The sequence below is a fragment of the Diorhabda carinulata genome, chromosome 1 (genome assembly GCF_026250575.1).
Source record: "Diorhabda carinulata isolate Delta chromosome 1, icDioCari1.1, whole genome shotgun sequence".
In the NCBI taxonomy this organism is placed as follows: domain Eukaryota; kingdom Metazoa; phylum Arthropoda; class Insecta; order Coleoptera; family Chrysomelidae; genus Diorhabda; species Diorhabda carinulata.
In genome coordinates, this window is record NC_079460.1 from 1,424,801 (window position 1) to 1,496,889 (window position 72,089).

Sequence of the window (72,089 nt, forward strand, 5' to 3'; positions counted from 1 at the left end):
TTTAGATTTTAATTGAGTGAAATATTTGGATAAAGTATTATGTCCTTTATGACTTATAATAATATCATATTTATTGAAATAATTCGATAATTGTTGGGAATGTCCTTGTATATATGGTAAAGAAAATTGGGAGAAAAATTTGGAAGAATAATAAACAAAACGATTGTATGTTGCACGCTAACTTTGTTAAGTTTCATGGGTAGGGGCGGACCTGATTGCAAATCATTGATAATAGATAACACAATTTGACTTTAAGACGAATACTTAAGTACTAATGAAGTTATTTTGAGTTTCTACTTCCTTTAATATACGAAAAAAAAAACATATGTTAACATCCTAACGAGACATGAAAGAAGCCACATTTTTTAATCGATAATACATTTCTGTACCAAACAGTGCTCTCTCTCCGTTATAATTAATGATATTGTCACCCTTATCACTAAGCATGTATTCACTTTTCACAGGCCAAATCATAGCTTATACTGGAATTTCAATTACTGTGCACTGAAATTCATCTTATTTTTTCTAAGGTTATATGAGAAGTTTATAATGAACAATTCAAAGTATTATTTCAAAGCATTGATACAACAATGAATTGAGAATAAATGTATAGACAATTAATCAATAACGTCCCTCACAACACCTACATTTTAGATTATATAATACAGTCCTCCATACATGATTGATTTTATAAATATGCTTTTGGGAACAAATCCCCTGTATAATTAATAAATAGTGTAACAAACAAAAACCTCAATTCTATTGTTTTCTAAAAACTGGTTAAAACGTTCAGCAACAAATCATAAGTCTTTAGAAATATAAGGAAAAATCTAACTTGATTCACAAGGAAATATAATGATTACAATTACAATAGAATGAAATAAGTGAATAAAAATCTTCAGTGTCAGTGTTAGTGTAATTGTGAGGGTTGTACTGTTGCTGTGTAAACAGTGTATTCAGTATGAATATCACCAACGGTTCCAGAAATTCCAACTTAGGTCGTTATGAATGAAGTTGAATTTCATATGTTACGTGAAGTTAGTTGGGTGTCGAAAGCGTTGAACTTCTTCTATAGATATGTTTTTTGTAGTTTTCTAATTCTGAACTTGATGTGGATCAATCTAATGCTTTTTAAAAAATATTACAAAATTTAGAATTTATCACACCGCAATTCTTAACTTAAAAATTGATTTCTATTATTGTTATACTGTTATACATAACTAACACTAACACCAAAGTGGTCTAATTTCAATATATTGTCCTACCTTTCGAATACTTATGTATTCATCGTCTGACACTGAAATTATTGTTTTATATTTAAGTCTTCTCTTATATCTACCTTTTTCTGTCACTCCACTACTTTTTCTGGGTATTTCATTTCTCTCACCTGATATTTACTTTTTTGTCGTTGTTTCAATAGCCAAGATTCACATCCGAATGTAAGAATTGGTCTGTATATTGTTAGTTTGGTGTGTGCAATCCTGTTATTTATATCTGCATCTTTTGTCTCGTTTTCGTCTATTATTGTTCCTAGGAAGGGGTAGTGTTTGACTTGTTCCAGTGTTTCTGTATTGATTTTTATATTTATATTGGCGATTTGTTCCCCAATCATCATTGCTTTTATCTTGTTCTTATTTATTTTATTACCCATGTCTATTACTGCTTTGTTTCTTTTTCGTTCTTTGCTTTGCACCTTCACTAATGTTAAATCTTTGTAGTTGTGAATGTCCCACCCATTTTGTTTCACCTAGCACAGTGCATCTCTTCATGATCTCATCAATGTATTTGGTTAATAGTAATGGACTTAAACTTCCCTTTAATCCCATAATCCAAAGCCTTTTGATATTTTCTTATTTTTCATCACTGCAATATTTTGTATTATCTTGATTATTTTTATATTAACTCCTCTTTCGACCAGTACCTTTCACATTTCCCCTGTAGGTACTTTATCAAAGGCTTTTTACAAATCTAAGAAGAAGAAATTTTTTAAGTGTGTCTTCTACTTTTAATCTTATTCTTTTCTGTAATATTTTTCCTTCATTTTCATCGCTGTACTAATTAATGTTATGTCTCAGTAGTTGCTGCAGTATTTTAGATAACCTTTTTGGAATATTAGTAATATAAATGCCTTCTGTCAATCTGTTGAGAGTGTCTCCTCTCCTATTAAAAATATAAAACAGCATGACTTTTTCTTTTTAACCTATATTTTTTAACACTACATTGTCTATCCTAATGATTTTCCATTATTTAGCTCTGTCATTTCATGTTTTATCTCTTCTTTGTTAATTTTTATTTCTGATTCTTCTGTTATGTCAATTTGTACTATTTTTTTGTATGTTCAGACTCACTGTTGAGCCATTCTTGGTAATATTCTTTTTTTAAAAAACATATATGTCCTGTTGGTTCTGTTTTCATGGTTTTAATGTTTTGTAGAAGAGTTTTTGCTTCAGAGTCTTCTTCTATTTTTTCTCCAAACTCTTGCCATCTTTCATTCTTTGATGTTTCAATAAGTTCTATGACTCTTCTTCTCTCTTCTTTGTATATATTATATTGTTTTTGTGTTCTATTTGATATTTAGCTTTTCCATGCTATTTTCTTTTTATTCACTTGATTTTTTATTTCTTTTGACCACCACGATGTTTGTTTCACATTATGTTTTCTTTTTGTTCCACATATTTCTCGTGCAGCATTTAATATAATATTTTCAGATGATTCTTTTACATTTACATTTATTATTTCTTTGAAATTTGGTTTCTTATTTATCTCTTTTTGATATTCCAGGGAGTTACATACGAAGAATTTTTGAAGGACATTTTTAAAACAATACCATTGTATCAAATATCATAAACATGTATCAGCATTTATTTTATTTTTGTATCAAATAACGTAAACATGTATCAGCATTATTTTACTATAAATAAGATTTTTGTAAACAACCTGATGATATTTAATGTTTATAATTAGTTCGATCTTGAGATTAATTGTATTCATTAAAATATTCAAAATAAATTTTTTAAAAATAAATTTCGAAACCCGAAATTTATAATTAGGGCTATGTTTTTATTTCGTGGTAAATATATCTATAGATTCGTATTGTTTTTTTTTTATTTTTTGTTGTTTTACAAGTGTAGTTATTTTCATTCATTCAATCGAATTTGGATTCTACTACGTAGTGGTCGCTGCTAACTTCTGGTCCTCGTTTTACTCTCGTCTCTTCTATTTTATTCCTATCTTGTCGTACTACTACTACATAATCTATTATTGAATTTTCGTTTCTGCTTATTACTTCTCAAGTGTATATGTGAATATATTTATGCTGAAAGATTGTATTCGTTACTATCAAGTTATTTATAAGGCAAAAACCCATTATTCTTCTCCAGTTATTATTCCTCATACTCTCTTCATAGTTTCCAATAACTGTTTTATATTCTTCATGTGTTAAGCCTACTCTGCTATTAAAATCTCCTGTTACATACAATCTTCCTTTTGATTCTTCTGTGGCTTTTGTTAGTTCATACCAGAATATTTTTTGTTGTCAATTTTATCATCTTCGTACGCTACTATTATGGTTTTTTGGTTTTGCTTTGTTTTTACTTCAATTGTAAGTATGCTTTCTGGTCTTTCTCTACAACCCTGTAATTGTTCTTCCAATTTCTTGTGTATTATGCGTTCGACTCCTCCAATCGATCTCTTTTCTTGCGATACTCCACTGTATATAATTATATTGTTTTTGTCCATATTTTACATACCTTCTTCCATGTTATTGTTTCTGTTCTCCTAGTATATCAACTTCCAATTCTATTTCTTTTCCTGTAATGCTTGCGATATTCTATGTCTCTAGTTTCTATTTTGAGATATTTTTGGTTGTTTTATTCATTTTATCGCTTACCCTACTGTTTTTCCTTCAACTTTATTTTTTATTGATGTGGTTGATTGAAGCTCCATCATTTCTGTTATCGGTATCATCATTGTTATCGTTCTTTACTTTGTTGTCGTTGTCAATTTTTTGATGCTTACCATCATCAATATTTTCTTTTACATTATAATTATTAATATGATAATTGATATCACATTGGCACTAGAATCTCCAAATAATTTTCTAGGTACATTGAGTTTCTTGATTTTGTTGTAACCTGAAAACCGGTTATCAAGTTCCTCTGACCCACTAGAGGTTAGAGGTCAATTTCTGGCTCCAAACACTTGTAAATTGACATAACCAAATATATCATTCATATAGATATAGCAGAGACATGAAACGTCATAGCCAATTTTCAATATCGGAAATTGACAACGTCTACTTCCACTCCCTTCGCTGCTGCCTGTAATACTAAAATTTATATATACTTTGTGGCATGAATTGTTGAAATTGTCCATATAAAAACTCATATTTTGCATAGCATATTTACTCAGAATACTTGATCTTGCCTGTCTTCCATATGGCCAAATTTACGTTGTTGAAACTTAACATGCTGAAATGTGATTCAAGAGTAAGAATCACATCTAAATGTATCTATCCTCTCTTTCGGTCTTTTTCAACGAAGTTAAAGTAGTAACTATCAAATAACCAGTATAAATTGATACATTTTTCATCTCGTCTCATGATTGACTCAGTCGGACGGAAATTATATATTTTCTTTTTTGTTAAATTCTATTGTATATATTCTATTCTATTGTATAAGTAATGTGCCGATTTATCTCTCATTGTCTTTCATATATGAATATACAAGGGAAATCAAAAAACGTTGGTGTAATATATAATAAGAATAAAATATTTCATGAACTTTTATTCGCAGTTAAATTTTTTTCCTTTTTGAAACAATTATTGCTCAATTTACTTTATCATAAATGTAAATGAATATTGTGATGTCAAGACTACTTGAGATAGCTATTAAATGGAAGATACTATTGACAATATCTTAGCTAAAGATACTTTTCAATATTGATAGTAGATAAAAATAACTTAGTTAAGGTAGTGAAAATAGAAATACCTCTTTAAATGTTTCAATATGATGGAGAAAATTTCATAGGATATAAACGTTAAACATGAATGCTCTGACATTGAATGGTATTTCGAATCACCACCAACCAACATAACTTTTCGGAGCTTAATAATACGAAGTTTTATTTGTATCCAAGATTCATTTTCAATACAAAAAAATTGATGGATAAAATAATACATATCCACAAAATATCGGATAATACTATATCGTGATTATAAGCAGAAACTTATATAAGTAATAAACTTAAATAATAAACTTCAAAAAATATTTGTATAGGAGCTCAGATATGTAAGAACAGTTCGAATAGCTAATCAGCTTATTCTACAAAAATGTTAGCGGTAACAGTGCTTCTAATGTGCAAGATCGATAGATGTTATAAAAATCCTATTCTGTATGGTTTCAATGCTATTTAAATCAAATTTTAATTAACTACGAACAAAACAGTCAACGTTAAGTTAGTAATTTTCTTTTTTCAATACTAGTGACGTTAGCTATATGGGGGTAGAGGTAAAGAGAACCAGCCCTGTGCTACAGAAAGTGTCCATCAAATCCTTTACGTTACGGATGCGCTACTATAGCATGAGTGTGAATCGATAATTGACACTTCATAATTCTTACAAATTCACAATAATTAATTCAGCGTTATCTCAAAGTAGCTTTTCTAGGTTATATTTACAAAATTATTTTATAATACTTGAATAGTTTAGATTTTATATACCAATATTTAATTAACAACTGTATTCATTTAAAATTTTTTAACACTGCATACTTCACTCTATCTAAAATAGCGATGAGCGAGAAATCGCGACACACCCGGTAGAAAACATTTGAGAGAGGTTATTCAAATAAGACGGACGTAAGACTGAACTGAACGATCATATGATATTTCGTCCGACAGGAGCGCCATTCTGGTCAAATTTTGAATTATAATTTACCATCTACAAGTGGACAGTTTTTAAGCTAAGCATATGAGATGGTCCCCTTACCTCTACCCTCCATAGTTAGCTGCTAGGTAACATGGCGCTGTTGACAACTTTTTGACATCCAATTGTTCAGAATACCATTGTTCACGGCGTGTTAATTTTGATTTAACATTGCGATGTTTACTACATCGATATTCAGGTTACAGCTGTTACAAATATTTATACAAAATAACCTCATAAGTATATAACGGGTAAGCAAGGGGTGTCAAGGACAATGTTTGGTTCAATTATCTTTCTTCATCTAATTTTTTTTTAACGATTACTGAGATCATTATGTCTAGTATAAATATCTGGTTAGACCAAAAAAGTTATGTTATAAGCTGTAAGGTAGACCAGTGTTTGATTTATATTCTATTGATTCTTCAAATTATCTGTTAGACTATTCTTTACTTCTCATAGTTTTTGATTGAATTGGAAGTGTTTATATCTAAAGATTTGTTTGATTTAGATCCTTCGGTGTCAGTTGGTATATCTGGGCCAAGGGATACCACCGAGTAGGTATGATTGAATCAAATGAATGTAGGCGATTCTAAGTGTGCGAAAGAACATCTGTTCATGTCTTGACAAATTGAAAGGAAACATCTATTCAAATCTTGTTCGTTTAATAGTTTCAATGCGGCTATTGTACAGCGACCATCTTTGTTGCTACTTGGTTTGAACTTTTTCTTCAATTCCACATATCATATTTTTGGATGGAATAGAACCACTATCATCTACTGGGTTATCGGTAGTCAGTTTATTTGCTTAGTCATCTTTTTAATTTCTAGTGATTTGCCCATAATCTGGCATTAATAGATATAATTCATCAATAGATGACAACTAAGTGTTCAAAATTATTATTCGTTGAAATTTAATATTATTTGTAGAAAGATTACCTTCTGAAATGGCAGCACTTGATGAATCATAGCCACGAGCTTTGTAGCTAAAAATCGAAGAGAATTAGAGAGCTTGCATATTAATGTGGTTTATATTTGTTGATTAACAAATGTTCATGGAGGCACCATAGGTACTTGTTCAAACAAATGTGTATCTTGTTCGTTAAAAAATTTTTGATTACCTTATAAATAATAATATGGTATCAAAGATCATCATAACCATCATTTTGTTTGCATACGATACTTCTACTATCAGCTTATGTACTGGGTTTTCCAATATCTTCAGCAATCCGGTTAAATACCCGTTTTTCGGGCATTTACCCGTAAATAACCGTTTTTGAAAAGAAGGTGAAAATAGAAACAATTTGATACATTTTTGTAGGTACAATTTAAACTTTTATTGTGTATCTAAGATTGGAAACTTATTTATCTGTCTCATTTTGTGTATCCTCCTAATTTGAGTGATATGAATGTTTTCAGTGCATAATGTTCAATTTCATGAAAATATTTTGATGAATACCGAAATAGTTCGAAACGTTAATATTTTCACGATTTTGCAATATATATATATATATATATATATATATATATATATATATATATATATATATATATATATTGTAAATTTTAATACAATTGCAAATTAATTTGAATGTTGCTGCTAGTTGCTACATATTGTTGAGATGTGAAAACTAAGGAATAAAGGAAATTTAAATTATATGTATATTGAAAATATTCATTTTGATATTTCACAAGTTAGGACAGAACATATGAATAATGGAGAAAAGCTGTCTATATTAAAACTTGTTCAATAATATAAAGATATTTATCATGTTGAAGGGAGTCAGCTTATCTTCACTAATTAAATAAAACATCATATCAAAACTTCTAACCGAATACCTACCTTTTCTTAATCATAAACATATCCTGAGATTCAGCGTGTTGAAATCCAAAAACAACTTCAAAAAATGTCTTACCAAAATATTATTAGAGTTTCTATTTCCCCACGGTCTAGCAACATTTGTATAGAACGAAAAAAGTTGGGTGCTTCGCAAAAGCCAAAATTCCGACTTGTTGTGGACTAAAGGAAACTGAATGCAATCACAACTCGACACGGTTATCCATTACCAAACATTGAAAGATTATTAGATAAACCTGGACGTTGTCAGTATCTTACGACTTTAGATTTCGCCTCAGGTTTTATAAGATCAAGATGGCTGACGAAGATATTCCACAAACAGCTTCTAACACGAATGCCGATGGGTTTCAAAGGGGTACCTGCAACCTTTTAAGGAGTTATGAACAATATATTGAGGGGTATACAAAACGAGAAATGTTTCGTGTCCATTAATGATATAATTTTATGAAGTATTAGTTTACAGAAGCACCTTAAGAACCTAAAGGAAAGTTTCAATAGACTTAGACTAATTTTGAAATACAAGTAGCACATCTTGGTAGCACCAGTAGATGGTGCTTGAAACTTGAGGAATTATAAGAAACGCATAAAATTAAAATTCATTTAATAAGTTTACAGCATCCAGAATCGAGTGGAGTTGCTAATTATATATTAAAACTTCGAATTTGGATTTTTAAAAACAAAAATAACGATTACAATATATGTTTATTAAGTAAAGTTAGAACAGAGAATGAATTATTAAAAGAAATGCAGTTTTTATTATCTTCCACGTTTCCGCGAAGTCATCACATTTATTATATGTTATCAGCTGTTACTTCATATGTAACTCCTCCCCTCTAAGATGAGAACAATACGGAGTGGTGTTCGATTTTGGACTCTTTTGGGTACTCTTCTATTGAATTTTCTTTCTTTTTCTGGTTTTTGCAGCATTTTTGCAGGGTTTTCTTGATTTTCTTCTTAAAAATCCATTCCAGTATAAATAAAATTATGGCTAGTAAAGATAAACTGCCAGAAATTTTGGGATAGTGGTTGGATATTGGGATTTTTAGTGGTATAAGTTGATTCGTCATTCTGCTTATTTCTTGAATGTCTTCTAAATTGATTTTTTCCATTTTGGGTGTTTCGTTTTCTGCAATCGTATCGTATTCTTCCGTAATTGGTTTGGGAAGAAGTAATGGTTTTCCTCGTTGTATTTTGACGTCGTTGAAGAATTTTTTCGCGTTGATTTCTATTTGACATGACTTTGGTATTTTTATTAGTGTAGGTTTTTTTACTTCTAGATATTTGTCTGTGTTGCATTTGGAAAAAACTTTTTCCGTTTTTGCTGGAATGATAATTATCTCGTCTTGTGTGATTTGTTCAGTAAGTGATTCTTCTAATTTTGAATTTATTTTTTGGCAACCTTTAGTCGACTGGTTTTCGAGGAGCTGCAGGGTGCAATTGTCATTAGGAGAGTGGTTTTCGATGCAGAAATATAGGTACATTTTCTAGTAGTGGACAGATTTCTTCTATAAATTGATTATTCCAGTTGTTTCGTGCCAGATAGGAGTATTTTAGGGAGAATATTTGGTTGTTTTGAATGATGGGGAAGAGGTGATATAATTTAAGGACTTCGGCTTTGATAATTGGTATATGTATAGCAAAAATTAATTTATTTTTAGCAACCGAAACTTGAGTGCCTAAAAATTGGTAGTATGTTAGAATGTTTTTAAATTTTGTAATTTGGTTGTCAGGGTAAATTTTCTTTAAATATTCTAGTGTTTTTTGTAACTCTTGACTAGGGATAATAGAAGGATGAAGTGTGTTTAGTTTTGCGAAAGCTATGGAGTCTTCCAAATTATCTAAGAATGTGATAATATTTTGACAGTCTAAATTTATTTATGAAATGATTGCTTGAAAGGTTAAATACTCGTGTGATTCAGTGATTGATTTTTGCACGCTGATTTGAAATTTTTCGAGAGAAGTTGCAAATTTTTCTTGATTTTTTGATAAGGTGTGAATTGTTACATTGTAATTTCTTATAAGATTCTTGGAAAGTGAACTTTGTAAGTTTATTTCCGTAATCATGTTTTGTTGGTTTGTTTCTAGAATTTTTATTGCGTTATCATATTTATTACCGTCATCGGTATCAAGTGTACCAAACAACCATTTTTGTAGTTGACCGACCCCGTCATGAAACTTCTTTTATTACGTATATGAGGTTGTAAATTATCAAGTTTCGTACGTGTAATTTTGATGAGAAATTCTGTTCTCAACAACATGTCTTGAGATAAGGCATGATATGAGATTTCATTAGTTGCATTTCTTACTTCTAAATTATTTTTTATAATGAAAAAATGTTTTTCAATGGTGAACAATTGCTTAATAATAGGTTCTAAAATTAAATAATGTATAAAGGTATGTTTACTATATATGAGACGGGAGTCTCCTAATTGTATCGGTAGTAAAGGATTATCGATAGTAGTTAGGTCTATGTCTTCCGTAGCGTTACTCTTGTGCAGTTTTTGTATTGCCAGAAGTGCTAGGAATATTATTTTCATCTGCCCCATCTTCCTGAAAAATTTGTTTTTTATTAGTTTTGGGTTTTCTTGCACTTGCTTTGTGATAAATGTTTTTATCTGTTATTAATTTATTTTTTGTCTGAGCTAATATTTTCAATTTTTCGAATTTTGGAAGTTTTTTTGTTTCTTGTTTTTGTACGAATATAGGCTACTTTTTCGTTTTTGTAGTCAGGGGCTTCGGTGCGCTTTTCGTTCCTATCATTAATAATCTTTTCTTTTATGGTTTTATTAGTCTCTGTTATATTTTCGTAAAGTCTTGTGGTTGCTTGTTTATGAGCTTGTACATAGTCTGATATTATTATGTGATCATTAAGGTCAAAAGGGTTTGTTTCATTTATGTGTCCCTTTATTACCTCGAACGGTGTATATTTGGTGACACTATGAATTGAGTTGTTATACCCAAGTATGGCCCGTTTTATCAATTGATCTGATGTGAGACTTCGATTTTGTTCTCTTAAACATCGTACATGTTCAATAAGTGTGGAATGAAACCTCTCCACGGGGCTATTTGAATTGCTGTTTCTAGCGGTTGTGAAGTGAAGTTCAATTTTGTAAAGTTCACAAAAGTTTTCAAGATCTTTATTTTTAAATTCCGTACCCGAATCTGCTGTTATTTTTATGGGCAATCCATGGTGTGTTATAAAATTAAATTGGCATTCTACTATAGATATTCCGTTTACAGCTGATAAAGGGTAGGCTTGGGCGTATCGAGAAAATGTATCTATTACGGTTAAGTAAGTGTTTCCTGAAATTTGAAAACAGTCAATATGAATATGTTGAAAAGGACGTGAAGTAGTTGGTGTTAGGTTGAATTTTACTACTGGTGGGTTTCGATCGTATTTGTTTTTTTGACAAATTTCGCAATTATTCACGTATTCTAAAATGTCATCGGACATTTTTGGCCAATAAAATCGTTTACCAAGTGCTATTTTCATTTCGTTAATACCGCGGTGGCAAGTTTTAGTTTCATGATAAAATTTGAGTTTCTCTACTTGTGCTTCTTTAGTTTGTAAATCCTCTAAAACGGTGTTACTTTGTATAATTTTGAAAGCAGAATTTTTGAAGTACGATTGCATCGTAGTCGTGAATATTCTAGGTAAATCGCGGTGTTTGAAATAAATAGCGTATCTTTTGTTTGGGGCGATGTGTTCTTTTACGAACTTTATTATATGGAAGGAAGAAATGTTTGAAGGTAGTGTAACATATAATCTAGTATTGTCGAAAATTTTGGCAGTTTTACATTTGATCGATTCTATTTCTCCAGTTGTTATGAATATTTGGTTCTTGTATGTGTTTAATACTCTCTCGGTAATTGGAATAGAAAAGATAGGATTCTCTCTCGACGTATGTTGAGTTTCAATGTAAGATTCTGAGTTTGAATCTTGAGGTCTATCTGATTCTTTTTGTATGTCTCGAACTATATTTGTTTCTTGATTTACGGTGTCAGTGGGTCTTATATTATTCAGTATTTCCTCGAGGTCAGGGCTAGAGTGTGGAGGAATTTCGTCAGGAATTTGTAGGAAGTTTTCTATTATTTCGTCCGCATCTCCTACGTTATTTATTATTGATTCATTATCCATAGCATTCAATTCTATGTATGGATTTCTACTTAGGGCATCTGCGGCTGAGTTCGACGATCCTTTTTTATATTTGATGACGTAGTCGTACTCTTCTAATTTCAATCTCCATCTGACTAGCATAGAATTTGGGTCTTTCATGGAGAAGAGCCATTGCAGTGGCTTGTGGTCTGAATATATTGTGAATTTCCGGCCGAAAAGGTATGGGCGAAAGTATTTGCAGCTCCATACTATTGCTAGGAGTTCTTTCTGAATCGTTGAATAGTTTATTTCGGCTGGATTGAGAGTCCTTGATGCATAGCATATAGGGTGGTTATTTTGTGAAAGAACTGCGCCTATTGCGTAGTTGGAACTATCTGTAGTTACTTCAAATTCTTTATCGAAATCCGGATAAATTAAAACTGGTTCAGACGTTAAAATATTTTTACAAGTTTCAAAACAATCTATAAATTCTTTTGTATGTATTACTTTTTCGTTTTTCTTCAGGCATTTAGTCATGGGTTTTGTGATTTTAGCAAAATTTTTTATAAATTTACGGTAGTATCCTAATAATCCTAGAAAAGATTTTATTTCTTTTTGTGTTTTTGGTAAGAGAAAGTTCTTAATAGCTGAGATTTTTTTTGGATTGGGTTTTATCCCGTCTGTTGTTACTATATGACCTAGAAATTCTACCTCTTTTCGTAGGAATTCTGATTTGTCTAATTGAATTTTAAGTTTCGCTTCGCGTAGTTTCGAAAAAACAAGTTTTAAATTTTGAAGGTGTTCTTGAAGTCCGGCACTGAATATTATTATGTCGTCCATATAGACCATACACACTTTATTTTGGAGATCCTTTAAAATTTCATCCATAACACGTTGAAAAGTGGATGGCGAGTTTCTTAACCCAAACGGCATTCTAAGAAACTCATAATGGCCGTTATCGACAGTAAAAGCTGTTTTTGGTATGGAATTTTTGTCCATTTGGATTTGATGAAAACCAGCCCAAAGGTTAATAGTTGAAAAATAGTTTGATCTTCCTAGTTTGTCGAGAATCGAATTAATATTTGGTATCGGATATCGATCTGGGATCGTTTTTTCGTTGAGTTTCCGATAATCGATGACTAGACGATATTTTTGTTTCCCCGATTGGTCTTCTTTTTTATTGACTATCCAAATAGGGGATGACCATGGTGAAGTTGAGGGCCGTATTATGCCTTTATCCAGCATTTCATCTATCTGGTTATTTATTTCTTGTTTATGAATATAGGGATATCTGTACGATTTACAATGTATAGGAATTTCGTCGGTCGTTTTAATTTCGTGTTTTGTTCTTGCCGTGAAGGATAATTTATCACCCGGTTTAAAGAAGATGTCTGAAAATTTTCGAATAAGCTTTAAGATTTCAGCTTTTTCTTCCGCGTTCATGTGGTTTGTCCTAATTAATTGTGATATATCGATATTTTTTTTTTATTTATTATTGTCTTCGTTATTTAAATTTATAAACGAATTAACATTAAAGGTATCATAACTAGTTTTTTCAAATGACTCTACCTCTAAAGGTTCTTTAAGATTAACTGAAATTGTTTGATCTGTTTTGTTTTGGATTTCTACAAGAGCAAATCCGTTTCTGGCATCAGTCAAAATTTGCGGTATATATAATGGTCCTATTTTACCTTCATTTATCAATATTTCTCCATTAAAAATAGAAACAGGTAACTTCTCTAGAATTTTTTGTTGTGGTTCTACTGAGAATAATATATTTGAGTTTTCTTTCCGTTTATATCTGAGAGGTATCTCAGTATTTGGTCCTATTAATTTGTTATTTATAAGATCAATATTAAAGTTCATATTTCTTAAATCATTTAGTCCTATAATACCATCGAAATATTCGTGGAAATCAAATAATAAAAAGGAGATGAAATAGTTTGGATTCTGAAATTCAGGAAATGCTCTAAGTGTTGATTGATATACAATATCTCGACTACCTAAAGCTGTCTTAATTTGTGCATTGATTCGATTAACGGAATTAGGATAAGTTTTTTTCTATAATATCAGGTTTAATAATTGAACGTGAACTACCGGTATCTATAAGTAATTTTAATTTGGGATTATTAATTTCTATGTAAGGTAATGCGTTTTCTGTTGAAATGTTAATTTCTACTAAGGTATTCCTTGTTGTTGGCTCGTTTGGATAAAATTTTCATTTTCTGTGTTGTCATAGTTATTTGATTTGATTTTGGTCATTATCGTCCGTATTTTGGTTCTGATAGTAATGTTGTTCGTCTGATTGGTCGTAATCGTTTGTGAATAGCTCTTCGGAAGTAAAATTTGAATTCTGTCCAGAATTTCGAAATTGTTGATTTCGATTATAATTGTTATTATTTGGCCATCTTTGTCTTTGTGATAATGTGGAAGAATTTCTTGAAGTCGTTGACATAGGTGTTGGTTTAGGAAGTTGGTGCATGGGTTTTTGGTTTGGTCTGAAAACGTTTTGTGGAGGTCCAAATACTTGTTTGTTCGTCGGGTATTGTCTGGGGGGCATTTGTCTAGGGGGCATTTGTCTAGGTTGGATGTTAATAGGTTGACTGGGGAATTGATTGACTGGTTTATTATTGTCAACGGAATGATAGGGTTGTTGGAAAGAGGGTTGTGTTTGGTTTTCAGGATAGTATGTTGGTTGTGAATAAAGTTGTCGATAATTACTATTAAATCTGGACGTCGTTGCTCGGTTATTGTCATTTAGATTGCCATATAATTTTTCAAAGTTTTCAAATTCGTTCAGATAGGCCATTGCATCTTCCAGTGAGGCTGGATGCAAGTTATTTCTTAAGGTACCACTACAACCTGCTATAAAAGTACTAAGTGCAGTTTTATCATAATGGTTTATTTGGCACACTTTCTCCGCGTTAGTTATGTTAGGATTATTACTAATTTTCTGCGCTATACTACTTCTTAATAATTGAATTCGACTTCCAAAGTTCATCAATGGTTCGTTCCTAAATGGTTTCATTCTAGTGAGTTCTTGTACTAAACAGTCAATATTTCTACGATCAGCGAAACACTGAATCAGGGCTTCTTTCAATCTCGTCCAATCTGTTAACTCAGCACGATTACCTACTAATATTTCTGCTTTATCTATGAGTTTTTCTTGAACTGATTGGAATATGTGTTTAGATAATTGTGCATCATTAAATTGCCAATAATCATTAATAAGGTCTTCAAACCTAATTAGAAATTTATTTAACGTGTTACTGTTACGTTTAATATTATCAATTCTAGACTTTAAAAGATCCCAGTTCATCTCAGGCATATTTAAAGTTGAATTTATTGATTTGAAAGAATTAGTGAATTGTTTATTAATATTCCGTTGAGTGTTAATATTATTTTTGTTGTCTAATCCTATATTTGAAATTCCGTTAATTATTTCATCAATATCGCTCATGAAAATAATTTAAAATTAATTATTATAATAAGCAATTTATTCGCAATGAACAAAATTTAACTATCTTTACCAAAATCCTTATACAGAGGGGTTTGGAAAGGTAAAAAGGAAAAGGCACTTACAGATTGTTCGTCGATTCGAGCGCTCTGCTTTTCTACTCCTTTTCTTGATTCCCTGCTCCTGTTGCCACAACTTCGAAAGTTTTTAAGTTCGTAATACGCACTTAAGGTGTAGAAACTCCAAGGTCCCGAATTTCATTTCCGGCACAATGCGAAACTGTTCACTTCCGAAACCCGTGCGTATCCTACTGACTGCGCCAATTATATATTAAAACTTCGAATTTGGATTTTTAAAAACAAAAATTACGATTACAATATATGTTTATTGAGTAAAGTTAGAACAGAGAATGAATTATTAAAAGAAATGCAGTTTTTATTATCTTCCACGTTTCCGCGAAGTCATCACATTTATTATATGTTATCAGCTGTTACTTCATATGTAACTTGCTGAAAGATTTTATTCTACGATTATTGAACACTGAAGACTTTTAAATAATCAGAAACATTCAAAAAATGAACCTATCGAAAATAAAGAAATTTATGCACTATTGGCTTATAATAATAGTATTCATGTTGTAACAAATTTGAAACCTAAAGAAATTATTACCTGGCACATAAATAGTAACACACCTTTTGATATAGAAATAGATCAACAAATAATTAATGATTATGTTCAAAATCATGAGAATAAAATGAAAGCTGCAAAATGGCTATTAAACACAAAAATACTACAGAAAATATTCATCTCTCAAACATACATAAATCGTCCTAAAAAGTTAAATTCATTCCAGGTTCGTCATCGTCGCAGACGCAACGGTCAAAATAAAATTGGACCCACAACTTGAGAATATATTAAATAGTACAAATTATTCCAGAAATCAACAAATTCACTCATTAGAAGAAGAATTTATTTTAAAATGTAAACAAGAAACTGAAATAGAAACCCTCACAGGAATTTATTTATTATTAAAATCAGCATGTAAAATAATCTTCAGAAACCAGGAGTTAACATTTCAGCAAACAACATTTGGACAAACTTTTGTGGTAAACGAATTAAAATTCAAGTTAAATCACCTACATGTTTCACCAATGAAGAATGAATTTGAAAATTTGAATATCAAAGATATTCCAAACCACTTAGTAACAACGGAAACCAACAATATTCACATTCCAAGATTTTGGATTATTCTTCTATATCAGTGGCACTAGCAGCCATCATTTGGATACTATATAAGAAGAAAATCTTCAGAAGAAGAATAAGGACCCACAGCCTACAGAAGATGGAATCTGGTTTCCGGAAGAAACTTCCTTCTAAAGGGAGAGATGTTACTTAGGCCATTGCCCTTAGGTAGCCAGTTCAGATTATAGTCAACACTTTTTAATTGCTTGGTTGTTTATTGTAATATTATAAATCGCATTATTGTAATAATAAATTTTTAGTCTAGAATAGAATGTAACTAGTTTTTGTGTTAGTAATAAAGTAAAAAAGCACGGATTTTAGGTCTCTTTTCCATCTACTCTGCGAATATCCTGCTTATTTTGCTGAAAAGCTTGAGTACCTTGAAATAATAGCATTAACACCTAGGGAAGTGGGACACAAAAACCCTCAAAAAAATGGCCATCTTTGGGAAGAGTCACACATCACTTAATAAGTCGTATAACTAACTAGAAAAAGACATATTTTTTGCCAAAATTCCATTTTATTCAGCAATGTAATCTCCTTCAATAGCAATACAATAATTCCAACGTTTCTCTAACTTTTTGATGCTTTGCTGTAGAAGGATTTGTCATTTGCCCCAAAATAAGCGTCAGTTTCGACAATTAACTCTTCATTTCTTACCGGCGAGTATTTTTTTTGAGAAGAGCGAGTAGCCAGTAGTCATTGAGGGCCAGATCTAGACTACATGGAGGATAAGGAAGCAATTCAAAGTGTAATTTATTCAATTTTATCGGTGCATTTTGATACAATGCTTGCTAGATATTCGGATAAATTGGAAAATGGTTACTATATATATGATACTATTAAACGCATTGGAATATTTGAATTGTGTAATTTTGGTAATCCATATAGTTTTAGGGGTATTTTTTTTTTTTTTTTTTTAAATAACGACTTGTCACACTTCCTCAGCAATTTGCTGGGAAACATTCACCACCTCTGCGGAGTCCTGCTTTGCAGAGAGGCTCGGACGGTTGGAGTGTCCTTCTAGTCGTCTACGGCCCCTTTTGTCACTTATGGCATCGTTCCTGGAACATACTTCATGAGTGACGGGCTATCAGTGGTTTCCTTTTACCCTACGTCTCCCTTCCCCTCTCGGGATTAGGAGTTCGGGTTCCTTTCTCTCTGCTGTCTTTGCCTTTCATCTTTTTCCTTGTTGCTGAGAATACTCTTAGCCAAGTTCTGCACCAATTTCCAGTTCTCTGTGCTGTCAAGCATCTTCTCTACAATGTTGTCTGGAGTGAGCTCGCATTCCAGCTGTCTGTAAGTCCTGTCTCTGACCTCTCTCCACTTGTAGCATACGAAGATGGTATGTTCGGCGGTGTCTACGGCGGCACAGTATATACATCTATCCGTGGTGTCTTTTCTGAACCGTTTAGCATAGCATCGAAAGACGCCATGTCCTGTTAGGACCTGTGTCAGGTAGTAGTCTACCTGGCGGTGCTCGCACTTAACCCACGGCTTGATGTCTGGTATTAACCTTTTGGTCCATTGGGCCTTTACTGTCTCACCTTCCCATCTAGTTTGCCATGTTGTGAGGGAACTTTCTCTAGCTTCGTTGCTATTCTGTAGCGATTTGTACTTGGATGTTCTTTCCTGGGCTAAGAGGTCAATGGGCACCGTAGCCGTAATTACTTGGAGTGCTACTCCAGACACAGTTCGGAAGGCGGAGGCTACTCGCAACAGCATGTCTCTTTGTGCTCTATTGACCGTAGTAAAGTGCTTTTTTCTCATAAGCGCTTTTTGCCATATTGGGGCTCCATATAGGACAATATTTTGCATAGCACTACACAACACTGCTCTTTTGCTTTGCCTAGGACCTCCTACGTTTGGCATAATCCGAGCAAGTTTGGACACCCTTTCTGTAGCTTTCTTTGTTACTGTTTCTACATGTTTGCCAAAATTTCTACTTTCGTCAATGGTTATACCTAGGTATCTCAAGTTCTTTGCTGGCTTTATATTGACTCCGTCTACGCTGAAGCTTATTTTCTCCCTCTTTTGTTTACCCTTTAGTAGGATTGCCTCAGTTTTGTGGGGGGCAAGAGCAAGCTTGTTGTCTCTCATCCAGGTATTTATTTTTTCCAGGCACATGTTGGTGTTAGTAACCAATGTCTGTTGGCTTTCTGCTCCGACTATCAGCGCCAGATCGTCAGCAAATCCTATTGTTACAGCATTACGAGTTAGTTCTAAGCTCAGCACGCCGTCATATAGTACATTCCATAGCAGTGGGCCTAGGACGGAACCCTGGGGAACACCTGACGTAATATCCATCTCCCTATTCTTTTCTAATTGCAGCTTTCTGTTTCTTAAATAGTTAGAGACAAGGTTTATTAGATATGTCGATATATTCCTTTTTTGTAGCTCTTTGATAATCAGGCTGTGACATGCAGTGTTGAAAGCATTCTTAACGTCAATTGTGACAAGGGTGCAGAATCTACTTTTGAACTCCGTTACAGTATTCAGTGCAGCTTCTACAGCCTGGATCGTGGATTTCCCTTTTTGAAAGCCATACTGACACATGTGCAACCCTCCTCTGTCTTCAAGCTCATCTTGTAGTCTTCCCCGTATGAACGCTTCTAGTAACTTGCTCAAGGAATTTAACAGACAGAGTGGTCTGTAGGAACTAGGTAACTCAGCTGGCTTTCCTGGTTTTAGTATTAAAACCATCTTTGCAACTTTCCATTCATTTGGAAATTCCTGTTTTTGAAGTAGTTTGTTCATCATGCCTAATAACCAATCTGGGGCACAATCTGCTACTATTTTGATAGCCTTAGGGGGAATTTGGTCAATTCCAGGTGATTTTCCACATTTGATACTTTGGGCTACCTTCCTTAGCTCTTCTGCTGTGAAGGGTGGGGCTGGAGCTTCCTTTTCAGGGTATCTCCACTTATCATTTCCGGGTGGAAACAGTACTGCCACGATTTCGGATTTCTTTTCGATGTCAAGCTCATAGGGTTTTAGAGTATTAAGCTTTTTTGCTACTAGCTTATACGCATCTCCCCATATATTATTATCGAGTTCTTTGCATATGTCGTTCCAGTATTTCTTCTTTGATTCCTTAATTAGGCAGCAGAGTTCCCTTCTATTGGTCTTGTACGCCTCTTTCATTGCTTCAATATCGTCTCGATTTGGGTTGTTTCTTCTCGCCGCACGTTGTTGTACCCTTCTTAATCTGTTGCATAGTGACCGTTTTTCAGCAATGTTTTCATTCCACCAATATGATGTTTCAGTCTTTAGAATTCGATTTTGCGTGCTGTTCTTGCTTGCCATCTGTATCAGCTTGGTTACTATTTCATGACTCATTTCATCTGGAGTAATGGTAAGCAACTCTATGCAGGCTTTAAAGGCGGTCCAATCAATAAGGGGCCTTATTGAAGTTGTTTTGGTCTTCGCTCTATCTACTTTAATTTCGAATGCGATATATCTGTGCTCTGTCAGTGTTTCGGTATCAAGTATCTCCCAGTTGGTTACTCTTTGAGATACACGATTGGTTGCTATGGTGACATCAATAAAGGACTCGCTATCTCCTCGGATAAATGTGGGCTCATTTCCAGTATTCAGAACCACCAAATCGCGAGCGTTGATCCATTCCACCCAGTATTGACCCTTTTCATCGGTTACAGGTGATCCCCACATTGGGGACTTGGCATTTAGGTCTCCCAGAATAATGGCATCACTGTTGTTCGTTATGTGCTCCATTATACTGTCCACCTCAGTTTTGTAGTCTTCCATGCTGATGTTTGGGGATATATAGCAACATATCAGCTCAAGATCTTTGAGTTTGATAATTACGTGACCATCTCCGACTACGTGGTTTATTACGCTAAGCTTTTTATTTAGAAGTAGGACCCCCACATTATGCCTGCTGTCCTTGATCCCGTTTGCTTCTTTGGTCCTTTTTTTGTTCGGTTCCCCAGTTACCATAATATCAATACCTTGCTGAACTGCGGTGGCATACGCCATGTCTTGGGCTGTATAGGCACGTCCAACGTTGGCTTGAAGTATTTTAATATTGAACACTAAAGTTTTGACCGCGTGCAGTGCTGAGCCTGCGTCTGGTGTCACTAATTGCTTTTGATTTTTCCTTTACAAGCTTAAGGTAGTAAGGGCAAGCAGTCTGGTCAGCTCTGTGACCGTCTTTTTTGCATGTTAGGCAATAGCTTTTGTTAGTACAGTCTTTGGCCTTGTGGTTATCTTTGCCGCATTTAAGGCACATCTTCGAGTTATCGGTTCCTTTGCATTCATTGGTGCGGTGGCCAAACTCCAAACATTTGTAACACCTGGTGATTTTGACCCTTGCTCGGACCTGGCACGGTGCCCACCCTATTCTCACAGTATCCATTTTGAGTAATTCGCTGGCCACTCTTCTTTTGACCGCAAGTGTAGCAGTTTGGTTTCCCCTCTGGTTTGGTCTGCAAGAGAGCACTCGGACGTCATCTTCTTTTGCGTTTGCTACGCTTTTCCTGACATCTTGCTCTATCTGTTTTGCGTTCATATCTCCGTCTATGTCCGAGATATGAATAATGTCTTCATCTCTTTTAATTTCTACCTGGGTATCTTTATCCTTGTCCATTATAGCTTGTCTGAGGGCGGTTACTTGATTTTTTTCTCCAAGTATCTCCATAAGGACATCACCCTTAGCGGTTTTCTTAATGCCTTTTACCTTAACACCCATCTCATCTATGTTCACACTACTCTTGATCGAACGGAGTATGTCAGCATATTGCTTTCCTTCAGATTTGATTATAATCTTCTCTGTTGTCGTCGCTGGTCCTCCCTTACTTGACTTAGGTGCTAGTCGGCTTGGATCTCTAGGTATAATAACTTGCACTTTGACCTCAGATCCTCTGAAGATACCTTCTGCGCACTTTCTAAGGTAGATTTTATCAATTTTGCCGAAGGCTACTACTTGAATTTCCGTCACTCCATGGTTTTGAACCTCTGCTTGCAGTTTGCCTAGCAACTGATATAGTTGACCCATGTCGTTTTTCTCTTCTGGGTTGACCTTGTACGGCAGCATGTACATGGTTCTTGACCTTGCTCCATTTTTGCCTTTGCTGAGTATGACCTCGGTGTTCGTCCTCACATATTCAATACACCCTTCCTCAAGTTCTTCGCACATAAGGCTTGTTATTTCCGGAAAGTTGCATTTTAGGTCGCTTTCCGTAGTGGTGGTCAAGGTTACATCAGGGTCTGCTACTATTACCAGGTCTCCTCGAAGCTCTCTAAGCGATCCCAGCTCTGTAACAACGGTGCTTTGGTAGCAGCTTTCTGGCCACTCGAGATGTATTACCTCTTCTAGCCCTGTCCATCCTTTTCTTGCTGTTATTTGCGTCTCAACCCTGGTACGTATTTCATTTGTAAGATCGAGTAACTCTCGTCTTATGTCGGTTTCATCAGCTTGGACTCCTATACTTTGTCTTGCGTAGCTAGGATTATTGTCCTCTGGTTTAGCTAAATTATTAGCAGTTTTGCTCTTACCTGGCGATGATTGCTCAGTGTTGTTTCGCACCATCTGCGTGTGTCTGATGTTTAAAACATCCATTCTTCTGTTCAGGGTTGCCATTATGCTTACGAGCTCTCTCGTTATTGCCTTGATTTCAGTTTTTGTCTTTGTACTCACTTTGACTTCATTTTTTAATTCGTCGACTTTTTTATTAAGACTACCCAAGGCGGTCATAGCAGCAGTCATCTCTTGGCTAGTATCATCCGGGATATGCTTTCCATGTGAGTCTCGCTTTCGTTTCTTTTTGTCTGGACTGGTATTTTTTGCCAGTCCATCGTGACTGTTGTCGCTACTTGCTTCGTACGCCGTGTTACTGTGGCTCCCAGTCTTGTCATCTTGACGTGTGCCAGAGTTTGTCTCTAGGCTAGCAAAAACATCATCCGTGGCAGAGGCAGTTGAATCTTTGCGATTCATTGGTGGTGTTCTTGCCAATGAGGATCTCCTAACACTAGGGTCTGTAGTAAACATCCAGTGATACCCTGTTGGGGTCATATCTCCTTCATTTTGTCCTTTGTCTTCTAAAGACAATGCAGTTTTTTCGTCGTTTGAACTATAGCTATCCATTTATTTCTTGTCACCAGCGCTTCGTATGTAAGGGGGCGGGTCGAGTTGATTGAGAACGGGTGTACCCTCGGCTGTCGCCTACCCCAGTTCACTGAGGCCCAATCCTCGCTTAGCCAGTCCCGGAACACACAGACGGACCAGACTCGCCCGGGGCGATGTGAACTTCCGACTTCCACATTCAATACATACTACCTGATCAGGGCCCGTAGTGGCTGGCTTCCGATCCCGCGCCATCATCCACCTCGGCAGAGACTAGCTCACATCAGCATCAGCAGCTACTTCGGTGACGAACCGAAAGCAGGGCGATGCACTCCCAGCAGACTACAACGCAGAACCAATCCGGGATACAGGAAAAAAGGTAGGAAGCCCCCTAGCCCTCGTAAACTAATAGCGTCGGAGGAGGAAAATCTTCTAGGAATAGTGGGGTTTTTTGGGAAGAGTCCACCTTGGGAGTGGGGTGGATCTCTAGCTAGGGTACCTCGGGCTTGCCACACCCGTAGTCGCAGTGCGACCCCCTGAGGGCAGTTTTAGGGGTATTGCATTATGTATTTGTAATATTTTCCATTAATTGTATTAATAGAAACTTTATCATTTTATCATTGTGTACTTTATTAATATTTAATTACTTTTATCTGATTGTAAAATTTTCATTTTAGGAATATATTCAATGATTTGATTTATCTGATTTATAAAAGCAGATTCTATAGTAGCCCTATATTCAATAGAATGTGATGTAGTTAATGCTATGAGTGATCATAAAATAAAATTTCGTTATAATAAAACTCAAAAAAATCAATAAAACCCGAAAAAAATACAAAAAAGCTAGAAATTAATTAAATATAATCCTAAAATCACAATTTTACAACCAGACAAGGGTAATTAAACACTAATAACGGACACAGATTATTACAATGATAAAATGATAGAGTTACTAAATGACAAAAATATTTATTAAAAAATTGAAACAGATAAAACTAATACTTTCCAAAATAAAAATAATACATACGTTTAAAAACTTTCAAATAATGGTTCTATTAATGAAATTAATGGAAAAAGTTACAAACACACAAAATCATATCTTAAGACATCATCTCAATGTACATCAATATTCCGAATGATTTAATATCATATGCTTTAAAAGGAAAATGGAATTCAATTGAACAACATACACATCCCTCACTTACAATGAATATCTAAGAGATATAATGCTCATCCAAACGAATAATTATTTTCAATTCAAAGATCATTTCTATCAACAACTAAATGGTTGTACAATGGGATCTCCAATTTCTTCCTACTTAGCACAAATTGTAATGGAATATATACAAGAAAAAGTAGTGAAAAACATAAAATCCAATGTATTATCTTCCATATGTTATGCTTATGACTGTTTAGGTTCAACCCTAAAATATAATTCACAATAGATATAGAAAACAATAACTATAAAAATTTTCCAGATATGACACTCATTAAAACTGATGATAATAAAATTGGAACTAAATTATAAATGAAAAAAAAAACATGGTATGGTCTGGTCCTTCTCTTGATACTAAATTTATAAGGAAAGAAGATAACAAAATTTCAATTGACTGGTATAGGAAACCAATAAGTTCTGGAGGATAGATCAATTATCACCCATGTAACTCTAAAATTAATTTGATCAAACAGATGAAAAATAGTCCTCATCCAATTTTTGATGAAAACGAACTCTACTCTACAACATTTTTTATAAAAGCTCATATCCTCCATATTATTTGAAACGAATTTTGAATAACACATCTGACACTGACTTAAACATTGAATCATCATTTTCAAACGTCAATTCTAGCATTTTTCACCTCTTTATACACCTTTACCATATATAAAATCATTTACCCCTAAACTTTCTGGAGTCTTTAAACAACACAATATTTAATAGCGTACAGTCGAACCCTTAATATACAATCTATTTGTACTAAAATAAAAGATTACAAAGAAATCAATAAATTGCCTAACATAGTATATGAAATACCTTCTTTAAATTGTGACAAAAAGTACAATGGTCAGTCGAAAAGTTCACTCATCAATCCGATAACTTCCCACAAGAGAGATAGCAGATTATATCCTGATAGATCTTCATTAGCGATTCATGTCTATCATGAAGGACATAATATGAATTATGAATCTGCCAAAGTTTTGACAACTGAAAAAAGCTACAAAAAAAACGTCTATTTTTAAAAACATGATCAATGCATAACGAAGAAAACTGAACTTGAATAACCTTAGTGTAATTCATGCATATCTTTTAGATTTTGAAAAAACAAATTCTATAATAATTCAACACCATAAACAAATAACTAACCTCACAGAACCTATAAAGTTCAAATTCAATTATAATGACTTAACCTATAAAATTTATTGTTATTTATATTCGAACCAATAAATATTCAGCCATATGCATAACGACCTAGCCTATTAAAATTTAATATTATTCATAAATTACCAATCAATATTGAATCAACGTCATTCATAATCTAACCAATTAAAAATTAATAAAAATTCCTACAGTAACCAGAATCAGTATTTCAATTAATAAATATTTCTATCAAAATCACTTTGAATATTGAGTTTTGAATCCTATGAATTTGAAATTTTTACACGAATTTATACAACTCAAAGCTACAACAAATCTCAATTAATGATTGTAAGTAAAATTTTATTATTGTGATACATTTATACATATTTCTTATATTGTACATGACCATAATTTCAGTCCCATACGATGAATACATAAGTTTTAGTCATTGGGCCTGTAGTTTCCAACTTGTTATCCTTGAAATGTTGATGTCCATGAATCCATCTATCATTTTGGAGGTCTTCCTAAAGGTCGCCGTGTCCCTGATTTACCGTCTCGTGCGATCTTTGCTAATCTTTCTCTGGTCATCCTGTCCGCGTGTGCATTCCAAGCTCTTCTACATTTACGTCCCCATGTCTACCACCTCACATTCGTGTCTTATGTCTATGTTTCTCTTGCTGTCTCTTTGTGTGCATCCACATATGTTTCTGATTATTTTCATTTCTGTTGTACGAATGATGTTGTTAGTTTTGTTGTTGTCAGCTCTTGTTTCTATGGAATATGTCAATATGAGTCTAACGCAGGTTTTGTATATTTTAACTTTTACCCTTTTGTTCATACTGGTATTATTCCAGATAATGTCCTGGAGTGCGCCTGATATTCAGCTGACTTTGTTTGCTTGTCCTTTTACTTAATTTATTCTGTTCTGTTCTGTACTTATTTGTGCGCCTAGGTAGTCAAAGGACATTACCTGTTCTATGGCTTTAATTATTAGGGTGAGTTTGCATCTCATTGGTTCTTTAGAGATAACAAGGATTTTAGTTTTTGCGGTGGATACTTGCATGTTAAAGGTTTTAGCTTTTACGTAGAATGAATATAGGAGTTGCTGTAAGTCTTCTCGCTATCTGCCACAATTACAGCGTCATCGGCATAAAAGTTATTTTTATTGAGCTTGTTGTAAGTGAATATCCTCTTGCTGTATTCTTGACATGATTTATTATTTCGTCCATTATCAGGTTGAACAGTTGTGGACTAAGAAGTCGCCCTGTTTGATACCCCTTGGTGTTTGTATTTCCTCTGTCAGGTTTTGGTTAACTAATATGTGAGTGTATGTGTTATAGTTTAAATTTCTTATGATGGTTTAGAAGAAAAACATAGACAGAAACAAGAAAATCAAATGCTTAATCAAATTATAGCCGAACAAGAAAAATGACTGGGAAATGTAGAACGAGAAATGAGACGCAATAATATAATAATTCAAGGAATCGAAGATAGGGAATATGAAAGTCAACAAAAAATAGAAGAAAAGATCCAATTCATAAAGGGGAAATAGGTAGGAGTCGACCTGGAAGCTGATTTAGTAGAATGCTACAGAATAGGACCATTCAAAATGAAAAAAAGAGACCAATTATAATTAAAATAAAAAAATGGAACAAAAAAGGTACCAATATATGGATTAATGAAGACTACTCAAAGAAAGTACAAATAGAAAGGAAAAATTTGTTACCTAAGGTAAAATTACATGAGAACAAGGACACAACACAAGGCTCAAATATAACAAATTAATTGTGAATAACAAAATATATGGAGCACAGGCATATATGGAGGAAAAGTCAAGAGAAAATGACGACAAGAGACGTGCAGCCAGCGATCTTTATCCACAAAATGGAAGGGGGAATAAAAAGAAGAAGTCAAAAAACTAGTAATTAAAGAAAAGAGCATGGATATATTGGAAGTCGACAACGCAATGGAATGGATAATGTCTGAAGGTAAAAACAAGAAAAACAAATGGAAGGATGTATTGAGAATGGCATCATGGAATGTCAGGACAATGCTGGCAATGGGAAAAATGGAAGAAATTGCAAAAGAAATGTTGGAATACAAAATATTGGAACTCCAAGAAATACGATGGAAGGGAAAAGGACAAATAAATAAGGAGAGATATACTCTATTTTATGGCAGGAAAGATAAACAAGGGAGGAAAGGTGCAGGTTTTATGATAAGCAAATGAATAAAAAGAAATGTGCTAGAATATGAAGTTATAAATGGGAGAATATTTTAGCTGAGAATAAAAATAGTATATTCACGCACCAAAAGAAGCAATAGACGAAGACAAAGATGAATTCTATGAAAACCTGGTTAATGTATGCTAGGACGTCACAAGACATGACACATAAATTATTGGAGATATGAATGCAGTATGCAATATGAATAGGAAAAGAAGACTACTTAACAAGTGGGGCAGAAAAACACACCCTACACGAAACAACTAACAATAATGGAAGGCGAATATGCAGTCTAGCCGAGAAATTCAAGATGTATATGAATAGCACTAGCTTTAAACATAAGACAGGACAAAAAATTACGTGGATGATATCAGGAAGTACCAAGGGAAACCAAATAGATCACGTCTTAATACCAAATATAAGATCAAAAATAATATAAGATGTATGATCCTACAGAGGAACAGGTGTTGAGACTGATCATCACTCAGTAATAATAAAAATTAAGAATGGTAAATATAGGCGATAAAAAGCAGAAAATGGAATGTGCAAACACTGAAAACGAGGGAGGAGAATACAGAAAAGAAATAGAAAAGCAACTAAACTACAAAAGAGTGAAGAAAAAGATACTATTGATTAGGTTAGATTAGGTTGATGAGCAATGGGAAGATATTAAGAAAAGTTTTATAAATGTTATAAATGATATGGAATATACAATAAAAATTAAACAGAAAAAAGAAGCTAGGTTGAAATGGCTAAGAGGCTAAGAACTATAAAACAAGATGATTATAACATATGATTATATATATATATATATATATATATATATATATATATATATATATATATATATATATACGACACAAAGATAATAAAGACAAAGAGAATAAATTGGATAAACGATAGTATGGACAACTTGGAAAACGACAATGAAAATAATGTGAAATTATAAATATACATATAAATAAACATATACAGAAGCAAAATAGAAAACGGAATACAACAAATATTAATGAGAAAGTGGAGTCAGTATTTCAAAAAAAAAATCATTAACGAGAGAAGACAGTGAATACTAAGAAGATGGTAAGAGTGACAATGGTACCATTCTAGAAAATGAAGAAAAACCGATGGAAGCGGAATGTAATGAGATAATAAACAAACTGAAACACAAAAAAACAGGAGGACCAGATGAAATAGTGAATGAACTAATAAAATATGGAGGAGATAAACTAAGGTACATAATATTCAAAAGAAGCAATGCCAAGAGAGTGGTCTACTGGATTGATTATACCAATACTGAAGGTAGAAAATTCCAGAATATGTAGTAATTATAGCGGTATCAGTTTTCTTAATACCGTATATAAAATACTAACAACATTAATACCTATATGATAGACTGAAAAAGGTAGTGGAACCAGAAATAGGGGAATATCGAATAGGTTTTAGGCTAAGTAGAATCAATAGAAGAAACCATACATACTACAAAACAAGCGATCAAAAAAGCTTTGAGCACAACATCAATATACAAATGCTATACATCGACTTCAAATAAACAATCGACAGTCTGAAAAGGAGGACGATTATAAAGGACGTGGAAAAACTACAAGTTCCCCAAAAGTTGATACGATTGGTGAAAATGACGATGTTAAATTCTAGGGCAAGGGTAATAAAAGAAAACGGACCAGCCAAGAAATTTGAAATAAATGCTGGGGTAAGGCAGAGTGAAGGAGAATGTAATATCGATGGAAATATCATTAATAAATCAATACAAGTAATAGCATATCCTGCTGATTTGACTCTAATAGCAATAGATCGAAAGAGTCTAGAAAACACATTAGAGAAAATTGTAAGCCAGGCACGAAAAAGAGGACTGAAAATAGATCAGAAAATGAAAAAATACGAGGATGTATTGATATCTAGTTAGCCTAGACCAGTTCCACACAAAAACAAATAGCAACTAACAATAACTTATTGGAAGTGTCAGTGTAAAGATTGACGTCAAAAAAGTAAACCAGATTCACGCAATAAATTGAAAGAAAAAATATGTCCACCGAAATTGTGAAAATCGAAAAATTGGAGTATCGAGCCATCGTCAAGTACCTGTATTTAAAAGTTTTAAGAGGTAAGCAGATTTACAAAGATATGCTTCATACCATTGGTGATCAATGTCCTTCGTTTGCGACCGTGAAAAATTGGACTGCAAGCTTCAAAAGAGGTGAATTTTCCATTGAATATATGTTCGATCAGGAAGGCCAGTTTCTGTGTCAGTCCCCAAAAATATCGATGCAGATCATGACATGATTTTATCAGACCGTTGAATTGGGCTAAAACGGATATCTCAAGCACTGAATATTTCATACGAACGCGTTCATCATATAGTTCACGTCAATTTGGAGACGAGAAAAATTGCTGCAGAATTAATCCCCAAATGTTGAATGTTGACCAAAAGCGTGCAAGTGTAGAAGCATCGCGTTCGATCTATACTCGATTTGAAAACGATGTAGACTTCTTAAACTGAATTGTTGCTATGGATGAGACTTGAATACATTTCTACGATCCAGGAACAAAGCAACAATCGATGGAATGGCGACACTCTGTTTCTCCAAGACCTAAGAGGTTGCTTTAGTTTTTTTGGAATTTTCATGGAGTTATCAAGATTGATTTCTTGGATAAGGGTAGTACAATAACTATAGATTACAATTAGACATAACTGACCATTTACAAAAAAAATTAAAGAGAAAAGACGCGGAAAGATATTCAAAGATGTTTTGTTTTTGCAGGACAACGCCCCTGCACACAAATCTCATGTTGCCATAAAAAAATTCGTGATTTAGGGTTCAAATTACTAGAATACCCTCCTTATTCACCAGATTTGGCTCTGTCCGACTATCATCTCTTTCTTCAACTGAAAAAAAAGTTTGAAAGGTCGTAAATTTTCTTCGACCGAGGAGGTAATAACAGCTGTGAAGGTCTGGTATACAGAGCAAGAAGAAACATTTTTTTTGAAAAATCTAGAGACGTTGCGGTTCACTGTGATAAATGTGTCCCATTAAGAGGAGAATATGTTGAGTAATAAAATATTTTGACATTGAAATTTTGTTTGGTTCTATAATAGGCTTTTTCAATACATCCTCGTATATGGAAATTGAAAGAGAGAAGCAATTACGTTAACAAGATACAGTAAATATAAATGACGTCATTTTCGAAGTGGTCGACACCTTTAAGTACTTAGGAACTATGATAAGCAACATATATTTTATTGAAAAACCAGGTTATTTGTAAGCCACGTAGACCAATCAAAATTTGATATATGGTCGGTGCCTTTATTTTTTGTTAAAACAAGAAGAAATAATTAGCAACATGGGACCAGTAAGCAATAGATTAAATATTACATATTTTATTTTTTCCTACGTCTGGAAAAAGTAATCGTAAATACTTCCATCATTCGGTCTCATGTGAGTGATAAAATATTTGTTCTCTAGAAACAACATCATTTTCACCATATATCGATCAGCAAACGCAGATAATAAAAATGATGTGACATTCAATTTTAGAGAATATTTTTTCATTTATATTTCTGAATCTCCGATGTTCTGAGGTCCATATACGACATTGATAAACAGACGTTTCCAGGGTGAATTAATTAATTCGAAAATAAATATTTCTAAGTAGACATATGTATTAACCGTTTTTTCAGAAAAAAGCATCGAAAACCGGAATCAGCTTTATCGTGCCTCTCTAGTACGTAATTCAAGCTATTTAGTATTTATCAAAACAAGGTAACAATAACCTAAAAAACATTTATGAAATAGATGGACATTGACAAAAGAATAGTGCCGTGAACGTATACTTTTAAACTTAAGTAACATAATTATTAATTTCTTAGATCTTTTGATATATTATTGTTTCTAAATATTCTTCTTTGGATATCTTTTTAATGATTTTTGAAAGATATATAAAAATTGATGTTTCTCCTAACTTCAGTCTTTATCAAAATATGATATTGACACTGGCAATTTGCGTATTTATATATTAATAGATCACCTACATCATAAATATAAAAATAAAAATTGAAATTTAAGTTTGTTCATATAAGAAAAATCAATTTTTCCCCAGTCATTACATATCAAATATGTAGCAGTCCTTAATCAATTAAATTAGTTTTTTTTTTATATTTAATGGTTCGTTAATGCAGTTTTGTTTTTTTGCTATCGTATTGATAACCTTTTAGTCTATTTTCTAAATACTGAAAGTTCTGCCCTATATAGACAGCGTCACAATTAGTACAAGGCACATTTTATATATATTACTTCTTTTGTTTTTGGATTTTGATTTAGTGAAATATTTGGATAACGTATTATGTCCTTTATGCCTTATAATAATATCATATTTATTAAAATAATTTGAGTTGTTGGGAAACTCCTTGTACATATGGTAAGGTAAGGTCTGATCCATTACGCCTATTCAAGTTCTGAGGCTCTATCGAGCTTTTTATTTCCAACCACCTTAATTCTGTTCACAATGACAACTCAGGACACATTCGCCTCTTCATAACATACTTCCCTTCCGGAAGCCACATATCTCATATTTGCAAAATTACGTTACAAAAGTTATTACTTAACCATCAGAATTTATTAATGGATAGTGATAAGTCTGAACACTTCCAAGACTATTGGTTTAACAAGTTCAGTTTTTCCTAAATGAAATTGGAAAATGAAAGAATTGCAGATCTTTCTCCCACCCTTACTTTCCATGATTCGAAATGTTGGCTTGACGTTTCTTAAAGGAGAAAAGAACTACTTTCCTGGTTAATACTAGGAAGAACGTCATGTCATCTACAATCCGCCAAAATTGCTAATTGATTCGAGTCGTTAATAATTCCTTAGTAGACGCCAGACGCCTTCTTCCGACATCTCCACTTCCAACTGCGAACCAAAATGTCATACCAATTTTGGCGGATTCTCGATGATATCACGTTCTTCTAAGGGAACGAAATTCAATATTCTTCGTGGTATTATCCAGGGAAGTAGTTGTTTTCTCCTTTGAGGAACGGTAAACCAACATTTCGAATCATGAATTACGAGATAATAGCTATAAATAGATATTATTTTTCAATTACTGAGCTAGCTAATGGTGTAAAACAAAGAAAAAGGCATTACAAAGGAAATAAGGTTCTCGAAATTCTGGAAAAATACTGAGAAAAGTAGTAAGAGTAGTAAAAGCAGTAAATTAGGCCAGGTATATAGTTTAAACGAATGAAGGAGAACTGAGGCAGAACAAAAAGGGGGGCCATAAATTCAAAAAAGTTATATGAAGAAATCAAAGTTTTATAGCGAAATTAGAAACTACTGCACAAACCATGGTATAGTAAATTACTAGAATATATATCTGGAATGTAAGACAAGAACTGAGTGAACAGAATAATAATTGATAAATACAAACGAAAATGAGGAGAGATTTCATGAAAAAATTTTTTTTCAATCTTTGTTCTTTATAATCACAAACGTAATAAGAAAAATTCAAATCATCAATCTAAAATTTAACCACGATAGTAAAATTTGAAATTAATTCCAGAAAAATAATAGTATCATTAACATAGAGTTAGTGATGACTAGATAATTAATGTTTCTTGTATTTCCGAGACAGAGATGAGAATAATCTTTTTTTGTAAATTAGGAAAGAGGAATATCAGTTGATCACTAGCCAGAACGAAAGAAGCAGAATTTGTAGTTTGTTTCAAAAATGAATATTGGAATTGAGGGCTATTCTAATGAATTTATTTTTTGATTCCGGTCATCATCACAATATAACTTGACATTGGTAACTGATCTATCACACATTTATCAAAATTAAATCTGTTTCAATAATACAGAAATTTTATATCCTCAATTGTCAATTATTTATATACAAACAATCCAAATGTTAAAAGTTACAATGAAATTTATGAGATTTCAATTCTGCTCAAATTGTGCAGATCTTTTTTATCCATGGATTTCTATACTTGAATGTATGTTTGTTCCTGCGTGTTATTTTTAGTATATAAATTACTCAGATTTTCTAAATAAGGAGATAGCTCACATATTCAAAACTGCATTAATAAATTATTTAGTGACAGCAAAATATATTCTCGATTACGCAATTTCAGAGAGCATCGAAAGAAATGGTTCATTTACATATGCTATACATGGTATACCAAAATTTGCAACAGATATCTTATTTCATATGACCAGTTGAAATAGTATTATAGTAGCATATCAGTGGAGAGTATGAGCGTATAGAACTTTATATATAATTTTATAGGCTAGGATGAAGAAAAATTATAAGAAGTGAATTGGTGAAAAATAATTATGAAAGAGTGCAGAACAGTAATAGATAACAGATAAGGACAAAATAAATAGAGGTGGCAAAGAGAAAGTTAGTGATTATCAATCAATCAATCAATCAATCAATCAAAAATAAAAGAGATTAGAATGGTGAAGTATAGAGCCTACAAACAATGATAAAACGAGTAATCCATTCGATGGTGGCACATTTGAGTTCTCTTGATTCAGATATTTTATATTCCGTTTTCAAAATATTCCACAAACTATCAATTCGAGCCTTATTCGCCCGAATCTCAGATTTAATGACCGAATTGGAAATTCGAACCAAATTATACTGTTTAAGTGAAATCTAAAAACACTTAACTTCAATAAATTTTCAAAAGAAAAATATTTATGGAATTTTTTTTAAACTAATTTTATGAGCGTAATTTATAAATTTAGGTGAGAAAAATAAATTGAATGATAAGAATTCATGGGTTGTTTCTACTATTATTGATATATTATTAAGATTTCAACTTTTATAAGAGTCGCCAAATATTATACGATTGTCATTGAATCAATCTATTTCCATTTATGACGTTACTTCATATTATAATGAACTCAGAAAAAGTGAGCTCCATCATACTAAGGAATACTAAGAAAATTATATTACCTCAATAGCATACACCTTTCTAATATTCAGGACGATTAATCTGTCAGTGTACATATGAAGAGTGAAATATATTATAATACACTCAAATTTGTAGATAAGTAGTAAAACGCGTGCTATCAGCTGATCCAAGACGCTGACATAGAACTGGCCAGTCTCTGCACGACGCTGTGGATATTTAAAAAACAATTAACATTGCCCTCCTGATTTGGACGTATTCGCTTCTGTAGGACGTTCCATGCCAATTTCTACGTACTGCTGACTCTGTTATGGGTCTCTGGGATGTTTTTCAAATATCATTCCAGTGTTATACCTTGTCGACGGTGTCTTTATTAAGATTCATGTTAAAAGACAACGTAGGAATAATTAGGTGCCTGTCAGATGTGAACAGTATGCGCAGAGGGTCGACATCGCCCAAACAAACTTTCTACCAACTTGGACTGGAAAAGGAAGCTTATTCGCTAGACAAATGTGGACGAAGTGACGCGATGTTTCTATTTATAGAGATACGATTAAATCTTCTTTCCGAAATCTAATAACCACACTTCGTGTTATACCAAAATGATTTTGTGATTTCAAATGTTTGAAATGTTATATTAAGCCTCAATTAGGGATCTACAGTATTTATTCATTCTTAAAATACCCTATTATGGTGACAAAGAAATTCTACTGTGAATTACACATTAAGTTTGAACAATGTTTTTTACATAAAAATCATTAGGGAATCAAAAACTTTAGCTCTCCTACTGCTTTAGCAACGAGCGAATAGTACAATTTGAAAAAATTTTATGTTTATATTATATATGGCTGATTTCTTTACTATGAAAATGTTCAATAGACTTGAAGAAATGACTAAAACCAATGTTTATATAATGACTTTTAAACTCAGAGCAGATTGATATATTATTCAAGTGGTTTTATTCGAACATTAAAATTTTAAGCTGATAATTTTCCTTAGAAAGTTTTTGCATTTATCAATTAATCACTGTGTATATAAGGTGAAGTGTGAAACTGTGGATGGCGTATTTGCTTTAGCAAATATGTGTAAATTGGTTATATAGGTATGTAAGATCTTTAAATAAGGAATAGATTCGTATAATTTTTGTTCTACAAACGCTATTGAAATTGATTTTTTTTTGAGAAAATGAGGCAGAAGTTGAATTTTGAGTTTAAAATAATGTAGAGAGACATGCAAATGAGATTATGTATTTCTTGAAAATGCGGTTTTTATTATCAATAGTCTTACATATTACTCTTCGAAAGTATTTTTAAATTGAAGCAAGAATATGATATGTTTTCAATCTTATATATGTTCAACTCAAACATAGAAATCGTTTTAATAGAGGATATCAAGTGAGACACAACGGACAATGAATTAAAAACATTCCAAACTACTCCAATATGTAGTTAAACCTCTTCTATCCCACAAGTTTTTTTCTGTCCTTGCCATTTTATCGTAATATTCATCCTTTTCATATAAATTCACGGCATAAACCTCCATATTTGAAGTCAGTATATAACAAGTATCTATAGTTAGTGAAATATTATTCCACATTTTCACTTTTTTTCAGTTTGCATCCAATTATTCTTGGGCAAATTACTTGACAAACCTATTCACACATGAACCGTAAACTTCACCCACTTTTATCCATCTCCAGCGCATACTTAAATATTGTTCCTTTTCACAATCATTATTTTTTATATATTTGTCGACTTGAGCAGACATTTCATTTTTCGAAACAAAGTATAGTACACTAACCAAAATAGTAAGAAAAAATTGATCACTATTAACATAGTAACAAAGAATTTGAATGATTAAATAACATTAGATAAATGAATTTACACTAATTTTTTATTATTTTTAAAAGCAAAAGAAAGAGTGTAGTCGTAAAAATGAAAATTAATTTTATGAAAAGAGCCGTAAAACGATATTAATCTTGAACATTTATGAAGTTATTGCAATGTTTTCTTGATATTTCTTTAAACAAACGAACTTTCGTATGAATTATTCCTTTTTTATTCTCACAAAAACGTACACTGTTAATGAACGAGTAAGATAAAAACTGATTGATAAAATAAATTACATTTTATGTGTGTAGTGAAAATTGAGAAATTAATAAAGGAGCAGGTACGGTGTTCATATATTTAATATTGTGTTTATAAACAAGCAAATTTATATGAAATGAATTCTTGGCTCCAATGTATATGTTGAAACAGTGGGAGAAAATCGTCAAATATATATTAGAGGATTGCTTGATGCAAATGGCATTAAGAACGATCCAGATTAGCTTAAAACACCCTAACTGATGACAAAATTGGGTAACAGGCAGAAAATATTGAAAAGTAATTAACTCTCTAATAGTGAACTACAAGCAGATTTCCTATCACACATGATATTTACAAAATATTCTAATTCAGCATTAATCAAATAATGAACAACAGAAAAGAAAAATAGGCATTCGATTTTAGGGAATCTAAAGAATGTAGTACCAAATAATTATTTCAGGTTCTCATTAATCCCGTTACAAAATTTATCTGTATTGAGGAAAATCATCATTTATTAGGACACAAATAATGAAAATAGAACAAAATTTCTCCAGAATTTTCTATAGTATTTGAAATTTTTTCATTAAGTTATTAAACGAACAATAAGAAGCATTTTGAGCCATTTTCATATGTGATCAGATTGATAGAAAAGAGAACTAAAGTTAAAATAGAAGCCGCCAAGTTACGAATTTACAAGACAGTTATAAAACCAACGGTGTTGTATGACAGTAAGTATTGGATCATGAACAAAAAAGAAGGAAGAAAAATACACATTTGGATCAGAATGGTAGTAGGGAGGATTTTCGGAGGAGAGATCAACTGTATGGCAAAGCTGAGATGGGATATGTGGTCAGAACAAATGGACTCCGTTGTATGGGGAATATAGCTAGAATGGACTAAGATAGTTGGTAGAAAAGATCCTTGTTACGGGGAGAAGGAGCGGAAAGGAAAAGAGGGCGTCGATGGGAAAAATGGATAGAAGCATGTAGAGAAGATTTAGAAACAATAGGAATAGAGAACTGACGTGAAGCAGCCTTGAACAAAAATAGATGGGGGAAAGCAGTAGAGTGACTCCAAGCCCTGGGCGTATTAGGCCAGTCTCATATCAATCTCGATTTTGTCATAATTAGCACATATTTGAAATAACTCAAGTGAACAAACCATCTTAATAACCACCTCCGCCTCGAAACATTTTTTGTCACAGTGATAATAAACCTCTTTATTTACTTAGTTCGATAATAGTAAAACTCACCTTCAGCAGAAGCAGTCTGTCGTGGTTTGTGCACTAAATCTGGAAAAAGAGACTGTTTTAATGAATTCTATTGAATAATTTTTATTATAATACTATACAGTTAAGCATGCCATTTAAATATGATAAGACCAAGCAATCGTGCTAGTTCACGTGTAAGACAGCAAGTCATCTTGGACTGAAAATGAGTTCAGCCCATATATGTCTATATGTCAAACTTTAAGAGATCTTTATAGATATTTGGAATAAAACTTTTACCAGGAAATTGCATTAGTAAATTCAAATTAATAGTACGATCTTCCCAAATTTTTGTCGTGATTTGAAACTTTTTTTTAGAGTAAAAACTAGTTTTTTCGAAGTTTCATCAACATGAAAACTACCTACTAAAGTAAATTCTTTGTCGACTGCTAAATTATACTTTTGTCTATATAGGTTATAACAGTACGTGTATAAGACAGACTTGTTACGCTAGAATCATTGGATTGAATTAAACGCCTAATAATTTGAAAGAAGAGATAGAAAAAATCTAAAGACTAACTGTAATAACATTAACTAGTTATGGAATTACGAAGAATGACAGAAATAAGAAGTGAATAACAGATACAAATATTCTGGACCAGATATGTTTAAGAATAACTATATTAGAGAAGTGTTCAATTTATTTAAGTTAACTGGAACGAATAAAGACTAAAGAAAAAAATGGTAAACAACACACAACAAATGTACCCGCTGTGATAGAGGATAATCTACCAATTTACTATGAAACCATAACAGGAATATATCATATACAAGTCGATGTCTAGGAACTATAATAATGTAATAATGATGAAAGGAGAATATAAAAAGGTTAAAAACAGATAGTTTTCGGGAAAAGGGAGACTACTAAAGACAATAATACCAATGTATTGAATTTTATTGAAAATTTCATAAAAATATAACATGGCGAAAGTGTCGATGGAATTAATGGAACAAGATCTAATAGAAATTGATAAACTAGCCAAGAAATCTGGAGCAAAAAGGAAAAAAACAAAAAGATATTCTAGGTTTTCAGTGATAGTAAGTATGGATATCTCTTTATCAGTATGTTTCTTCTATCTATAATAAAATTGCTAGTCATACAGAATTTCTTTCTCATTTCCTACATAATTTTTTCTCAAATATTAATACTTAAATAGTAAATAGGAATTGTGCCAAAAAATATTTACAAATATATAAAATTTTGCATTGAATAAAACTGATTTTAGCATTGGAATTTGGGACAAAATTGAGATAAAAATCATTCTCCATGATGTTTATTTGAAATTAGAAGACATATATGTAACACACATTATATATGTATTTATGATTGGTGCGTACTAATATGGTTTCCAATTTATTAATAAGTTGTACTTATTCGAAGCTATTTCAATATGACATCTACTAAAAAAGCAACAAAAAACTAATGCATGCCAAAACCATAAGACACATCTAACGCATAACAGAATCAATTTCTTAGACCTACAGTTATGGTAGAGCAGAATTCCAGAAACCAATACGAAAATAACCACGAGCAGTAATAGAAACAGTAACAAGATCGTAGGTCTGCACCATGTCACAAAAAATGAGTTCCTTGCAGTATTTGAAGGAGAACTTATACACCATTCTAACCCAGAGTTCCGTTCTGCATGTGCAGCTGGGCGTTGCTGAACTTGCGACGAACGAATAACACTAGTATCCCCCGAAGCATTAACTACCATCTCATGGTATGGATTAGGGCGAGCAGCAGGAGTATCAGCAGTCTCTTTCGATTCATAACGGTACGCACTATTGCGGTAATCACTATCGCGGTATTCGGCGGGATGGTAATTGGTGTCATGAACTGCATATGAAGCTACCCTATTTGATTGCAAGGGCAAGTCATTATTGTATTTCATAATTCAGCTTGTTTAGGACAATAAGCTTATTCGAGTTGGTTCCATGTGGCACAGTAAGAAGTTTTCCTAAATGAAGAAATATATTATGAATAAAACAATCAATTTTATCACAAATAATTCATGATAGAAATGGCACATTTATTTTTTTAACGATTCATCATAAAAATAGTTTTTTTTTCACGTGGAAAACTTTGAAAATACGTTAAGTGAGGGCTCATTCTATTATGTACGTCTTAAGTCTCATACCAAAATTCTAATTATAAGATGGGAAACTTATATCACTTTGATATCTCGTCAATTTTTCCTTCAAATCCATGTTAGCCATTAAAAAGTGTTTTTAAAAGGAGTTTCGGAAATTATTCCTCTTTAATTTTGTCATTGAAGTTTCGGAAACTATTCCTCTTTAATTTTGTCATTGAAGTAATAAAAAAATTGAGTATTTTAATGGAAAGTATCAAAGCGATATGAATCTGGAACAGTAAGTCGAAACTCAATTTTCTCATATTACCTTTCCCCTTCCTCTCTATGGTGTCACACCTAATTCTTGTATTCGAACAACATGATAAATGTTCAAATTTTGGATTCTCCCATGAAAAGAAATTTCAAAAATGTATAATATATATATATATATATATATATATATATATATATATATATATTTAAAATAAATAGTTCATATGTAATGTATGGAATGTTTCTAAACACTATCAATTCAGTTAGGTATGTATATAACAGTTATCTACGTAAATATGTAATTTTGGCCCTTATACTTATATTGATTAGTCGTAGTTTAAACTTCAGTCCTTACTAGAATATACACTATTTTCACGGTAGAAGTTCTACTAACTTATGAAAGCCAATATTAATAGGTAAATTACGTTTTGTTCAAAATATCACACAATGGTTTCTCAATCATATGATTTAATTTGATGACTTGTATATCATTTGGGGCGAATAAAATTAACGGTTAACTCAAAATTCCTGAAAGATTCAATCATTGAATATTTTATATCAACTTATGATACTAATATCATTTTCGAATTCTCTTACATTGCTAATTTCTATTTCAATTAATATCTATCAAATCGTTTCTATGCTTTACATGGAAATGGTACAAACTATATTTGAAAAAATTATAAACTATAAAGATATGTAGTCGTGTGGTAGTTCAATTGAATTGACAAAAATACACATTAAACAGTTCCACTATATGATATTAGGATTTGTCCAATAATTTATCTCAAATTATAGATCATTGGCGAATAATTGTTCGTTATAAGTATATAATAAAATTTAGAAAGCTGAATTATTTGTGCAGGATTTATATCTTTCCTTTTTATAAGATACGGAGAACAGATATACTAAACACACTACTCACACTACCATTCAGTGTTTTCTCGCCTAAAAATAGGAGTGTCTTATCTGTGGTGAATATTCGGTGCAAAAAATTTTCAACTTTTTTATACCGCTGCAGGAGACACATGGAAACTTCTCATCGTGCGAATTTCTGTTTAAAATTCATAATTGTTTTCAGTCATTTGGCTGAAATTTTGCGGTAACCAATCCGTTAATGGGTGATTTGCTCAATACTACCTACGCTGATTGCTCAATTCTTTGGCAATATCGCGTAAAATACTGCATCGGTCTGCCAAAATGAGTTTTTCTATAGCGCTAACCTAAGTTTGCCACCACTTCTCGGCCTATCGGAAAATAGAACACCATTCATACACTTGAGTCTTGGAAAGGCACTCATTCCCGAATTTCTAGAGTTATTTTCGATAAATTTCCGAGGAAGTATATAACTATACTATATAAAGTTCAACTTTAAATTAAATTTACGGATGTATTGAATCTCTTAGATGTTTGTTATTTTAGGTCCACAAGTTTCCGTGAAGTTTCTCAGAAATTGCTTTTCGAAGTATTTGAAATCACAAAAGAAGAAGTCAATCATTGCAATACCAAAAAATATATGCGGGAGCTGTAACGAAATCAAAACAATACCAAAGAAAAACTTAACACATAACTTAATTAAAATTTAATTGATTTTTTCTGGTAATATTTAATAAGAAAACACTGTTGTACTGTACTTAATTGTTCCATTACTAATGATGAAAATCCAAGTATTCTTGGTTTTTGTAATTAATGCAATATTGGAGATTATAGTTCATGTTCTATCGCATATCGACCTTTGTTTTTTGAACTTACGCATCTAGCGATAAATTTATTCACTTACGTTATCCCATATACGAGTACGTCTTTTTATGTTCAAGACCATATAATTCATACAATTCCGTTCAACCCTATTTCTTGTTTCATCATTTGTTTTATACTCCGAAAGTTATAATTTAGTTGGTATCTTGTTTATTGAATTGTTTATTTATGGTTTCATTTAAATGTATCCAATATGTGTACTTTAATTTAGTTACTAAGTACTACTTATGATTAAATTGGTTCATCTACAATAGACATTGTTCAATGCTGGGTTACTTTTTCATTTCATTTATTAATTTTCAATGGGTATCGTTCCAATAATTATTTTAAGCTTAATATTCTTATTCTATATTTTAGTGTATTTTCTGATACTCAATTTATACTGAAAATTTCATCTTACCTCTGTATATAAAAGCTCCAGGGTACTTACATATCCTAAAAATAAATTCGCTAGTTACTTTACTAAAAGTGAATTAAGTTCAAATAATTTTATACTGATATTTGCTTAGTTTCGAATATGCTGGGATATACTAACTAAATAATTATTCATAATAATCTCCAGAGCCGAAATTAATATTTTTCATTCAATAATCGTGAAATTTCAACGTTTAAAGGATTTCTTTCCATAAATTGATTTCTTTATTATATTAAAATCGTTTCTCATTGTTAAGTATTTGTTCGTTTTTTTCATAATCTTATCTTGATTTACTAACCCATATTCTTTCCTCTACCAATATTTATCAGTACCACATGAGGTTCTGAAGTTTTCAATACGTATTACTACACCTATATTCTACGCCATCTGTGCTTCAACTTTATAGATCACTTTCGTTGTGTTCGGTTTAGTCATCATATGAACGTTCGAAACAAAAAATTTTTCTTAAACATTTGTTAAAAATATATTATTTCTTCAAACTCCGACGATCCCGTTCACAGATCTTGAGGCTGCTCTCATTTTTGATTCTGCGCAATAAACATGATCACTAGATAATACGCCAAAAAACAGTCCCTTTTATACGGAATCATTATCAGAGATTTTTCATTTTTGCTTTTGGTTTATACATTAGCTAAAAATCTTATTCCAAATAATTATGGATACCAGAGCTTTGTGTGGAATTCATATGTCAAACATTTGAAATGATTGATATCATTTGATACAAGGTGATACTGAATTGGGCATAATGAATCAAAGATAAGGTAGATTTCTCTAAGTGATATGACTCTTTTTTTTCTCACATTACTGGATTTATAATTGTGTGTGCATTATAACATGTAACTGTAAAACAAACTATTTAAATAATATCTAAGATTTTTTAATATTTTTAAATTGAAACACTTTCTGATTTAAAAAGGATATGTTGAGTGCGTATAGGAATTCATGATAATTTCTGTGAGCTATTTAGGGAAATATCTAATATTTTAAATAAATAGAAATAACGATATATACTCTACAGATGGTTCCAAGTCTAAATTACAGTCCAATCCACTATTTTCTCATATTGTAACTTTAACAAATTCAAAATTTGTCTGAACAACTTAATTTTTTCTACTCTTTCTCTTACTATATGCTATACCGTGTAATACAATCTAAAAAATGTGATGCCCATTTTTCTCATAACTTCATATTCTCTTAAGGTATAACAAATTAATCATCTCTAATCGCCATAATTCTTCTCAAATCCTTGGGTATCTCGTCACAAATTCTGAACCTAAAAATTGTAATCACAATTTAAAATAGTCTCATTTTCGACTGTTGAAGGATCTGTTGTGTCCCCCTTTCTTACTGTGATACTGGAGAAGCCACTGTTTACATCTGATCCATAAATCCCACTTCTGGAGTAACAGTGTGACCTAGGAAGCTAACTTCTTTTTTCAGAAATTCACATTTATCCGCTTGAATTTTAAATCCCGTTTCTCTGGGTCTCTTGAAGATTTTTGCTAGATTGACAAGATGTTCGTGTAGGGATGTGAAGAAGATAATTATGTCATCCATATATAACAGATAAATTTCTCCTTGCCATCCTTTGAGAATATTGTCCATCACTCTCTGGAATGTTGCGGGGCGTTTTTGAGTCCAAACGGCATTCTGAAGTATTCATAGTTCATAGTGATCGTTTTGGACAATGAATGCAGTTTTTGGGATATCTTTCTGCGTTATTTCTATCTGGTGGAACCCTCTCTCAAGGTCGAGACTATAGAAAAACTAGCATCTTCCTAGTTTATACAGGATATCTGTGATTTTTTTAATCGGGTATCTATCATCGACTGTTTTTTCGTTGACATTGAGGTAGTCTACGATTTCTAATTTGATTTTTTCGAGGCATCGAGAATTTCGGGGAAAATCCAAATCGTTGAAGACCATGGCGACTGACTAGGTCTAATGATTCCTTGTTCTAACATTGATATTATTCGTTTCTGTATCTCTTCTTTGTGAATGTGTGGGTAACGGTATTTGGTGTAGGTCGGAACTTCATCTGTTGTTTTGATGTTGTTTGATTTGGTTGGTGAAAGGTTCGATATCTGTCTTCTGGTATTCTTGAGGAATAATTTCGACCCTAAGTAGATGGAAGTCGAGTAAATGGAATTCTAAGCTTTTAACTGGATCTGTTAGTGCTATTTGTATAGGCTCGTCCGAAGAATTGACAAGTTCTGTCCATGTTTAACAATTCGCCGCTGTAGTTAAAGTTTGTATAAGAATGGCTTCTTTTATCTATTGGTTTAAAAGTATGATGGTTCCTTGGGTTCCTTTAACGGGTACTTGGACTTGGGTAATGGTTCGTGGTTAGAGTTGAATAAAGTAAAATTGTGTATTATATAAGAATATCTAGATGTATGGTGTTAAATTCGGGCATTTTATAGGTTTTAGAAGGTGTGATTACGAATCAGGGTACGTCAAATTTAGGATTGGTGGTCTGAGTATTGATTGAGGAGTAAGTACGTGAGGTGTGTTGGTCATATAGTCAAAAAAAAGATATATGGAAAGTTATTATTCGTCTTAAAAATTCTAGATTAACTTCACTCGGTTTTTCAAACATATTCCTAGTCTTCTAGTTTCTTATCTTCTAGTACTTTGAATAAACTTTTAGTTTTACAAAGGTTTGTATTTTATTCTTCTTAACTTATGAATACTTCTTGAATTCGATTTTCACTTCTTGCTCTTCTTCCTTGGATGAATTTGAATGTTTTCCAAAGGTTCGTTGTAGTGGAAAAACGTTAAATAACCAAGAGGATCACCAAGAACCTTTCCACTAGCCTAACGACTGCGCCAATTAAAAGCTACTGCCGCAAAAGTCACTTTTTAAAAAGATACTTAATTTGGACAGCAAAACGACACTATTAATAATTAAAATTACAGTGTATGATAGTTATGATTGATCGAAATAAATGCAAGTATAAATTTAAAAAAATGTGATTAAGCAACTTCATCAGTTTAATAAAATATTTGTTAAATTGCGGATCAGCAGCTTGTGTTTGTTATGACGAGGATATATTGAAAAATTCTTAGCCTACTATAGAACCAAACAAAATTTCAATATCAAAATATATTATTACTCAACATATTCTCCTCTTAATTGGATATATTTATTACAGCGATCCTCTCAAAAACATGTTTCTTCTTGCTGTGCAAACCAGACCTCCTCGTTGGAAGAAAATTCACGACCTTTTAAATTTTCTTTCAGTTGAGGAAAGAGATGATGGTCAGGCGGAGCCAAATCTGGTGAATGAGGGGGGAGTAGTAGTAGGGACTAGTATTTCAAACCTTAAATCACGAATTTTTTGCATGAGATTTGTGTGCAGGGGCGTTGTCCAGAACTGAAGCAAGAACTTTTCTAGCAGACTTTTGGACACGAAATTTCTTAGGTCTTGGAGAACCAGAGTGTCGCCATTCCATCGATTGTTGCTTTGTTTCTGGATCCTAGAAATGTACTAAAGTATCATCCATAGTAACAATTCGGTTTAAGATCGAACGCGATTCTTCTACCCTTGCACGCTTTTGGTCAACATTAAAACATTTGGGGATCCATTTTGCAGCAAATTGACGTGAACTATATGATGAACGCGTTAGTAAGAAATATTCAGTGCTTGAAATATCCGTTCTAGCCCGGTTCGACGGTCTGATAAAATCATGTCATGGACTTCATCGATATTTTCGGGGACTGACACAGAAACTGGCCTTCTCGATCGGTCATCATCTTCAATGGAAAATTTACCTCTTTCGAAGCTTGCAGTCCAATTTTTCACGGTCGCATACGAAGAACATTTATCACCAAGGGTATTAAACATATCTACGTAAATCTTCTTAAACTTCAAACTTTACACTGACACTTCTAATAAGTGTTCTCGCATCTAATACTCTTTTGATACCGTCGTATATTGTAAAAGGCGCCTTCTATGTCTAAGAAGGCACATACTACATTTTCCTTTTCTCGGAGTGATCAGAATTCCAGTTGTCGATTGTACGAATGCAGTCTCCGTAGATTTGCCTATTTGGTATGCGAATTGACATGGATGGAGAGGTTTCCACTCTTGAACCTCTATTCTAACGTGTTCCATTTCATACGCTCCCCCGCGTAGTGCTTTGGAGTTCCGTAGTGTTTCACATTTCGATAGAATGTGTATACAAGTTTCGTTCTCTGTTCAACAGGATTTGCACGCAAGTCTAGCTTCTTGACATATACCGATAGGACTCCTGTTAGTATTTGTAGGGTATTTTTACTTAGATTGATACATGCATCAGATCTTCTAAGGTTATAGTTTCCCAGGAAAATTTTTGCTTGAATTATGTCATCTCCTCCCTATACAACTATATAAAGAAAGATGTTCTTGTAAGTAACTTGTTTCCGTCATATAAATTAATATAATATAATTTTTCTGTTGTAACGTCAGTGTAATCTATAATTGTTGTACCGAACCAAAATTGTCGGGATAGTGTAATTTGTAGTTTGGCTCATTAAATAGATACTTTCAATTTATCAATCATATTTTTGGCGCATTATTATTATATAGTATTATTCGGGTTATGCGTATTGAACTTCCGATATTCGTTTTAACGATTTACCGAGACAATTGAATCTCGATATATATAAAGAGCCGGCCTATGTACATTTAAAATTCCATATTTTTGGAATGGTTCAACATTCCATGACCCCTCTTCGAGGATAAGCTGTCCCTTTTAGTGCAGAAGGCATGATCAAATTCGCACTTTTTATTTTGTTAATACAATTTAGTTTAGATAAACTTTCAGAATAAATTTAAACTGCTTTTAGTAAATTTAGGGTTGGTTCTCTTTTTATTAGTTCAAACTCTGAACATGAATCAAATTTAAAGCATGAAACAGAAAATGCAAATATTTTTAAATTACATTCTGAAAATAGTAATCATCAATGATTATAATCAAAAACAGCACAGGAACAATTCAAATGGGGATATATTAACTGCATTTCCGATTTCGATGGCAATCTCAACGATTTGAACAAATTTATCTTTGTAAGACAATACTTAATAGTTTTCAGTAAATTTTTATTTTGAATTCAATAGTATTCAAAATTATAGGAAATGCTAGAACTGTAATAAATATTCACCCTTGTAATACCTGGATTAAATTGAAAAATGTTGTAACAAGTAACAACTAGACAAAAACTGTTTAGATAGAGATCTTGTGATGCTCAAATATTCATCAAGATTTTACCCTAAAAACCTTTTTATTGGGGTTAAAAGAACCCCTAGGTACTACTATTTAGTGCATAAAACCCGCTTCTTTGACATAGGTTATGCAATGTGTTACTAGAGCAGAAAATGTTCAAAGTTTTTCGAAACTAACTATCGACCATTACAAACGCCCAATCGATCTTCATTTAATTAAAATACTCCGCCGAACCATATATTGAATAGGAAAACTAATGATTAATATAATACAAGAAAAAAGATTTATGAAATCTCCTAGAAATAGTATACGAAAACCTCGAAGGAAATCACAAGCTTATCAAATTTGATTTAAACTCAATTTCTATTTTTTAAAACCTCATTGAAGTATCTAGTTTTATTTTAAACGATAAAATAACATTCACTTCACTTGTATTTTGTATAACGTATATACAAAATTTGTTTGATCTGTATCCAATACCCATTTTGAAAGAAAACCAATCAAAAAATGTTTTAAAAAATAAATTGTAGTTCACATCTTTGAGCGACTCATATTTAAAAGCAAGAATACATTTATGAAGAAACCGATATGAAGGAAATTCATTTATTGGACCTTAAGCTACTTCTACCTGTCATCAAGTGTCAATATTCGACAGCCAACCAATATTTAAGAAACTAGAATCATCTAACCAATGCCATTTGCCAAAGAAACCAGTCATCAATTTAGCTCTTTTTGAATTTGACGAACTTCATACACTTAGATCCAGAATGGTTAATAATATTCGTTGTGTATATTAGTTCTGGGACAATTAAATTCAGAAAGGCTGTTCAAGAACCTGATACTTAAAATAGTGGTGAAGATATCGAAAATGTTCATCTGCCTTGAGCTGTGGCCCTCTTATGCCGGGTGGCAGGGGGAGGAATTATTTAATCTCCACCCTATACAACTACATATGTTGTATAAAACAATATGATGCCGCTACAAATAGCTTATTTATGTCATGTAAATTAATATAATATGAAAGAACATTTGTCTGTTGTAAAGTCAGTCTAAGCTATAACTGTAACACTGTTGTGCCGAGCAAAAATTATCGGGATAGTTAATTTGTAGTTTGAATAAGTAAATATATTTTTAAAAAGGACTGTTTCTTATCACTCATATTTTTCCCGACTCAAACCCTGTAGGTTGTTCCAGTAATTGGGGTTTTGCTCCTAACAACCTTCTTTTCCAATGCTTTTCCTATTGTTCTGTAGTTGCGAAAAAGCTTATCAGCTATTTCCCTGTACGGTAACTTTATTTTTCTTGTCTAGCTCGTTCAATGTTTGGAAGCAATCTCAAACAAGTTTGGATTATATGATATTGGTGCTCGAAGCTCTAATGGTTGCTTGATTATCGTATGAATTTCTACTTGAAATATGGTTGGTGTGTTGCCCAGGCTTCCATAGTATTTGGTTCTGTCCCGTACCTATTTAATGACATTTGTGTTCATTTCTTGTATGGTATTTTGATCCCACTTCTTCAGCTTAGTATTCCTGAGGCATGTCCTACTTTTGATCATCAGTTAGGGACGGTTTTTTTTTGGTGATGCCGTCGCTTTCCAGTACTATGTTGGAAGAAGATTTAGAATCACTTCTGGTGCATCTGTTGAGCATGCTTTTATGGCTTCGGTTGCACATATGGCCAGTCTTAATACCTTCTAGATATTGCTCCTCGTGGTATTCAAAGTTAAAATTTCAACTATGATGTTTTCTATCATAAACATTTCATCGAGTTAATAATGTGTGTAATACCATAACACATATTTCGTAAAGCAGAAGTTCATGTAAATTCATTCAGGTGCACTGTTTACCTGGTTCTAATCTCTCAGTGTTGTCTTCAGAATAGGAGTTGGCATCTCAAGGTTTGAATGGCTCCTTATTCTATTTTTATATATTAGTACTGACGTTATTGATGTACGAATTGCAATTTCTAAATTTTCGTTAGGAATTAGATTTCGTCGTATTTTAATCTATCTATCTATCTATCTATATATATATATATATATATATATATATATATATATATATATATATATATATATATATATATATATATATATAGATCGTCCTAAAATATATGGTCTTCCAAAACTGCACAAACCTGACATTTCTATTCGCCCTATTGTTTCAAGTATTCAAACTCCTTTTACCCTATTATATAATTATTTGAGAAGTATAGAAGTACTATATCAAAAATATATGGGATTGAATATATTAAAAATTGAAAATATGAAAATTTCTGACGAATATGTATTTATTTAATTACATGTAGTTTCTTTATACACAAATATTCCTATTACAATAATTGTGAAAAATTTATTAATGGAAAAATGGGACAGAATCAAGGAATATACAGACATACCTCAAAACGAGTTTATCGAAGCTATACAACTAACAATCATAACAGCATACTTCAAATGGGAGAATGAAATACATGAATAAATTGATGGATATGCTATGGGATCTTCCATATCTAGTGTTATAGCCGAATTATTGGTAAAAGATCTTGAGGAAACTGTCTCAAGCAAAATTAATATCAATATCCTATTCTTTTTCTGTTACGTATATGATTGTATTACTGCTGTACCAAAAAATCATATAGAGAACAATAAAAAAAATCAAATCTTACCATAAAAAACTTCAATTCGAAATCGAAATCAAATAGACTAATAAAATTAATTTTCTCGATGTCATATTTTATAAAATTTCAAGTGAACTTAAACTCAGTGATCACTGACCAGTGATAATAAGTTTGGCTGATTGATCTGTCCAACAATCCGATCCTGAATTCAGATGCATTTAAAAAGCAAATACTGCATTGGAAGGAGATAATTATCCGGAAAAAATGGAAAATAACATATTCAAGAAAAGAAAAAACAAAGATATTTAAATTAAAAAACAAAACATTTTTACTCACCATATGTACGAAGACTTTCCCAATAGCTATCAAATTATTTTAATAAATATGATATCAATATGTCATAAAATACATAATACGTTATCCAAATATTTCATTAAATTAAAATCTATAACACCAAAAAAACCAAAGAACTAATATAATATATGAAGTGCCTTGTAATAATTATGACGCTGATTCAATTTTTAGAACAAAAAAAGTTTAAGGTGATAAATTAATTTTCTTCATTAGAACAAATTTCTATTTTGATTTTATTCTTATTTTGGTGTTCATGATGTAGGTGATCTATTAATTAATATAAATACGCAAATTGTCAGTATCAATATCATATTCTGATAAAGATTTAAAGAAAAGTCAAATCGTCAATTTTCATCTTTCTATCAAAAATTACTAAAAAAAAACTAATTTTAAAACAGAACAGACCTAAAATCAATGACATTTAGAAGCATTAGCATCATTAGATCCAAGAAATAAAAAAATGTTTCTTGATTTTAGTACAAATCACTTTACAATACAATATATTACTCCTTTTGTTTTCTGGTGTTTTAGATTTTAATTTAATGAAATATTTGAATAAAGTATTATGTCCTTTATGACTAATAATTTTATATTTTTTAAAATAATTTGATAGTTGTTAGGAAAGTCCTTGTACATATGGTAAGGAAAAATGTTTTATGTTCTGATGTTTCGGTTCTGTTCTGTTTTTTAATTGATTGTAATATCTGTTTTTCCTTCTTGAATATGTTATTTATCATTTTTTCGGGGTAATTATTATCTTTCAATGCAGTCTTTGCTTTTTGAATGCATCCAAATTCAGGATCTGATAGTTGGATAGATCCATCAGTCAAACTTATTATCAGTGATCTTTTTTGTGACAGGATGAAATGAATTGAAGCTTAGAAATCTTGAAGACCACGTTAGTTTCGTATACCATTCTCTTATTGTTAATTTTATTTGTTTGCTCGACCTCGATTGTGAAGTTTTTCAGGATGAGAATTGAATTTTTTATTCTATTTGATTCTTTGGTACGGTAGTAATGCAATCATCTACATAATGGAAAAATAATGGAATATTTTCATCACTAATTGTGCTATAACACTTGAAATGGAAGTGTGAGTTCGATAGCTTTTATTTTGAGGTATTTCTGTAGATTCTTCAATTTTGTCCCATTTTTTATCAATATATTTTTCACAATGGTAATAGCAATATTTGTATATAAAGAAACCACATCTAACGAAATAAATACATATAAGTCAGGAATTTTTAAGCTTTTAATTTATCTCTGACATCCAATGTATTTTTGATATAGTATTTGTTTTGATATACAATTTTTTTCAAAATATTTTTCAAATAATTGGATAATGGGGTAAGAGAAGTTTGAATACTTGGAACAATCGGTCGAAGGTAAATATTAGGTTTGTACAGTTTTGGTTAACCATATATTTTAGGGGGTAAGTCATTGTGAATATACATATCCCTGACGACTATATATTAATTTCATTGGACGTTGTCTCTCTAAACACAAATATTCCCACTTCCTTAGCTTCAAAAATCCTAAAAATAAATTTGAATGTTATTAAAAAATATAAGTTGAAGAAAATAATAAAACCGACTTTCTAGATACAACTTTATATCACAAAATAACAACATAATAACGGTATACCAAGGGAACTTGGTCATATATATATATATATATATATATATATATATATATATATATATATATATATATATATATATATATATATAATGTGAAAGGTCCCCGACACTGCCACACGACCAGCGGATTCCAAAGTGCAATAAACAATATTCACATAGTCAGCGGATTCCAAAATACGTATCAAATAAATATAAGTTCATTGCATTAAATTCGAGTTCATTCATTGTTTTGTTACTGTTCATTGTTAAAATATTGATTTGTCTGTAAAGTTATTTTCTGTAGAATATATAAATCGTTTATTGTAAATGAAAAAACTTTTTAAAAAAGTTAAAAGTGTCTCAGAGAACATTTCTGGCGCTGCGAACAGGATCAAATTCGTACAGAAACACAAGTTTCCCTGGTCAACTGTAGTTGTTAAACGAAACGATCCATCGAACCAAGGCGAGAAAAACGTAGTATGCAGAAGACATCACCAGTGATCATCCTGTTGTAAGTACAACGTTCCTTTTCACCTTATTTATGTGCACTTTTAGCGATATTTCTGAAAGTAACTTACATTTATTATTGTCAAATCTCTCTATAAACCCTTTGGACAGTTCTACTTCAGCTAATAGTTCTGGGTTTTCTAAAAATCAAATTTTAAAAGTTCGAAACACTGATAGCTTGAATATGTCTCTTCAAAACAATGATATCTCCAGCCTCTGTGCCACTTTACCTGAATTTAGTTCGAAAGATAATCTTTCAACATTTATAAAATCGGTAGATAACTTAATTATGTTCCTTCGGTCACAGAATCTCACTCCACCTCAAGAATTCATATTAAATGGCAATATTATTTCTCGTATAAAAGGTGAACCTAGAGATTTTTTAAATTACTCAAATTTAACACTTTGGACTGATGCACGTCCAGCATTACTATCTAAATACGGAGATCGACGCTCCGAAGATATTTTACTAACTCAATTATCTCCAACAGTTCAGTACGATAATGAGACATATGACCAATATCACCAAAGAATCTCTAATAATTTAAATGATTTGCTTCAACGCATAGCTTTTAATGATAATATAGAAACTGTAAATTTCAAAACCTCATACTTTAAAAATGTTGCTCTCAAAACGTTTTGCACTGGTATTAACGAGCCATATTGTGAATATTTATCACATTTTCAAATAAATTCTCTCGATGAAGCCCTGCAAAAATGTATCTCCTACGATAATCATAAAAATCAACAATTATATATGAACTTTTTGAGGAGTCAACAAAATAGAAGATTACCCTCTATCCAAAAATCAAAACAAAATTCTATTCCTTCAACAACCTACAATAGATTTAATCAAACTTTCACGCGAAATCCTATTATTAACCCAAGTCCCCCATGAAATAACTCTTTTTCAAATATCCCTATTTTTCCCATAAATAGAATCCAAAATAACCAAAGTTTCACTAGATCTCAGCCTAATAATAATTTTAGTAATAACCATACATTTAATAATCCATCTACCAACAATTCTTTTGGAAATATTCCAAACCCCCTTGCTCCACAACACCAAAGAAATTTTCTAACTTCTCGAAATGTCCCACAACCAATGAGTGGTGTACAAACTATTTCTACTAGAAACCAACCAATGAGTACTTCCACGAGAAAAACTTTTATTTATTTATTTATTTTATTATAATTTTAATGTTGATTCCCATCAAAATTAAAGCTTCAACCCTAACGATACTTTAGACTTTGACGATACAAATGACAATTTTGAAAACGAAAATTCTCATCCAGACGTCCAGGTCGAAAATTTTTGCGAAGCCACTCACGAAGCACCAATTCAATAAATCTTAATAATATCCGTAACAACCCCCAACTACCATACCAAAATCAAAACTAAAAGTCTCAATTGATACAGGAGGCTCAGATACAATTATATCTGCTAAAGCTTCTACCTTTTTCAATTCAAATCACATTTATAATAAGCCCTTCACGTTGGCTGCCATGAAAATAACACGGAAGTATAACTCCAATATTAAAACACCCTTGCTCAAAGAATTTAACATTTTAGAACCCATCGACGCTAGAATTGCCGATTGGAGTAAAGACTTCGACATACTATTAGGAAATTATGATCTAGAACGCTTGCATGCTTTGATAGATTATCAAAGTAAATTACTTACATTAAAACGTCTTAATATTACTATTCCTTTTGACACCTTGCATAATAAAATTCCTGTAGACATCTTCATGGCGACATTCTCCTACCCGAAACTATAATAAATAACATTAAAATTCCAGAATCTATCCATACTGTTGCAAACGGTTACATTAACGATATCTATTTACCAACTCCTTTGCCCTTAGAACCTATACATGTCGAGCATTTAGATAAATACGAAATATGTAATGGTCCAAGTAAATTCGATCCTTCATTAATTCGTACTCAGCATTTGAATCAAGAAGGAAAAAAAATTGAAGCTATGTAACAAATATAAGGATATTTTCTATGACGATAATTCCGATTTAACTTTTACTTCGGTCATTAAGCACGAAATAAGAACAAAAGACGAAAACCCAATTTACCCAATTTATAAAAATTATTAGACCATCAATGTCTCCTTATTCCGCCCCTGTTTGGGTTGTACCAAAAAAAACCGATGCTTCCGGCAAGAAAAAATTCCGTATGGTTATGGACTACCGCAAACTAAACGAAAACACTGTTGAAGATAAGTATAATCTTCCCAATATAGAAGACATTTTAGATAATCTAGGAAAAGCTACATATTTTACTACCCTTGACCTAGTCCAAGGCTTCCATCAAATTGAAGTCCACCCAAATTCAATCGAAAAAACAGCTTTTTCCGTACCACATGGTCACTACGAGTTTTTACGAATGCCATTTGGTCTTAAAAACGGACCTTCCACTCTCGAAAAATTGATGGATAACATTCTCCGACCTTTTCTCCACAAATGTTGGATATTACAGAAGATTCATCCCAAATTTCGCAAGAATAACATCACCCTTTTCTCGATGCACTTGTAAAGGAGCTATCATAGACCCAACGAATGTCAATTACAAAGAATGTTTTGAGAAGTGCAAACAACTCTTATGCAATGCCCCAGTCCTGCAGTACTCAGATTTTTCAAAACCTTTTGTTTTGACAACCGACGCCTCCAATATTGCCATTGGCTCTGTATAATCACAAAACAACCATCCCATTTCATATTACTCCCGAACTTTGAACTCCGCCGAGCAAAATTATTCAACTATCGAAAGAGAACTTCTGGCAATCTTAGATTCCTGTAAACATTTCCGCCCGTATTTGGTAAAAAACTCACTGTCGAAAGCGACCACAATCCTCTAGAATGGATTTGCAAAATTAAAGACCCCATATCTCGGTTAGCCCGATGGAGACTGAAACTGGAAGATTACAATTTCCATGTAAAATACCGCAAAGGCAAAGAAAACCAGGTAGCCGACTGTCTTTCCAGAGTACAGGTCAACGCACAAATTCTTCTATTTGTTCTGAACCCCCTGATCCCCATGATTTCGATCTAGACGAATTCCTTGAAGAATTCGACAAAAATCAATCTCTCAGCGAGAATACCAAACACACCGCAACCGAAAACCCAATTTCCGGAATTCCTATATCTGAAGATCCAATCAATTCAGCAACAAATCAAATTATTATTGTCCCTAAATCTAGAGAATATGACATTATTTATAAGAAACCTTTCAAAAAACATAGATATACCGTAAACCTCACTGACAATTGGATAATAGAAATACCTGATGCTCTCAAAAAAATACTTAGACCAAATGAAAAATTCGCGATACATGTACCCCATGAATTTCGACCCTTTATCTGTGACTACTTTAAGAAAACTTTTGACTCGACCGTTAAGGCTATTTTTTCTAATAAGTTACTACAAGACATAGAAGAAGAACAAAGACAAATAGACTGTGTAAAACAATATCATACCGAAAATCACAACGGCATAGTCGAAACTTACAAACATTTGAAAAATCAATTTTATTGGCCAGCCATACAAACTTCTATTTCTAATTTAATAAATCAATGCGAGATTTGCTTAAGAAAAAATATGAACGACACCCTTATAAATTACCTCAGCTAGGCCCATTATTAGGACAAAAACCTTTCGACATAATTCACATTGACTTGTTCCATTGTAACAAAAATTATTACCTAACGATTGTAGATTCATTTAGCAAATATGCTCAATGCTATAAAATCTCTGATAAAACTTTCGTATCAATCCTTAGCAAGCTAAGACATTATTTTTCTCACCACAATTACCCGAAAAAAATTGTTTGCGATAATGGCACGGTCAATAACTCATCTTCTAATTCCCCTGTTGAACGATTGCATTCCATTAGATGATACTTTCACACATGCAATTTTAATTTATAATCAATCAATCCACAGTTCCACTAACTTCTCACCTTTTTCAATTCTTTATGGCCCCTATGCCGAAGAAATACATTTCGATTTTGATCTTCCGCTATACGAAACATACAACCAAACACATAAAGACGAACTCCAACCATTTATAATAGACTTATATAATAAACAAAAAGAAAAACGACAGAAAATTCTAGACAAACAAAATGAAAATACTGAATCAATTCCTGTAATCGATCCAACTAGTTCTGTCTACGTAACTAAGAAAAAACATCGACCTAAACTAAGCTCTCCATATTCTAAATTACATCCAAAAAAACAACTCAAAACTAAAATTGTTTGGTAAGACCGATAAACAAAACACCACAAGTACTCACTTAAAATTCGCAAAACGGCTTCGTAATGTAAAGAAAAAGAATATCTCAGATAGACCTTCTTTACCGGACGACCCTATCCCTGGGACATCTGCTCAAGATACAAGAAATCCCCAATAACGGCTATTATGCAGAAGAAATAGGCAAATCAAACGAGATAAATCATTATCATAGACATATTTTACAAATTATTTTAGAAAAATTAACTGATACTTTAGAAAAGAACCCTAATGACCTTTTCGATTCACCTTTAGAAAATGGACCTTTAGCCCCTTTAAAATTTCAATATAATCACCTTTCAAACGAAGCAAAAGATAATCTTCATAAAATTACCCGTAAACATAAAAGAGGTTTCTTCAACTTCCTCGGAACAACTATTATATATATATATATATATATATATATATATATATATATATATATATATATATATATATATATATATATATATATATTTTGTCTTGTTTTACTTCTTTTATAAACTCTATATCGCTTGTATATAATTCACTTAACCATTCTTTACTACCAAAATACTCATGTACTAATATTATAATACTTATTAATTTTTTTGAATGTATTACTTCATCACTTCAACTGCTTCGTTCATGCACATCATTTTACTCTATTCTGCTCATATTTCTAGTAGTTTTCATAATCGTCTACCGCTGAGACAATTTCATCTGTATACATCGATGTATTTTTATTCTGTTCTACATAGCAGAGTTTGTGGGATATTAAGGAAAGGATATATAAATCTAGCCCAAAGATAGGAAAAAAAATAAAAAAATAATGCTTATTCAAATGGTAATAGATGTAAATTTAAACTAATTATAATATACTCCGGCTCAAATTCCATATGGCCATTTCACATTCAATGATGTTTGAATCTTCATATGTCAGATTATAATTATAATGCAGTACAATTAGAATAATTTTCATATATCATTTTCTTTTGAATATTTGACGTAGTTAATAGAATATACAAGCTAACTACCAAATGATGGTGAGGTATCCCAACTGAATAAAATATTGAATGAAACCTTTGTATTTACTAAAAATTTTTCAGCGGTAGAAGTAATTCCTGAATGGACGCAAGTATATTATAGAATTATAATTATAAAATTATAATTCATTTTCTTCTGATTTGAGATATTTGTTTCTACTTATGTAAAATAATGTGCCGCCCCTGGAAATATAATCTCCATGTCATGCTTTTCATCCATACTACTACCCAGCCTCCACCACGCTCTGCCCATCAATCTTGTTTTCTGTCACGCACCATTTGTCTCTGTATTTTTCTTCTGTCCTTGACTTCACCGTTGTAACCGAGTCTTACGCTGAATTTCCAAACAGGTATGCCTTTTGTTTGCACTTTAAACACGTTCAGAAAAGAAATTGGTTCTCATGTTATCAATAGTGTTCCTTCAGAATTTATCTACGTATATTGAAGTGAATGCAAAGAATATGTATATAAACCTGATAATGTATGAACAGGTATTGTCTCGAAATCAACAAAAAATTTCTGTGTAACCTACATCACACTATATATAATATTTATTCACCCTTTTTCATCCGAAATTAAATTAGTTTGAATGAACAAAAAACAACGAAACTCTGAATATTGAATTCTATAATTTTAAAAATTTATACAAGCATTAGTAGTATCATAAATCACCAGAAATCTTAATTAATTATTATAAGTAAAATTTTATTATTGTTATACATTTAAACATATTTTTAATATTGTATTTGACCATGATTTCAGTCCCACACGATTAATACATAAGTATTCGAAAGCTCTGAAAATAAATTAAAGTTAGTCCACTTTGGTGTTTCCTTGCTAAGTTCCCAATAAGAAACCGCTCATAATATAGCTGGTAAAGACTTCTTTACAATTTGCTTCATTTATAAGAAAACTTATTCAACTATAGACAAATAACGAAAACGAAATAGTCGCTATTACTTTTTCACAAAAATAATGGAGAGCATTTATCTAACAAATATAAAACAATGTCTGAAGTGAAATTTTTCTATTGTTCTTTAACAGTAATTATGAATGATGTCTGTAATTACAGAAAAATGCTTGTAACTGTAGTTTTATTCTTTTAATGCTTTGAGACGCCAAAAAGTAGATCACAAACTTCATCCCACTTTCCAAAGACGCTGACTAGTGAATGAAATGTGAGTTTATTTTCTTTTGTAACAAAATATAAAACTTTCATTTCAGAATAAAAAATAGAATACATTTAGATTCTTACCGAAATCGAAGATTTTAGAAACATACAGATGAAGAAAAATATAATTTAAGAAGAAAGCACCGTCTCTACTCAAAAGCAGCATCTAAGCTAGAATACGGAAAAGAATCGAACATTAGCCGGTCAAACGAAAAAATTTATAGTAGAAATATTAACATTAATTCATGTAGTTTTATGTTCCAATATCGTCAATGTTATATATAATAAAACACGAGGAAATTATTGTGTATTTATATTTGAAAACAAAGCTTTGTGTACGTAATTGAGTTAAGAAATAAATCAAAGATTTTAATGTCAAATTTGAATAAAAATATAGAAAATATTTAGACTCGTTTCCATAATTCAGAAGCCAATTCATGCAACCGTCAAATAAAACTACATTATATTATTTTTTGCATTTTATTCAGTCGAATAAATTTTCACACATTAAAATATTTTCATACTATATCTCAAATAAAGGTGCAAAATGAATCTGAAAGAATATATTTGTGTGTAATAGAAATTCAAATAATGTTGTGAAATTTATGAAACTTTTTTAATAACACAGAATCAATATTCAATGTTGAAAATACCATCATTCAATAACAAAATACCCATTTTTATTCTACTTTAGAATCGTCCATAAAGATAGAGATATAATTCCAAAATTTGATAACTTTATTTAACATTCATTATCCAGTTTTATGGTGCTAATAAAAATTATATGGTCTACATTCTTTTATAGCTCCAATTATTGAGTAATTTAATTCTAAATCACCAAAGTACTGAATTTCTCATCGTTTGTAGTATCCTCACTCCTGTTTTTTTCAAATCACGGATCAATCCATTTAGAGGTTGAGATATTTTGATGGCATCATAATTAGAAACGCAACGTGGATATTCTCTAGAGAAGCGATAAATACAACAATCCATTCAACTAAAATTTATATTAATCTTCAAGGTATTATTTTGGGATTAGATTTGAACGAGTCAATGACATGACAACAGTTTTATTAGAATTTCTTAGTTATTACTAGATTACTAGATATTACCTGAAAGATAGGAAAACAATAGGAGCTATTATTCTGCTTCCATTTATACAGTTGGTTCATAACGTGCCGTAACTTGCTAATATATACTGTTAGGTTTACAAAAAAATTGAATTATTTCAATTAATTCAGGGCAAACATGACCTTTCAAACGCTTTTGTTCTGGGAATAGTTTCACTTCAATATTAAAAATTGTGGCGATTTATTGTACCGTCTAACATAAACTTGATATCATTGGAAAACTCTAACTTTTAAATCGTGGGACTGCATCTATTCTTTGCATTATGGTTTCACAAAATTTTATTTTGCAATCATTATCATCTTATATTAATTTTCATTTTCCATTCTCCTAATGACTTATCCTACACTAACATAATTTTGCACTATAGTAGTTTTCCAAATCAATATATAATGACTTTCCAAAGACCATAATCAGTAGTTCCGGTTTTTGATCAGTCTATTTTAGGGCGATTTATGGTTTTACCTGGCCAATATCGAAATCGAAAAAAAATAGAACTGCATTAGCAAACCATGGAATATAAAAAAAACATAAATTTAATTACAAAGATTCAAAAATTCTTTAAACGGAATCTTATACACGAAAAAGAGAATTTTTAGAAATGGTTCACATTCATAAGAATGAAAATGCTATAAATGATAAAAAAGATCTAAATAATTTAAGTAAAATTTATGGCTCTATTTCTATTTCTAATAAAACTACTAATAATTTAATTTATTAAAGCTACATATTTCAGATGAAGGGACTAAGGAAAAATAATTTTTTTTTATTAGAACAAAGTTCTATTTTGATAGTATTGATTTCTATTTTTATTTTAATAATCATGTTGAAGGTGATTTATTGATTAATATAAGTATTGTCAGTGTCAATATCATATTTTGATAAAGACTGAAGTTAAGTCGAAACGTCAATCTATCTTTTAAAAATTATAAGAAGATACCTTTTATATATGTTTATTCTTCTAAACGTTATTGATTTTAGGTCTGTTTTGTTTTAAAATATAAATATATATATATATATATATATATATATATATATATATATATATATATATATATATATAATAAAAAAATTTGACTTAAGGTTTAAAAACTATTTCTAACAAAAAAATATTTAATATCTTATCAAATTTATTTCATATTTATTAATTATTTTTAATCATTTTCAAATATAAATGGTATTTTTTCTTTTCCAGGTATTGTTGAATACTCTTGGATTTTACCACAAGTAAATTCTTTTAGAAGTGAAATATCTATTTTTATAAATGCTCAACGCTTACATTAAGCAATAAATTGATCAAAGTTCAGCCTGTAAAATCTGAAGATGCGAAGGAAAAATATATCGGATGGACTGTAGAAGAAGTAGAATACTGTTTCACAACCTAACAAGTATCAAAATTTTTCCACCAAACTAAAATATTTCGTAAGTTCGTATGTTGTAGTGATTTTTCAATGGACAAACACGATAAATTTGACGGTCAAAATTTGTTCTTGTCCTAAAATTATTATTAAACTAGAGAGGTGAAACTAAAAAAAAATTAAATGACTCAGTATCCAAGAATGTAGATGGTAATTAATAAATAATGGAAATAACCTTGACGTAATAGATTATTCTATTTTCTTTTCAATCGAGTGTAAGGTATTATTATTTGTCTTGCATTTTACTCACAGGGGAATAAAACGAAGTTGATTTACATTTTAGGTTAAGATGAGAACATGATCAATTGTGAGAATAAGGAGGAAATAGAAGAGGTAGATGCAACAGGAAGAGTTGTTCGGTAGTAATGCAGCTTGTTTCGGTGTTTCAGGGAGACGTGGCAATGACTAATTATTCCTATCTCTATAGTGATAAACGTTATGTGATGGTAACGGATGTAGTTGATTTTTGTCAGTACAGAGTGTAATGTAATGTAAAGGCGAATAGAGTTATGTTGAATTTCTCACAATATTAAGTAGGTTTTGTATTTGAATTAGGATATTATTATGAAGAGGACAACTTCGCTAATGTTGGAAGACTCCATCCACTTCAAATAAAAACTTTTATTTCGAAATTATGCAACCTCTTAGATAACTATAAATAACGACATTCCCATCAATAACGAATGTGTTAACCTTAAATTATGACTAGTAGACAACACAAGCTTGCCTATCAACTCAAAAGAACTGACTCATCAATATTTTATTATTTTAAATATTGCTGCCGATACACGATTCAAATAAGTAATTCATAAGTTGTCACTTTTAAATCACAGTCACAGTATATTGTATTTGTTTTCAGAATTTTTCAATGTAATTTGTATGATGTATTGCATAAAATTATTTTAAAACATTGTATAGAGCGTCGGTTTTATGGATTTTAGGCGAAAATTATCAAAAGTAGGCTAATGTTGGTAAAAAAAGTTCTACATTTCTTTTTCTTGACCTAACAATCTCAATTTTCTCAAGACATATATGGGTATATCAAACTTTATTAATTGGTGTAATATACATACAAAATTGCAAAAATAAAAAAACTATTCCTCAAAATCAATCACAAAAATCTTCCAATTGGACATCTCCATCTCTAGGGTTGGGGAATATGTTTTAATATGAAATTATTTACATCTTCCTTGTTTTTAAAACCCTCATAAAGAGTTCCCGGAAAGATCTTAACCAGTCTTTCATCAGATTCATTTTTAAATTTGTGTTAAGCGTGTAGAGCACTTGCAGATCTGTAGGTTATTCTTCTCTTTTTAGAATTTTATAACTCCAGTCTTCTGTGAAGTGTTCTTGATTGTGTTCCATAATTGAGCGCTGCTAAAATACTGCCCAGCTCGTTTTTTCTCAACTGACTGGATGACTGCCAAAAAATAATTGACTAGGCTACTTCTACCAAAAATCAATCGTTTAGTTTGTATAAACCAACATATAATTAATTTTTGAGGTTTGGATATTGTAATGCCTGTTCTAATCTGACCACAATGCAAATAAAACACTTAGAGATTGAAGCTTCTACAAATTAGACAATATTACAGCAAAGAAATTTGAACCTACCTTGAAACTAAAGTATACACCATTAGTAGACAGGGAAATAACTAAATAACTTCTGTACCTAAATGTTTTCAGCCTATATAGTATTGAAGCTTTCAGATATAGAAATGACGCATTCAAGAAACCTTTGTTTTTCATCTTTTCACTGAAAAATATTCTTGTATCGACTATATCAATGTCTTTTACTATCAACAACCACTTTTCGGTATAGAATATTACAAACAAACAGGAACATATGCGTAAAGGAACATATGCGAACTGATAATAGTAGAATGTCATCGTGTTAAGATGCCTCAAATTTAGGATATCAAAAACATTGAGCTAATTTTCAATTTAAAATCTGAAACTTCATAAAGGCTGGTAGTTGTATTTATAAATCATTGAATAAATGTTTGAATCTATGCTTCGCTGAAAATGGATCATGAAGACTGTGTAATATGTTGAAGTTATTTAATACACGATTATTTTTATCGAAGTCATTTGAGGTATATACTTGAATATGTTGTAATTCATTAGTCAGTTAGTAGACAAGTATGCTAGTTAATAATCTGATTGATCTATTTTTAATACTGATTGATGTCGCTCTTTAATTATTTAAAATGTCGCTTCATAAACACTTTGCCAAATTTTTTAGATAGAACATAAATGAAAGTTTAATATTTTTATTGGCCTCATTTCTCAATATTTCGACAATAGCTTTTCTGTTAATAGAATAGAATTTGAAATATAGCTTTTTTTAATGAGTACCAACTTTTCATGTAAATGTGGCATCCATCTATACATTCACTGAACCCAACAATTTATCCTTTTTTCTTACGTAATACTGCTGTCAGTGTCTGACAAGGCTATTTTGAGTAACCACTTAATAATCCCATTAACAACTGGATGCATAATACTTTCGTAATCAAATTTATTAATATACGCATACCACTGTAAACTGTAAGAGAACAAAATTTTTCTCATGTCTTTTGTGCAATTAGACGACCTTCGGATTATCCTTTGAACTGTTAATATATCAGATAAACATAAAAAACTTCTTTCAAGGTTCGCTTTCAAATTGATTAAATTGAGGGGTTTAAACAAGCCCTGCTTCAATTTATATAAAGCCGCCGAAAATTGAATCGCTGACCTTCATTGTATAACATTCACGAGGCGTTAATCGCTAATGCCACCAAATTAATTACAGAACTTTCAAACAATCCGCGAATGAATAAAATTGCGAGAAAATGAATTAGGAATTATTATGCAACGAATTCATAGTAAGTGGGTCCACATAATTTTATTTTCATGCCGTTCTTGGGAGGCTAAGCCTAACCTCGCATAATTGAATGGTTTTAGTTTTTTTCTGTACTTTTTTATAGGAACATTTATTTTTAAATACAATATTAGACTCCGTTTGTTTATGAGAACAAATTTGGTGAAAAGCTCATGAAATCCTCAAACAACTAGGATTGAATAAACTCATTGTTTAGTCTCAAAATTAATTGAGGCGATAACATTAAATTACCGTGGAAAGCTGCGCAATTTTTATTCTGAGACGCATTGGAAATACTACGACATGAATAGGAAAAATTTGTTAGCCTTCATTGTAAGTAGGTCATTTGTTGAGCAAAGTAATCATTTTAAATTTTATTGTGAATATAAAGAGAGAGTACTTGAACGCAATTATAAGAAATATATTGACAGGAAAAACTAAACTTGTGGTGGTAAGCCATATTTTGAATATTTAGATGAGATGAAGGACTTATTTGGGAGGAAAAAAATATTGTGCCCTCTGTAGTTCTCTTCACTACAACTATAAGTTAGTTTCCACATAAAAAAGCTTAGATATAGAGGGTGAATGCTCAAATATTAAAGAAACTGATAACGATATAATAGGGCCAGTAAGAGGTCAAGAGTGAGAAATTTTTATGATATAATGGAAAAAGATGAAGAAGGAAGGCACAAAAAAAATAAATTTGAGAAAACGATATTTGAGAAGTGCCAATTGAAAGAACAAAAGTACAAACCAAGGAAAGGAAAAACTGATATTCTGACAGTAAACTATGGGGAATGGAATAATTTAATAAAAAATTGTTTCCTAATGTTTCTTCACAAATTTTATGAACTTATTTTTTCAGCACTTTCAATCTAATCTAATATGTACTAGACCTTGTTATTAATAAAACAAAGATTTTTTCATTTATGTTTTTTTCTGATATATACCTTGTATCAATATATCTACATATTTTATTGATTCCAACAAAAGAAATATAGAATATAAATTTTAGAAATATTTTGACATCACGAAGAATACATATATCATTTTATGTCTAGTAATTATGAGTTCGCATATGAAGTCCATTATTCTCATCTCCATCACATATAATAGATGTGTTATTTAAGAACTTGTTAATTTAGGCAAATTATTTTGATTTAGTACAAAATTATCTTTTATTGCTAAGTTGTGGAGAACAAAACAAGTTTTAATATATTAGCAATATCTTCATCCTTTCGAAGGTTTCGATGGTACAGTTGTCCAAATTTCTGTTTTAATATGCCAAAGCAATGCTCTACAACATAACGAGTTTCTGCCAATCTTCCATTATAATTTTGTCTTAAGATAGGGTATCCACTATCATCCAGAATATAGTTTTCTCCGCACTTATGTGGAAGGGTCTCAGATAGTGGAGAGGCTCGGAACATCCTGCTGTCTTGGATACAAAATCCAACAATATCGTATTCGCCTTCGGTGATCACATACTATGTGCAACTGAAAAGGAAAATATATTCAGTAACTGAATCGTAAACGTCTGACCATATAAGAGTCGACTAACCTAAGGAAGATCGTGATTCTCATAGCAAAAGGAAAGGATTTTACCCGATGCAGATATTTGTTTTCTCAGTCCTATTTTATTGATATTGTCATTTGTTTTTAATGTTTACGATTCAGTTACTGAATATATTTTCCTTTTCAGTTTCACATAGTATGTGATCACCGAAGGCGAATACGATATTGTTGGATTTTGTATCCAAGACAGCAGGATGTTCCGAGCCTCTCCACTATCTGAGACCCTTCCACATAAGTGCGGAGAAAACTATATTCTGGATGATAGTGGATACCCTATCTTAAGACAAAATTATAATGGAAGATTGGCAGAGACTCGTTATGTTGTAGAGCATTGCTTTGGCATATTAAAACAGCAGACTTAATCAGTTTATACAATTATTCCTTTTAGGTTTTCAAGAAAACGGCATCTCATATGCTTTATGAAAAATTGGTTTACATCCTTTTTTCCCCTATACTCAGGTCTGATATATTGATTAAAAGAATTATATATTTTCTAGAAAATATTTTTCTACTCTCTTTTAATAGACTCCAGCAACTCCAGCTTGACACTCTCATTTTTTGAATCTACATACTTAATTTCAAACACTGCTTATCTAACATGTCACTGTTATCTAATAATGTGTTTCTAAAATCTTTATTCGAAAAATCAAGCCAATTTCTTCCCAACAAAAGTAAGAACTATTTAAAATGACCAACGGTGAGTAAAAAACCTTGTTTAAATATTTAACATATACAAAAACTCTACCTAGAATATGTGCTTTTATTTATTTATAAAAAAAGACTTTTCTTTTGCATATTGGTAACTTTGCAGTATGACCTGTCATATTACAAGTATTGCAGGTCCAATCAACAGCACCACATTTTTTGTTATCAAGATGAACACACTATTGAAGTGTTTAAAAGCATCACTGACTAGCCGTGTCGGCATTTTTAGGCTAAAATACGAGTTTTTTTTGTAATCGATACATTTGTTGACCGTTTTTATATCTACTGGTTTAGTTTTTCGTTTATGTGTATGTTTTGCTAACGATAAGAATGACGCTCTGTTCTTGTTTAAAGAGGTCTAAAAAGTGTATCGTGTTTTTACTAGTCGGTTATTTGCTTTTCTTGTAAACGTTCGAGTTACGAGTTTTAATTAAAGTATTCAGTTTTCACGAGTTTATTATTTACTTCTCCTGATCCACAAAAATTCAACAACAGGTTATGAGCCCAGGTGTGTAGTGGAAGTAAATAATTGTTCGGTTTTTTTCGGTGTAACGGAAAAGTGAAGTGCGGGTGCGACTGAGTAAAAACTAAGTGCATTCGGCTATCGTTCGCCGGTCAAGTTTGCCATAATGGAAATTGACAAACCGAAAATAGATAAACTGCGTGATGCTGACAACTGGTCGCAGTGGCGGTTTGTGATGCAAACGCTATTGGACAGTGACGACTCGTTAGAAATTTGTGAAGGGACAGAACAACGGCCAACTGAAGGAGTTACGGACTACCAGAATATATTTAGAAACTGGATCAAAAGAGAGAAACTTGCCCGTAAGTTGATTGTCACAACAATTGAAACAAAACCCTTGCAGTTAATTATGAATTGTACAACGGCTCATGAAATGTGGTCAAAACTGCACAGTGTTTACGATCTTAAATCCGAAGAGAGCCTTGCGTTGGTACAAAAGCAATTTTTTGAATTTAAGTGGAGTCATGATGGTGGTATTGCGCATCACATATCAAGTCTTGAGCAGCTGGCAAACAAGATGGATAAGTTGGGTGGTAAGATACTGGAATCTATGTTGATACCGAGAATACTCTCCACATTACCACCTAAATTCAACTTCTTTCACAGTGCTTGGGATTCCACAGAACAAAGCAAACGTACTTTAGAAAATTTGACAACAAGACTACTAACTGAAGAACTAAGATTTGAAATGCGTACAGATGGTGGGAGCGAATATGTGAATAAGGAGGTTGAAGATTTCCTGTACAAACGAGGTATTAAACATAAAATAACAACTCCTTACTGCCCGGAGCAAAATGGAAGTGCCGAACGAGAAAATCGTACCTTAATGGAAGCAGCACGTTCTATGTTACATGCAAAGCCACATTTGCCGCAGTTTCTTTGGGCCGAAGCTGTAAATACTGCTGTATTTGTTTTGAATAGAACAGGACCAATCAAAATCAAAGATCAAAGCCCATATGAATTATGGTTTGCTGAGAAACCCAGAATTGGTAACCTAAAAGTTTTTGGTACGGATTGTTTTGTCCACATACCTGTACAAAAACGTAGAAAACTGGACAAAAAGGCATTGAAAGGCATATTTGTCGGATATCTTGAACATCTTGATGGGTATTGTGTTTGGGTTTCGGAAAAACATGATGTGGTATTAAGTCATGATGTGATTTTTAAAGAGGAGAAAATAGTTTTAAAATCAACTCAATTTGAGAATACATCAGAAGAAAATCACGATGAAGATCAGATACCAGAAATGCTGCAAGAGCCAGAAGAAGTTTTGGAAGAGGTGTCTTCAGAAACTACAACACGTCAGTTACGTCCCAGGGATAAAATCAATGCTCCAGATTATTACGGTATTCCTGTAGCGTGGGTTGCTCAGAGTGAGCCAGAAAGCTTCGAGAAGGCGGTTTCATCAGAACATTCGACTGAATGGTTACGTGCTATCGTACGTATCAAGTATAAAGACAATGGTGAAATTGAGCGGTTTAAGGCGCGTCTTGTCGTAAAAGGTTGTGCGCAGAAAACCGCGATAGACTTTAATGAAACTTTCAGTCCCGTGGCTCGTTTTGAGACTATTCGTGTTGTGTTAAGTTTTGCTGCTATGGAGAAGCTTCATCTACGACAGTTCGACATCAAGACAGCTTTTCTGTATGGAGATCTTGAGGAGGAAATTTTCATGGAACAGCCCAAAGGTTTCGAGAATGGCTCCTCTCAAGTTTGTTTACTTAAGAAAAGTCTGTATGGTCTTAAACAGGCACCAAGATGTTGGAATAGAAAGTTCACTGATTTCTTGGATGTTTATGGATTCAAGTAACATCTTAAGGTTTACTGTGATGCGGATTTCGCGAGTGACGTAAATACGCGAAAGTCAACTTCGGGAGTAATTTGTAAGTTCGGGGGTGCGGCTGTAACGTGGTTCAGTAAAAAACAACAATGTATCGCGCAATCAACGACTGAATCCGAATACGTGAGTGCGGCTATGGCGGTAAAAGACTTAATTTGATTAAAGCGCATCATCAGTGAAGTAGGTTTAGAAAATGTAGAAAATCCATTGTTATGTATCGATAATCAAAGCGCACTTAAGTTGATGAAGAACCCAGAATTTCATGCTCGTACAAAACATATTGATGTTAACTATAATTTTGTTAGGCATGTATATGCTAAGGGCGAATTTGACGTCATTTATGTATCTAGTGACAAACAGGTTGCTGATATTATGACGAAGCCATTACCAAAACCTAAATTTGTTGTTTTCAGAAATTGGTTTAGTTCGAAATAATAGTTTATAGACTGGGTGAGTTGGTTAGTCAGTTATACTTTTAGGGAGAGTATTGAAGTGTTTAAAAGCATCACTGACTAGCCGTGTCGGCATTTTTAGGCTGAAATACGAGTTTTTTGTAATCGATACATTTGTTGACCGTTTTTATATCTACTGGTTTAGTTTTTCGTTTATGTGTTTGTTTTGCTAACGATAAGAATGACGCTCTGTTCTTGTTTAAAGAGGTCTAAAAAGTGTATCGTATTTTTACTAGAGTCAGTCGGTTATTTGCTTTTCTTGTAAACGTTCGAGTTACGAGTTTTAATTAAAGTATTCAGTTTTCACGAGTTTATTATTTACTTCACCTGATCCACAAAAATTCTACAACACACACAAGCATCTTTTACACCTTTGTTTTATTATCGAAATGACTTGTGAACTGCTTTTGACTTCCTGACTTTGACACTTTCATAGTAGATGGATTTGCTCCTTGACTTGTCTTACCTATTTCCGGTCCCATTTCTTTGACCTGACCTTTTGCTAATTCTACTCCTATTTCAATTCTATAAGCTGATGTGAGTTTATCTTTTGTGAGTAGCTTTTGTTTAATATTGTCTGCTTTGATCCCACAAACCAGCTTATCTTTCAAAGCACCATTCAAGAAATTTCCAAACTCACATGTTTTTAAGTCATGGTCATTGGACTGTAATGGTTCTTGAATTCCATAACAAATTCCATCAAATTTGTTGGTTTCTGGTAAAGCAGAAGCTACTAAATCTTTAAGGACATAATAAGTGAAGAAATCTTCGATTAAAACTCTACTTTTGGTAAGTTCCACAACTAGAACTTACTTCAAGCTGCACGAGATTTTTTTTTATTTTATTGCAATCCTAACCTAGTGCAAAATTGACTTTGACCTTGGATGTGAGCTGCAAATATTCAAAATTCTATTTAGTTTCCACTATCGTCGCCAAACTGACTGTCGTCCTGTATATATGTATTGTAAGACTCTTGTACATATTTTTATGGAGAGCTTTATTTAATAAAGACTTCACAAGTTTTTCATATAATTTTAGTTTAATCACGTGCAGTGTCATACTCCAACTAATCAGGCGCCCTCTGTTTCTCAATCTAAATAGTAAAATAACAGACCTGGATTGTAAATACATGTATATTGCAAGTTGTTCTCTCCACAACATTTCTCAACGTACTGAGTGCAATTCCAAATCGATCAGCAACATGTCTATACGATGCTGATTCATGTCCAGCAAACCATAAAAATATTATAGTAAAATCATATGCATTCAATTTACCAAACTCACCTCTTTGGTGAAAGAGATTTTGTGTTTGTTCTAGGCTTTCTGCTATTCCAATTGCCACTGGCCGACTTACTCTAAAGTGTTTAATGAACTCTATTTCATAATACTGATGTACACTAACATTCAAATAGTCCTCATTTTCATTTTGCACCTCGTTAAATCTTCCGTCACTCGATGAAGAGCTTAGTCCATCGTAGTAGTCCAACTACTATATTTTGTTCTGTGCACGCTTAACTATTTATCAGAAGTTAGGAAAAACTTAATTAATTTAATGTTTGTATACATTGTAGAATTTCTCTTGATGATCGTTGTGTTGTGCTTGTTTTTGTATCCTTTTGATTATGTATAAGGTTAGCTATGGAATGTTTTAATAGATGGCTGATGGCTTTTAACGATACTAAATTAACTGCAAGGGATTTAATATGAAGTTCAAGTAATACATTTATTAAATTTAGTCTAATCACTTAAAAGTTTAGTTAACTAGTTTTGGACGCAATATTTCATTTGAAAATATATATTTTCCTTAAGTTTTAATTCCACCTTATTAATAGATAATAACATGTTTTAGTCAGGTTATGATTATAATTAAAGGATTTTCATATTACTATTGGAACATGATTTGTCTACATTTCACTTTAGTGGAAATAAGTGCTCTTACAGTAAGTCTACTAATATTTAACTTAATAAAGATTACAATTTTCCAAATTAATTTTTTTTTCAAAAATTCGTTATTTGTGATATTGTGTTTTGAAATTTTGCAATTTTGAGAAATATGAAAAAAAAACATAATTTTGAGAAATATAAAGAATAACATAATTGTGAAAGTATTAGATCTAAGATGGCAGTATTTTATGAAGAATCATATTAGTTCAGGTTCAGACTCCCAGTCGACGTCAATATGGTTAGAACAAATAATATTACCGTGTTCCATCTAAATATAGATGATCTGTGGTCATATATTAGACAGTATCCAGAAAGAAGACGATCAATACGTAAAAAATGATCCTACTATTATTAAAACCAGTACGATTATTGAAAAAAGAAATACAATCTCAAGAAAAGGTAAGGTGAAGAAACAATTTACCACAGGTCTGGGAATAGTTGCTATGTTAATAATATGAAGTTCAAATAGAAAATATAAGTTATTGCTTATTTCAGACTACTCGTAGCACCCTCATACTTAAGTTATATAAGTCTGAATGAAATCTTGAATCCTTATGTATAAAAAGTTTAAACACTATGACTGCTTTAGCTGAGAAAATTAACATCAGCATACATAGTTTTCTTTTTATATTATTAGAAATGAGAATCTAATTGTGAAAATTATATCGATGTGCGAATCAAATTAATTTATTTCCATCAATGTAACTAAGAGGAGTAGATGAGAAATTTTTAATAAAAAAGAAGACAAAAATATAATTGTTAGGAATACAGGCATCTGTTGAGTTCAAAGAATA

At 32.0% G+C, this 72,089-nt stretch overlaps 2 protein-coding genes across 2 annotated transcripts; both read right to left on the reverse strand.

Annotated features, from left to right (window-relative positions):
- Positions 1 to 14,112: 14,112 nt before the first annotated feature.
- LOC130902407 (uncharacterized) lies at positions 14,113 to 15,201 on the reverse strand. Its single transcript, XM_057814544.1, has 2 exons — positions 14,401 to 15,201; positions 14,113 to 14,226 (listed from the first exon to the last, which is right to left on the reverse strand). Exons 1-2 carry the CDS (start codon positions 15,199 to 15,201, stop codon positions 14,113 to 14,115), a joined length of 915 nt encoding a protein of 304 aa, XP_057670527.1.
- Positions 15,202 to 24,731: 9,530 nt separating this feature from the next.
- Positions 24,732 to 39,289, reverse strand: LOC130900750 (uncharacterized). Its single transcript, XM_057812013.1, has 3 exons — positions 39,004 to 39,289; positions 37,506 to 37,544; positions 24,732 to 24,870 (listed from the first exon to the last, which is right to left on the reverse strand). The coding sequence occupies exons 1-3, from the start codon at positions 39,236 to 39,238 to the stop codon at positions 24,797 to 24,799; spliced, it is 348 nt and encodes a 115-aa protein (XP_057667996.1). The 5' UTR covers positions 39,239 to 39,289; the 3' UTR covers positions 24,732 to 24,796.
- Between the last annotated feature and the right edge of the window lie 32,800 nt (positions 39,290 to 72,089).

Excerpts from the sequence above, each read along its gene's own strand:
- LOC130902407 (XM_057814544.1), bottom strand. The coding sequence starts at position 15,201 with ATGCCTGAGATGAACTGGGATCTTTTAAAGTCTAGAATTGATAATATT. Across the intron at positions 14,227-14,400 it reads AATACCCGACGAACAAACAA|AATTCAAATTTTACTTCCGA; the intron begins GTATTTGGACCT and ends AATTCTGGACAG.
- LOC130900750 (XM_057812013.1), bottom strand. The coding sequence starts at position 39,238 with ATGGTAGTTAATGCTTCGGGGGATACTAGTGTTATTCGTTCGTCGCAA. Across the intron at positions 37,545-39,003 it reads AATTCTGCTCTACCATAACT|ATTTAGTGCACAAACCACGA; the intron begins GTAGGTCTAAGA and ends CTCTTTTTCCAG. Across the intron at positions 24,871-37,505 it reads ACAGACTGCTTCTGCTGAAG|CTTTTTTCAGTTGTCAAAAC; the intron begins GTGAGTTTTACT and ends TTTTTTTTGTAG.